At 39.0% G+C, this 72,089-nt stretch overlaps 1 protein-coding gene across 4 annotated transcripts; it reads left to right on the forward strand.

Annotated features, from left to right (window-relative positions):
• The first annotated feature begins 6,756 nt into the window (after nt 1-6,756).
• On the forward strand, nt 6,757-48,554 carry RASEF (RAS and EF-hand domain containing). Of its 4 annotated transcripts, none has more exons than XM_083816244.1 (18): nt 6,757-7,821; nt 7,897-8,015; nt 19,971-20,117; nt 20,795-20,885; nt 23,712-23,807; nt 24,484-24,561; nt 25,059-25,174; nt 25,922-25,990; nt 27,343-27,427; nt 28,260-28,351; nt 32,569-32,803; nt 33,793-33,930; nt 34,027-34,174; nt 35,119-35,200; nt 36,514-36,628; nt 37,525-37,644; nt 41,446-41,522; nt 44,191-48,554. In XM_083816244.1, exons 1-18 carry the CDS (start codon nt 7,648-7,650, stop codon nt 44,297-44,299), a joined length of 2,091 nt encoding a protein of 696 aa, XP_083672370.1. In that variant the 5' UTR covers nt 6,757-7,647; the 3' UTR covers nt 44,300-48,554. The 4 variants fall into 4 exon arrangements, 3 of the variants coding, with proteins under 3 accessions (XP_083672370.1, XP_083672371.1, XP_083672369.1); XR_014576417.1 differs by adding an exon at nt 41,933-42,076 and having other exon boundaries at nt 6,759-8,015; XM_083816245.1 differs by lacking the exon at nt 44,191-48,554 and adding an exon at nt 41,874-41,931 and having other exon boundaries at nt 6,759-8,015.
• Nucleotides 48,555-72,089: the final 23,535 nt, after the last annotated feature.

A 72,089-nucleotide genomic window follows, 5' to 3' on the forward strand; every position in this document is an offset into this window, starting at 1 on the left:
CTGTTTTACAGCTAAGTTAATATACACCTTTTAGCAAGAATCTATGAAAATAACGTAAGCATTTTGGGGTCGGAGAGAAATGAAGAATGGACCAGTGATCCATTGGCATAAGGAAAACTGACACCTGGTATCTGCTCCAAAGACCTTTTGATCTAGTTACAATGCACTGTAAAACACAGAAATGGTACTTTGAGCAGTTGGATGCTTCTCAGCTCTATTACTGTCCCAGTTAGTTTTGTGGTTAGAGCATTTTACAGAGAAAAAAGAAAGGTAAGTTTAAATCGCCTCAGGCAGGGAGTTAAACTTGGGTCTCCGACTTCTAGGGAAACATTCCAACACATTGAGCAGGAAAGAGGTTAAGAGGAGGGTTAAACAGGTACCTTTCTGTCTGAAAGGAAAACCTGTACCTTGCAATATTTTTGAAAGTGCTTTGGCACCATTCTGCAGAAAAAAGGTCAAAACCTATCCTAACTGGAAGAAGGTACGTCCATCACATGAACAATGTTGAATGCATGTGGGGAATCACATTTTGAGATGCCCACTTACTCAAGAGGAGAGAAGGCTTTAAGCAGATAATTCTATTTATTTATTTATTTGACTATTACATTTGGGAAAAGTATGAGGACTTACAAGCACACAGGGAAGGCTTGCATGCCTGATAATTTGCATGTTTTTCCAACACTGCAAGAAAAAAAAAAACAACAAGTTACTATTGTAACCCAGAAAACTTGCTTTGCTTATGTATTGAGACTACTCTGTCCTTTGCAGAACTACAAGCGACTCTCTTCTTGATTTCTGTAGGAAACTTAGGATACTGATTCATATGAATTTCATCTTCTAAGACCATGCCCAAAGGAAAGTTTGCTCCATGGTGAAATACAAAATAATGAGCAGCATATAATAATCCTAATTTAATAAATGACTTTTCCATTGATATGTTTTTTTTCTTTGTTCACAGGATAACTTTATTTTCAGCTCTGTTCATCAATGGACCTGTAGAATTTTGGTTTAGATTAGTTTATTCTACAGCTATAGAGGAAGAAATAGTAAGAAATTAGACAGTGGTCAGTTTTTCTCTTTAGAGAGCAATGTAATTACGACTTGCTCTAGCAATCCAGCCTTACCACAAGAAAATAATGACAGAATGGAGCTCTGATTTCTTTGAGCTTCATAGAATTGAAAAAATGAGGGAAGAAAAGCCTCTATTTTCTGAGGACAGTTGTGTTTCTTTCAGTGTTAAACATTCTCATTTGCCCCTTTGTTTCTGAGGAAGTGCCTGACAGTAGAAGGAAGGACACAGTGATTTCTTTTGCATTTCACTCAGCTAGTTCTGCATTTAAGTTCCTGTTCACTAAAAAGCAACTGGCATTTGTCAGGTCAAACACATTAAAAATAGGACAGAATAAATAATGAAAAAAAAAGTCAAGATATCACAAAAATCATCATGAAAGCCTTCCTGTAAAAGGTGAAATTCATAACCATTTGTTCTTAGCTCCTTTATGTTATTCAAAATCATTACAAATTTTGAGAATAGGCAACTTGACAGCATGTCTTTAGAACAGTCTTCTTCTGCCATTTCTGGGTTGGAATATTCTTGTTAGAACAGCATCAGGATAACTGCTAATGCTTCCAGACTTGGCCCAGCAGTCATTATTGGTCATTTCAGTGTCTCCCTGGCTACTCAGTTGATCATACAGACAAAAGATTTTAAAAAGGCTGTCAGATGTTCATTCCTCTTTTGCTGCCAATACTCGATTATTTCTGCAAAAGCATCTTGGGTACTTTACTGTTCCATTATTAATGGTCTGTTTGCTCTATTACAGGCTGAAGATGCTTCATCTCTATGGTTTCCACTTCAGTCCTCATCTGGAGTCCATTAAAGAAATTGATAAAACCATGAAAGTCTTTTGTGATCTCACTGTCCCAGCTGCTAACATATCAGTTGAATGAAGTTTTATGTGTCTTGAGAGATGTTTTTAGCTATTAATGTACTAGCACTTTGACAAAGAGCTTTTATGTCACTTTGTGTCTCATTTTTTTTGGTAAAATCTAAACCTAAGATCTTGTTCCTTTGCAATATTATGTAAGTTACTTAATTTCTGTGCCTTGACCTGAGTTTTTTAAGATATAGATTACGCCTTTTTCCCTTCAGAGGTTATACTGACACAATGTATCTGAAAATGAGTAGAGTCTACATGATGCCTGCTACTGAATACATTGTCCATAGTTTTTAATTGAAAAAAATAGGGGTGAATCACAATCGGTAGTAGTAAAATTTATGTGTCAGGGAATGAGAGTATGTAGGAATGGTCTGTAACCTACCTAGATTTGGGATTTAAGTACGTGCACCTATCATGAGGTGTATGCCTGGTTATAACTGGATAATTTATGAGCTCTCTAGCTTATTTTGCTGGGCAGCTGCATTCCTCTGCTCTTTTCTTCCCGGGGCAATGATTTCATGTGATGCCACACCTCCCTTTTCTGGCTTCCTTGTCTTTTCTAATCCCTACCGTTTAAACTCTGTGTTTGTAACAGCATCAAAACCTACGTTTTTTCAATCAGTAAATATACGACATTTTTGTAGTGATACAATGTGTCTATCGTTTTATGTTTTATCTCAAGCCTCCCCGAAATTCCTGTGTATGGTTTCAAGATTTCTTGTCTCTTCAGCCAAAAAGATGCTCAAGCTAGGTGGAGTGTTTCATGACAAGATGAAATAAAACAGATTGAAATTAAGCTTGGGGTATTTATTTTTTTTTTTAAAGAAAAGCTTTTTAAGAAAAAGACAGAAAAAAAAGTTTTGCTTTTGCATATTTATTTAATTTAGAATTAGGTTTAAAAGGACACATCCTTCTAAGAACAAGCATATAATTTCAGAAGAAAGCACTCTCTTGCTGGGAATCCTGCCTTCATTACTCACTCTTAAGTCTCATCAAACAAAGCATCTTTTGTTTGCTATCTCTGTTCTGGTGCATTAGGACCATTTGACTGAACCATGGTCTGCCAAGCAAGCACTATTTGCCTGGCATTGTGCAATAATGCGGGTACCATCTGTTTTGCAGGATATACCTATCCCATTGCAGAGCTAAATGACACACTGTACTTCACCTCAGTACCTGAGATTTATGTGACAAAACTTCTGCAATAGTGGAAAAGAAGAAAGACGTTGAAGACCACATTCTCTTTTATGATGTTACAGTTTACCACTGATGGGCAGCTCAGCACCATCACAGCTGCTCTCTCATTCCCCCTCCTCTGTAGGACGGGGAGAAAAGATGATGAAAAAGCTCAAGGGTTGAGATAAGGACAGGGAGATCACTCACCATTAACTGTCATGGGCAAAACAGACTCAGAATAGGGAAATTAATATGATTTATTGCCTATCACTAGCAGACTAGAACAGTGAGAAACTAAAAGCAAACTAAAAACACCTTCCCTTTTCTACCTCCTCCCCCTAAGTGGCACAGGGGAAGGGGGAATGGAGGCTGTGGTCAGTCCATAGCGCTTTGTCTTTGCTACTCCTTCACTCTCTGCCCCTGCTCCACGTGGGGTCCCTCCCACGGGATGCCGTCCTTCCTGAACCGAGCCTGCGGGGGCTGCCCACAGGCAGCAGCTCTTCAAGAACTGCTCCCACATGGCTCCGTACCACGGGGTCCATCCCCCAGGAGCAAATTGCTCTAGCACGGGTCCCCCATGGGCAGCAGCTCCTCCCAGACCTCTTGCTCCTGCGTGGGCTCCTCTCCACGGGCTGCAGCTCCCACCGGGCCTCCTGCCCCCTCCTAAGGGAGGTCTGGCCTCAAATCTTCTCCACCAGAGGCTTCTCCACAGGCCGCAGGGGAACTTCTGCTCCAGTGTCTGGAGCACCTCCTGCCCTCCTTCTGCATTTACTTTGGTGTCTGCAGGGCTGTTCCTCAATCCTCTTTCCCAGCTGCTGTTTCTTAGTGTTTTAATGCTTTCTTAAATATGCTCTCACAAAGGCACAACCAATGTTGCTCATCTCTGTCCAGCAGCAGGTGGACAGAGCTGGCTTTGGGAGCTGGCTGGAGCTGGCTCTGTTCGGACATGGGGCAGCTGCTGGGCTCTGCTCACAGAGGTCACCCCTACAGCCCCCATGCTACCAAACCCTTGCCACTTAAACCCAATACAGACACTCACTGAATCCACAAGGGATTTTCTGCATATGAAGGCAGAAATCTGGCCCACACAGATGCTGCATTGGGAAATATTACGATACATTTATATATCTTGATTTAAAATAGAATGTTAATATGAAGATTTCCATTTGTTTTCAATGTCATTTATTATTTCCTTGTATCATATAGGCAGAAACGTAAGGCTTAGATGCAGACCTTTCACAGAATCACAGAATCACAGAATCGTCTAGGTTGGAAGAGACCTCCAAGATCACTGAGTCCAACCTCTGACCTAACACTAACAAGTCCTCCACTAAACCATATCACTAAGGGCTACATCTAAACGTCTTTTAAAGACCTCCAGGGATGGTGACTCAACCACTTCCCTGGGCAGCCTATTTCAGTGCCTAACAACCCTTTCAGTAAGGAAGTTCTTCCTAATATCCAACCTAAACCTCCACCGGCACAACTTTAGCCCATTCCCCCTCGTCCTGTCACCAGGCACGTAGGAGAACAGACCAACCCCCACCTCGCTACAGCCTCCTTTAAGGTACCTGTAGAGTGTGATAAGGTCGCCCCTGAGCCTCCTCTTCTCCAGGCTAAACAATCCGAGCTCCCTCAGCCACTCAAGACCTTTCAAGACTGAGGCAAAGAAGGCATTAAGCACCTCAGCTTTTTCCTCATCCCTTGTAACCAAGTTTCCCCCTGCATCCAGCAAAGGATGGAGATTCTCCTTAGTCCTCCTTTTGGTGATGATGTATTTGTAAAAACATTTTTTGTTATCTTTAACAGCAGTAGCCAGATTTAGCTCCAGACGAGCTTTGGCCCTTCTAATTTTGTCCCTGCACAGCCTCACAACAGCCTTATAGTCCTCCTGAGTGGCCCGCCCTCTTTTCCAAAGATTATAAACCCTCTTTTTTCTCCTAAGCTCGAACCACAACTCTCTGTTCAGCCAGGCTGGTCTTCTTCCGCACTGGCTCGTCTTTGGGCACGTGGGGACAGACCGCTCCTGAGCCATTAAGATTTCCTTCTTGAAGAGTGCCCAGCCTTCCTGGACTCCTCTGCCCTTCAGAACCACTTCCCAAGGGACTCTGCCAACCAGTGTCCTGAACAGCTCAAAGTCAGCCCTCCGGAAGTCCAAGACAGCAGTTTTACTGGTCCCCTTCCTGGTTTCGCCAAGAATAGAGAACTGAACCATTTCGTGGTCACTCTGCCCAAGATAGCTCCTGACCACCACATCTCCCACCAGTCTGTCACTGTTTGTGAACAGAAGGTCTAGCAGGGCACCTCCCCTGGTAGGCTCTCTAACCAGCTGCATCAGGAAGCTATCTTCCACGCTCTCCAGAAACCTCCTAGACTGCTTTCTCTGGGCTGTGTTGTGCTTCCAGGATATGTCTGGGAAGTTGAAGTCCCCCACGAGAACAAGCGCTGACGATTTCGCAACTTCTGCCAGCTGCCTGTAGAACTCCTCATCTGTCTCCTCATCCTGGTTCGGTGGTCTATAACAGACCTCCACCAGGGTGCTTGCCTTGTTGGCCTTCCCGCTGATCCTAACCCACAGAGACTCAACCTTATCAGTCCCAGCCTCAAGTTCCACAACATCAAAACACTCTCTAATACAGAGAGCCACACCACCACACCTTCTGTGATGCCTGTCCCTTGTGAAGAGCCTATAGCCAGACATTGGAGCACTCCCGTCATGAGAGTGGTCCCACCACATTTCCGTGATGGCAACCAAGTCATAGCCTGCCTGCTGCACGAAGGAAGCAGGCAGCAGGAAGGTAAAATCCAAAGTCATGTAAATACAGGATTATATGGAAAGATTTGGGAGAAGATGGTGTTAAATCTCAGAGGAAAAAAGATGGGGGTGATATGTCCAAAGTCTATGTCCTCTACTTAGCAGCCCAGGATAGACACTGTGACAAGAGCTATGCGCGACGGAGTGAGGACAAACAAACATCAGCTCAGTGAACGTGCAGCCACAAAAGTAAAGAGGAAGGTGAGCACATTGATCTGATGAGGAACTCCTTGTCTAGTGAGACACATTCGACACCTGCTGCGGTTGAGCTCAGAAGCCTGCCAACACTGAAAGCCAAGTGTCCTGACTGTTATGAACAGAGAACTGTAGGTGTAAACAAGATAAGTTTGTCATTTCCGATGGCTGAGTAACAGCTATCATCAGCCCTGTTGGGGCTTCATGATTGACTCGGTCAATTCTTTGGGTACAAAAATTAGGCTGACAGGTGAGAAAACATGGAACACAAAGAACTCTTCTGTCAAATTAACTCTGCTTTACTAAAACACTAGGTTTTGATAGAATATGAGAATCTTAGGATGATACCCCTTTGCTACACATAGTAGTTTTATCGTTCTAACAGAAATGTACCAAAAAGTGACAAAAAGTGTTAAAAAGTGTCAAAAACATATACAATCATATATTGAAGCCCTTCAACATTTATGTTTAGGCTACAATTTATATTCCCAGTTACTTAGTGGCTGAATTTATCTAGAGTGCAAGGGAACATTTCACAAAAAAATCCATTGAAAAAATTCAGATAGGTATTTGTAGGATTTTAAACTGAGTCTGTCTAACCCTGGCAAAATAGTAATCAAAAGCTGTAAAACCATTAGTTTCCTTTGAGGGCATTCCACACTTCTTGGGCAAAGGAGCATTTCATAATCCATTTGCAATGTGTGATTTATTGTAATGAGAGGTCAGCTGGCCTGCGTGTGCTTTGCTGGACCATGTTCTTACCCTCGGGCTCTATTTCAGTGAATAAGGAAACACGGTTTTGTGAGGAGGTGGATTTGCATTCTGGTTATCACAACTTCGGTATGTGCAATTTACATTTTCAGATAAGGAAGAATAAGTGGAGGGGAATATAAAACATCTCAGTTAAGAATGTAACTGCTTCCGATGAAAAGCGAGCTTTTACCAAGGACTTAGAAAAAGTGAGGAGCCTTGACTTCTGTCGAGAAAGACGGAAGCTAGTTCTGCTATACAAAGCACTGAAATCTGGCTCCTTCGGTTTATTGATTTTGCGCTTTCACTGTTTTCACAACGTCCCTGCCTAAATCACTGCTGGTGGGACAGTCGCAGGCGCTCTCTCCACAACATTTAACCCGAAACTGCTCACGGGCAGCGGGAACCTACGTGGTGAAACCTGGGGTAGCCGCGGTTTCCTTGCCTGCCGCTAACACAAAGAGCAGTTTTGTGCTGCTGGCACCGGGCACCTTCCCGGGGGCTCCGGGGCGAGCAGGTGCCGTGCCGTGCCGTGCCGTACCGTTCCGTGCCGTGCCGCACCCTTCACCCTCCCTCTCCTCTCCGGCCACCTCGGCGCTTGTTGCCGGCCAGAGCCGCCCCCGTGCCCGCCTCCCTCCGGGGGCACCGGGGCGGAGCAGGGCCCGTCCCGTCCCGTCCCGTCCCGCCCCGCCGAGCGCAGGGCGCAGTGCTGCCGCCAGCCCGGGCCGTGCCGTGCCGTGCCGTGCCGTGCCGCGGGCAGAGACGGGGGCGATGGACCCCGACGGGGAGGACCTGTCCCGGCTGCGCGCCCTCTTCCTGTCTTGCGACGCCAACGGCTCGGGCCGCATCGAGCGGGAGGACTTCGCGGCGCTCTGCGCCGAGCTGCGGGTGCGGCCGGAGGAGGCCGAGGCCATCTTCCAGCGCCTCGACAGCGACCGCGACGGGGCCATCACCTTCCCGGAGTTCGCCCGCGGCTTCCGCGGCGCCACCCGGCGGCGGCCCGGAGCCGGCCGCGGGGAGCCGCGGGACGGGGGAGACGACGAGGGGGAGACGGCGGCGGCGTGGGCCGCCGCGGGGCTGGAGCAGCCCTGGAGGGACTTCGAGGTCCGGCTGGGGGACGAGGCGAGGTTCATCCCCAGGTAAGCCCTGTCCCGTCCCGTCCCGTCCCGTCCCGTCGGGCGCAGCGCTGCCCTGCGCCTCCCCTGATGCCACACAGCAATCCGACGGGCACTGCTTCGCCCCAGTGTCAGCGGGAAAGAAGAAGACCGAGGGGTAGATTTCGGGCATTAAAGCTGGGTATGGTGGGTCTATCAGTACGAAGCTGGTTGCATTTCACTGATACGTATTTTGGGGGTCAGCAGTAGCCTGCCTGAAACTGCAGGTGCTCTGTGTTCTTACAAAGATCTTGGCCATAGAAAGTACAGGGTAATTCTGCTTAATTCAAAAATTGCAACTTGAACTGGAAAACAAGCAATCTGAGTTAAAGGGCAGCTTGTTCAGGGGCAATTGAAACAGATACATGACCATATGCGAAGGGGCTTGTGTCAAACTCCAGCAGAGCTGTCTGTGAGATCCACAGGCTCTAATTAAAAGCATGTCAGAACCTGTGTAACTTTTCCACCAATCAAGTCGATTGTACAGTTTGTTGCTTTACAGGAACACAAATCATTGGCAAATTTATCATTCCAGACTTCATGTAACACACCTTAAATTACTCCTGAACCCAATAGTTTGGTTCTAGCTACTTTTAAAAATCCATTTGGCTCTTGCAATGACAAATGTTTTAAAAGAGATGTCCTGTAGGTTAAAGAACTTACTGTTCATGCCCAGAACCAGAGTAGGTTGCTTTTTACTGAACTGAAAAATAAGCCTCTTGTTTGAAAGTCTGCAGAAGCAATTCAGAACTTAACCTGAAGCCAGAGAGAAAATCAATAGGAGATGGAAAAGTGTGACTCATGAACAGTGATGGCTTGTGAAAGCATCCATCACCTTTTGGTAATAAGCCTATCTCCATCTCTTGATTACTGTGTTTGCAGCAGCAGGGTTTGAATGTAGTCTGGTTGCTTGTCTAAGAGGGCAGTAGGACGGGACAGAACTAACTCTCTTGGGTTTGAGTGTCCAGACATGTCATTTAATTATATTGTTTTAGGATTATTATGCATCAAGTTGCAAACAGAACTGAATGCTGATAATTAAATACATGTGTGCCAGGTGGGCAGTTATTTGTTGTAACATTTCCCATTCATGTTTAGCTTTATAAATACCTTTGAACATCCTTCACAGCTGGCTGTATTTGTTAGGTGTGTGCCAACGTCAGCCGAAGAACAGTGTGCCCTTTGTTTTTCCTGTTTTTTCTCGTTCCTGTGCTGAAGCACTAGAAGCAGGTCTTTGTTACAGCTCAACTTTTTTTCTTTTCTCTCCATTTATGACCCATATCTTTTTGTGTTGAAATATATCTGATATATATATATATTTATGTCCCACTGAAAACATTTCGACCAATTATATGAGTGAGCAACGAATACATATAAAGTGTTAAAGTCTGGGCATGGGAGAGATTTTAAAGAGCAGAATATAACAAAACCATGTAATGTAGAAGCTGGTACTTCAAAAACATGTTTATCTTTTTATTTAAATTATTAAATTATTGTTTTTTTTTTTTTTTTTAATGTTTTCTAAGAACAGGCCTAGGTTGGCACAGACCTGCCTCTTCAATACTTTAAAAGAGTCTGCGTTCTCACATTGTGGTTTATTACCCTTCATATGTTAGCTGTAACATTTGCGTTGAAAATCATGAGAAGAGTAATTACAAGAAAGAAACTCCTCAAATAGAGATGAGTGGAGTTAGTTGTCCATATTTTTGATCTCAGTCTTGGGGGAACTTGGAGGTTCAGTCCCTCAAGGTATTGTGCATTCTGGTCCTGCTCTAGCAAAACAGTGTCACATGCTTTGATGCTGTTGTGGTTTGTACAGCAAAAAGCAAGGTGCAGGAGATTAAACTGATGAGATAAAAATATGACTGAATTGAGGAGAAAATTACCCAGCAGCTGTGGTCTGTGTCATTCTTGAGTTTGATCAAATACCCATGGAAATCAAAAGGAAATTTTTCACTGATATCAGCACATGTGGTTCAGCCTCTTTTTCTATAAATGGGCTTTTAAAAGCCATAAATAAGTCACCGTAATAGCAAGGAAAACCCAGTAACACCGATCAATATCCTAACTCAGCCCTTAATGGAGTAGCAGGCATTAGATGCAACATTGTTTACTGTTAGGTACTGCCTAGTACTGTACTAAAATGAGCATATTTTGAATGTAGTTAATTTTTGAAAATATATTTTTGTTGTGGGATGGACCTTGTCTCTGTATTTTGATGTCTGGGTTGCATAGTTCTGTTACCTTATATTGTGAAACATTCAAGTCCATTTTGGAGTTGTATCTTGTGTAGTTAAACAACGGTGGTAACACCGAAAAGTTTCTTTTCAGCCCTGCTCCTTCTTTTCCCAATCTGAACAGATTTTCAGGGCTGAATTCAGTTAGGTTTCTTTGTAAGGTGGTCACTGTGAGTCAAATTATTGTTTGTCTTAGTCTTCACATGTACTCAGTGAGCAATTGTGCCTCTAGTACAAAAAAGTGGAGTCTTTCCAGGCTAGTGACCTAGTATAATGTGTGAAGTCAGATTTTAGTGGAATTGCGTAGAGGGTTGGGTATTTTTTTGGCATTCATTTAATTTAAAATGCAACTACTCCTTCTTTGTTGTTATATTCAATCTGCTATAGTGAGTAATTAAACACAAAAAGGTTGCTGTACTTTTGATTTACATGTAGAAAATTGCCAACGGGGGTATAGCTGTGTGAGCTATAGTAGATCTACTTTATTAGAACTCAGACACATCCATTGGTTTATTCCTCTAAGAAGTATTTGCAGTTATCTAGAAGTAGACAAAAAAAAAAAAAGAAAAAAAAAGAAAAAAAAAGAAAAAAAAAAGAAGGAATTTAGCTATTTGGTGCTCCAGGCAGCGAGTACTCCAGTGTATTTCTTGCGCTAGAAGGGTTTAGCCTGTGGTTGTGTTACTGGTGTTGCATTCTGGTTTAATACGTGGTCATCCTCAGGTCTGTTTGGATTTCCGTGGTAAGATGAGAAGTTTCCCTCCACTCCCTTAGCAGGCATGCACTCCTTTAAGTACGCGAGGAGGTCTCGTGATAGCTACTCTTCTGCTTTTCTAACTTGGAACAAAGAATGATCCAACGTCCACTGGTGCGTCAGGACAAAACCTATTCTTATGATCCCTATGGCAGTTATTTCTGTCTGTAAATCATGGGCAAAAACTTCCCAGAAAACGTATTCTGAAATTTAAATTTCAAAGATCTTAAATCAGAAGGAGCAAAGATTTGAACTGCGTGTATCGTGTGCCTTCTTGTTTATTGCTGGGATAAACTGTATCCCTTTCAACAATAGCAGGCAGTATTTCTGTGATATTTGGGATAATCTATTTAGAAAATGAACTAAATTAATTTCAGCATGAATGTAGGTGAATCTAGAGAAGAAAGTTTGTATCCCTGTTTTGAGTTAAATTCTTCTGCTTCTGACAGAAGCCTCTCCACTGCCTTGGCTGTTCATCTGAGGGTCTGTTTCTTTTGCCTCTTTTCTGCATTGCCATACTGTGAGATTTTATGCATTGTAAAATTACAAAGTTTCCTAATTTAATTGTGATCACAGTTCACTCCTAAATATGTAATCTGGACCTGTATAGAAAATGTTGGTCTGGTAGACATCATAAAATGAGAAAAGAGTGTTGTTTTTAACAGTAGCAGCTTAACCTGTGAAGTTGGATGATGCTCATGGCATATGCTGCTGTGCAACATGAGAGGAGGTGGGCTCTTCTGCAGAAAAAACAGTCCAGAACTCATTATGCACTTGCTGTCATGAGCCAGAATGGATTTTGTGCCAAGGTGAATAGAAAACTCAGCTTCAGCTCTTGTCAGGAGATTATGTTTACTTCCAGGAGATGAAGAGCCATGATACTAGCAGTGGAATTTCCTTGGAAGTTGACGTGTGTTTCTCAGAGAGGGAGTGAATGCAAAGCCTGTGGAGAAGCAGCTGCTAGGGCAACCTTTATCACAGTGCTGGAGACGGGATCTGTGCTGTAGGATTTTGTCTTGTCTTCTAATACATCTCACAATGAGGGGTTGGCAAATGGGTCTGCTGGAAGTGTGTGGAAGTGTGGAGGACTTTCTGTGAGCTACAAGTCTTTCAGAGCTGCCTTAGGTTTTCCTGCCAGTTATTTTTTTCCCTTTAATCAGAACAGCATCTGTACCAAATAACTTAGTCTCTTAGCATTTGTTTTCCTGAAATTTTTGTGTCTCATTTTCCATAGACCCATCCTTTGGAACATTCTGCCTCTCCACGGACTTTATCTTTCCCTCCTTTCCTACAGGCTTTTCCACACCTGCCCCACTACTTGCTCCAAGCTACACGTCTGTCCTTGGGCAGGGAACAGTATTTATTCCTTGGAACAGTATTTATTCCTTGGAAACACTAGAAGTCCCTTCCCTGCAAATCCGCTGCCACTCCCTTGCCCAGACTCTCTCACCGGGGGGTTGAGGATTTATTCTTCTTTTAATGCAGTTCAATTAGTGAAAGGACTTATAAAGAAAAGCTGATACTAAAATAAATGCTGTGCTTCAGGTTGAGAAATACTTCAAAGTTTAATTTGTATGAACGTTTCATGTAATTGTGTCTTTCCTCAGGGCTCTTACTCTAGGAGAAGGCATTAGACACTCACCTGGGACACAAGGTTTTCTGAACAGGCTATTTCCCTATCCTTGGTAGTACACATAGGCTATTGATCTCCAGTGTAAGGACAGATGTCTAATGCCTGATCTTTCTCTTGCTTTGACCACCCAGCTCAGATGCTCCTGGCTCAGAAAACCTTGCATTTCATCCTTTCATACCCACACCAGAACAGAGGTGCTACAGGAGTAGGAGTGATTTTTACAAGCTCATGTACACTGGGAAGAGACCATTCAAAGAGAGAACATTCTAAAGCCTAGAAACAGGGGCATATTATTATTATTGTTATCAGTATGTAGACATGTTTAAGTGTAGTGGTGATTGTCTTTGCTTCTACCCGCACATACAAAATCAGAAGCTATACTTTACCTGTGCCTGAAGGATGTCTGGGTCAACAAATCAAAGAGAAAGTTTGAAAGTTGGGGACCTTAAGTCTGCAGGTAATAACACGGATAAGAAAGAGGACGGAAGTGAAGGCAGAGATCAGAAAAGCAGCAATGGATGTTGCTGAAAAAACCATACATATATATATATATGTAGACAGAAAGACCTCTTTCGAGTTAATGTAAAAGCTCTTGCTGGAGAACAATTTGGTCTAGTTTTCTTACCTCTCATTGCAGTCCTAGCCCAGTGAGATTCTTCAGCCCACGGACACTTCCAGTCCAAGTGGGCTTCTATCTTGTCCTGCTGCATTGTGGTCTTCTGAGTGCTCTGCACAGGTGGGCCCTGAAATTCTGCTGGTACCTTTGTAAGTCTCTACCTTTCTAAATCAGACCCTGGTAAATATACACAAAATAGTGGTGGAAGAAACGCTGAATCATTACCATGCCAGGGGAAGTGGTATTATAACATCACTGTCAAATCTTTGATTTTTGCCTGTTTTCCGAAAGCTTATTGCACTTGGTCTTTTACTTGGTGGAGAACTGCACTGCATATACAGCCCATCCGGTCAGGCTAAGCAGAACATGTAACATAAACTTTCTCTGCAACTAGGTAGGGAATATGCGTAAGAAACCCAGCAACCATAGAGTTACTCTTCTTTGATACATTCCACCAACTTCATTTGAGCTGCATTCAGAGGGTGGACTGGTAGGCAAACTGTCATTCAGCCATTCAAAACAATACTGTGAATTGATATGAATTGGTTTAAATAAAATTATGCCATGTAATATCATCTCAGTGTCTGATCTCTCTCTCTTTTTTTTTTTTTTCCTTTTTTTTTTTTTTTCCCTCTGGTCTTTCTCCATTCTACTTTGGTATTTTAAATCTATCATATTACAGATGGCATTATCATCAGGGCAGATTTATTTTCTTTCTGTAATGCAGTAACTCTATGTAATACAGTATTATGTGAAGTTATTAAAATATTAGTTAGTTAATACAATTACAATTAATATAATTACAGTTAATAATTTTACAGAGAACCTAAACTAGTAAAACCTTTGAGATGAGGTAAGGTAAAGTCAGAGCAGTATCTGGTCAGGATACTGTACTTTTTGGACCTATAAGTGCTTTGTGCTTATACTTCATGGTAGATGGTACAAGCGTAGAACCAGAGGGTCCAAAGTGACAGTTTCTTTCATGTTATATTTGAAAATGCTCTTTCTATGCAATTGTGAAGCTTTACAGCTGTGTTTGTGTGGAACTTAAAGGGGGTACAGCTTTTAATCTATTTAAAAGGGGATTTCTGGATTTCAAGAAACACTAATTTTAAAGGACAAACCTGAGCATTTCGTATGAATTTTGTTGAAATTGAAGCAAAGGCATTTTAGTTTCCTTTTTTTTTTTTTTTGTCCAGAGCAAAGACTATTCAGTATTCAGGAGACAGCTCAGTGAAGTCTATTTGTGAAATCTCCCTCAATAAATAATTTTGAGTTTTAATCTCTCTTTTTAAATCTCCCTCAATAAATAATTTTGAATTTGCAAAAAGAAATAGCATGTCCAGGAGAGAACTGGAGATAAATAAATTTAGCAATATCTATTGCAACTAGTTTGTCCTGCTGCGGTGAAGTCACTAATGCTTAGCAAATCGTGTAGAGGAGTGATTTAAAATATGGAAAGAGATGATTAAGAACAATTCTTCTCGTAATCATCAAATACTTATTGCATGCTGATATACAGTATATATAACTTCATCCTTCTAAAATCATGTGAAAATATAAAATATTATCACAATATGTTTTCTGCTAATGCATCATGGATGCTTGGAGTGATTAAGTCAGTAAGAGTCTTCCCAATTCATGAAAGTGTATTACTGCTTGCTGAAGGCGTAAGTAATCAAGTAGGGTCCCATCAATTTTGTTGCATTAATCCATTTCTCCTGCGTTTTTGTGTTGCTACAGTAGTTGTTGATCCATGTTTTTAATTGAGATATCCTGTAAGGCTGGCGTAGAAGCACTCAGGTGAGTGTCACTGAGAATTTTAGTGGCCAATTTCTATCTAAAAAAGTCTTGCGTGTCCTTTCCAGGATTCTGTGCAGTTGTGTTTGGATGGTTATTGTTTTGCTTCCTAAAACTAGGTCACAGATGTTTTGAGTCCATTTGTATGGTAGCCAGTCACTGGGCTGAGGAGGAACAATAAATAAAAGAGTTTTTGGTATCACAGGCAAAATTAACTCTTACAGTAACTACTTTGTGCTTCTAACTACTACATCTTAAAACAGAGCAGACAGCCATATGGCAGAAGCACAGCAGTGTGCAGAGATTGATTTCTGTCTTCAGGCATCTGTATTTGCATAAACTTTGCAAAGAAGCTGCGGGAGGGAGTGACTGGCACTCTTGTAAAGAGAACAAACTTGCAGAAATACATTATTCTCCTACGAATGTCTTCTGATCCTGGCACAAAGTACTGTAGTGAAGGGCCAGACTAATTAGTTGACTCTCCAGTCCAACAGCATAAGACACCATACCTTCCATTTTGCTACAGCCGATAACAGTCCTTGTGGTAGGAGACTTCTGGCGTTGTGCATGGGTTGTTTTCAGTCACAGGACTTTCAGGACAGGTGGAGGTACAGTGTAGTTTTATGGATGCAGCTTCTTTGACCTGAAGTTAGCAAATGACTAACCCTGCACAAGATGGGGCAAGAAAGAGTACCAAGATAACCCTATATTCTTGTGAAAATAAGTGATGTAGGTCCTTAAATATCCTACCATAAATCGGTAGGCTGTGATTTGGAAGAATCCCAGAGAAACGTTTGCTCAAGTAATGAACGTTTTGTGTTAACATCGAGTAAAAGGTAATTTTGCCGCTGTTTGGTTGCTTTCTAGGAAATAAGGTTATTAGTAGGCATCTCCTTGGCAACACTGAAATTTAAAGGAAAAAAAAGATAATTGCAGAATACAGATCTTATATTTGTATTTCTTATTCCTAAAAATTATATACACTGACCTAGATTGTGTTGAATGTATCTGCCTCAGAAGATTGATAACCTCTGTCCATCTTGCTGTGGCTAGTGCCATTTCTGTTTTACATGCCACACTTCTAAAGGGGTATGTGTACATTGACACTGTGTGAAGAAGTGACATTCTTCAGCAGCTAATTTCAAATACACACAGTAGCTGTTTCTATCTAAAATTTGAGACTGTTCTGTAATGGTGTATTAGCTGTTTTGGTGAGGTGTTTATACCTCTGAAGGACGACTGCTGAAGTGCCAGGAATTTGTGAGATGCAACATATGTTACCATATCCTGCTATCAGACTAAATGGAATTTCAAGTAAAGGGACTACAGAGAGACTGCATTTTGTAATTTTTGAAGTACAGTCATGCTCCAGCTTCAAGGCTAATCAGCAGTAATGGAAGTGTGGTAGGAAATCTGTGAATGGTATTACCTCGGGACACTCAACTTACTGTTTGGCCAGTTGCTGATACTTGGAATTCAGTGTTTAAATACAACCAATCTATTGTACACTTGCAATTTAACTGAGACCTGGTGAACCTCAATCACAAATTTATTTTGTGATATGTGCTGTTATCACAAGCATTCTAAATTTCTCTATTGTGCTGTAATCTTTCAGCACAGAAATTTCACATACGTCTGAATGATGTAATAGTACAGAGTGAAAGAAGGCAGATTTTAAATGATTTTTTTGTTGTTATTTTTTCCTGATTTTAGTATTTTCGATGGTGTTATTTTAACTGAGTGTGATTGCCAAGGAAAATGTCCCTTAACTGTTTTTTAAAGGTAGAATACTGAGTAAACATATGTTTGGGGAGTTCTTTAATGAAATACTGCTTATACATATGTTGTAGCATCTGATGATCAGATAAATCTGTATGTTATTGTAACCATTTGTGAACCTTGATATTACTCTGTTTAAATGATATTTAAATGAAATTGTATGCATACATAGTCAGAGTCAAGTTTACATTAATTTTAACTTCTGTAGATACTGAATACACCTAAATCATAAGCCTTCATAAAGGAGACCGTTTGCAAGAGAGAAACATATAGGTACACAAAAATGCCTCTGGCTTCAGTAAATCTGTATTTTCTGTGGTGGTGTTATGTTTCTGTATATTGAAATAAGTATCTGCATTTCATACGGAAACTTATGTTTTGGTTTCCTGAAATATTTAATTGTTTAAAATCTCAGCTACAGGAGCAATTCTGGTACAGTTGTAATAAAATAAATTATACTTTTAGTGGGAAGATCATACAGAAGAAGCAGAGTGCTGGAAAGTTGATAATTTAAACTGTGGAAGTATCTCAGGCGGGAAAACCACATTGAATGTTGATATCATAGTTGTAGTGAATGTCTTCATTAGCACTGCCTTCATAGAAGATAGAAGAGTACCATCTCTCTAATAAGGAGGATCATTAAATCAGAGGTTAAGCTTTCCTGTAACAATAAAAGGAGGACAGGTATTTGTGATGTGTTAGATATGGTGTCAGACCAGAAATTTGCAAAACATCATTTCTCTTTACATTTCTGCCACTGGTATGATGTATTTCCTCATGACTGGTCTGCTTCCTGCACTTTTGTAGACCTGCCCTTCCGTTTTAACGTTTTTCTTTTTTTCTTTTCTTTTCTTTTTTCTTTTCTTTTCTTTTTTCTTCTCTTCTCTTCTCTTCTCTTCTCTTCTCTTCTCTTCTCTTCTCTTCTCTTCTCTTCTCTTCTCTTCTCTTCTCTTCTCTTCTCTTCTCTTCTCTTCTCTTCTCTTCTCTTCTCTTCTCTTCTCTTCTCTTCTCTTCTCTTCTCTTCTCTTCTCTTCTCTTCTCTTCTCTTCTCTTCTCTCTCTTCTCTCTCTTCTCTTCTCTTCTCTTCTCTTCTCTTCTCTTCTCTTCTCTTCTCTTCTCTTCTCTTCTCTTCTCTTCTCTTCTCTTCTCTTCTCTTCTCTTCTCTTCTCTTCTCTTCTCTTCTCTTCTCTTCTCTTCTCTTCTCTTCTCTTCTCTTCTCTTCTCTTCTCTTCTCTTCTCTTCTCTTCTCTTCTCTTCTCTTCTCTTCTCTTCTCTTCTCTTCTCTTCTCTTCTCTTCTCTTCTCTTCTCTTCTCTTCTCTTCTCTTCTCTTCTCTTCTCTTCTCTTCTCTTCTGCCTTGCCTCGCCTCGCCCTGCCCTGCCCTGCCCTGCCCTGCCCTGCCCTGCCCTGCCCCTGCCCCTGCCCCTGCCCCTGCCCCTGCCCCTGCCCCTCCCCTCCCTTCCCCTCCCTTCCCCTTCCCCTTCCTCTTCCCCTTCCCCTTCCCCTTCCCCTTCCCCTTCCCCTTCCCCTTCCCCTTCCCCTTCCCCTTCCCCTTCCCCTTCCCCTTCCCCTTCCCCTTCCCCTTCCCCTTCCCCTTCCCCTTCCCCTTCCCCTTCCCCTTCCCCTTCCCCTTCCCCTTCCCCTTCCCCTTCCCCTTCCCCTTCCCTTCCCCCTTCCCCTTCCCCTCCCCCTCCCCCTTCCCCTCCCCTCCCTTCCCCTCCCTTCCCCTTCCCCTTCCCCTTCTTTTTCTTTCTTTTCTTTCTTCTTTTTTTCTCTGTAAATTCTTGAATACCTGCCTGTGTTCTGGTATATTCTGTACATGGCAGTCAGCTTCAGTTGTCCTTGGGATTGCTAAATTCTGATGTTATAGAATTTTCTATGATAAATTGCCTTATGATAATCCAGGTATTGGAACCAAGCTGGCATGTAACACAAACCGTTACCTGAGATTACTAATGGTATGACCAGAAATTAGAGCTTTTTACAAACTAATCTATGTAATAACATTTTGATGCTTATGCTATTGTTTGTTTTTGCATCTTGTTAAAATGGTTTGCTTTGACAATTAAAACTGTACAGAATCTACAGGAATGAGTCCAGATTAAATGGGAATCAGAACATTGTACTCCTGCATTGGGGCAGCCATTAAGAAGCAGTATAAATTTCAGGGGGTCTTTTAATAACTTAAGGATCTACAGAGACTTTTTATTTTTTTCTTTATATATTTGTTGTCTTTCACATAAGAGTTATGTATAAAATTAGCTTCTTACTTTTTTTTTCTTTTACTTTTATTTATTTATTTATTTATTTATTTATTTATTTACTATGTGTGTGGTACAAAACAGGGCTGCCATTATTAGGGGTGCAGACTTCAGCACCGAAATACTTTGTTTTAAGTGAGAGACCTGTATTTTCTTTTCCCCTGCAACCCTGCCCACGTTTATAAGAGATATGAAGACTAAAAGTCCAACAGGTGTGGGAGCATCAGACTTTGTATGGATAGCTGTCTTTGCTTCTGTGCCTCTGTGGGCTGCTTTTTGCTTTTCTCAGAGTTTTGCAGGCCATGCATATTTCCATATTGCTACAAAGATATTGTTACCTGTATTCAGTTTTCAAAATAGCTTCAGCCTACCTAGCAAACCTCAGTCATTTTACCCCCTGTAGTGGTGTCACAGGACATATGACCAGCCCCTACTCTACCTTAAACATCCATTTTTACTTAGGTGGTTGGTGTGCTTACCCACTTTCACATTTTTATGCAGCTTGCTATAGCATTATACCTCTCCACAGATTATAATTAACATTACAGCCACCAGAAATGTTGATTTGCATTGTGGATTACTCCAGTGGCATGCTCTTCAATACATCACGAATATAAGTACAAAAAATTGACTAAAATTAAAAAAAGATTTTTCTACAGTAGCTATATTAAGGAAAGGGAAAGGGTAAAAATAATTTAGAAGAATTCAGACCTATCTTGTTGAATGTTCAATGTCTGTATCTGACTTGTTAAATTTTAAAAATAGGCAATAAAGGGAACTACCTTCATTTGTAATACATTTTTCAAACCTCTTACAGAGCATTGTTCCAAGTAAGTCTGTTAAAAAGGTATCTGTCTTTTTCAGACAAGAGCAAGTCAGTGTTCTGTATCAGAACATACACATAGTGGAACCAAGATTAATCCAGCCGTACGAACATGTCATTAAGAACTTCATCAGAGAGATCAAGCTTCAAAACACAGAGATGGAAACCTTGGCCATCGCTGTCAAAAGGTATAGTGAGTTGTGCTTCCAGTTCAGTTATGCAGTTACATTTTTCTCTATCACACTTTCTTGGATTAAACTACTGGAAGTCAATGCCAAATATGCCTGAGTGTTTTCATAAACTGAGTTCAAAAGTTAGTTTATATGCACATGTGCATAAACATTCCCTGTTCATACTTTGGATAAGGTCTATCTGTGTTCTTATGTTTAATGCCTTAATGTATTTTGACTCCTCTTCCATGCCTGTACCTTTGAGGTTTAGCATACTCTCCCATTACAATTTCATTTGAAAAAATGTATTTTTGCTTCTCCTGAGCTCAGGACAGAGATTTTCTATGTGTCGGTGCTGCAAGTTGCTGCAAGTAGTTATCCTTTTGAAGTCTCTTTATCGAATAACCAGAGGGGGCTTTTATCATTGTAACTTCATCTTCAAAATATGATGTGCTGTCTTTCATATTAATCATCTGCTGTCAGTTATTATTTAAAATCTAATTAGCCTGTATTTTCAAATTAATTTGTGATTTGGGTTCCCAACCACACCAGTTTCAAGGTCTGGGCAGTGCTCAACTGTTTCCATGTCTGTCTGTCCAATTTGTTTCAGTGGAAGCCAGCAAATGTGTTCCACATAAGTTTTTTTGTCAAGACACAGGGCAAGTCTTAAGAGAGTATTTACTTCTAAATTTTAGAGCTCAGGATAAAGCGGCAGTTCAGCTCAGTGAGCTGGAGGAAGAGATGGAACAACGGATACAGGCTGCGGAGCATAAAGTTAAAAAGGAAGTGAGTATTTTGTATTTACACAATTTCATAATGACCAAACTCTCAGTGGATTTATGCAGGATTGATGGCCAGGTGTGTCTTTGATGCTGATCGACTGGCTCAAAGCCAATGAAAGCAGGGCCTGGATGAAAAGAAAATATCCAGGAGATGGGAAATGTATTCTCTTAATGCTTCTCAAAGGGGAATGGCTGCTCAGATGTAATAAACCAAGAAAAAAAATCTCTTTTTCTTTGGTAAGAAAATAGTGATGTAAAGCAGTTTATTTCTGAGTCCAATATTGGAAACAGGATAGAAAAAATGACCTTTCTCCAGAAAAGAATGGAATTTAGTTCTAGTAACTAATAGATGAATTTATGTGGAAATTAATACTTAAATCATTTGTTCCTAATTTGTACATCTGACTGGAGCAGTGACCTTTCTTTCCCCTGTTGTTACGTTCTGGTTCTGCAATCTTATTTTAAAGACTTCTAGAGGAGAGAGGTGTTCGTGATGATAGGGTGTGACAGTCGTGACCTCTTGAAGTTGATAGGATATTCTCTGTTTCAGTGTACTCAGGTTTTAGCCTTTGTTTCAGCCCACTTGCAGTCTTGATGGCAAAGTACAAGAACCCTCTTCCCCTTTCTTATTGAAAGATATAATAAAACTGCACGTGCCTGTGTAATCCTAAGCAGAAAGCAATACAGGAAATCCACCCTACCTGTCTTGTCTGGTTCATGTTGAACTGTTACTAAATTCATGTATGATATACCAAACTTTGTACTATATGTAATATGAGCTGTTGTTCATGCAAAGTATTCTTATGTGGGCATAAGAAATTCACTGGTTAAAACATAAACTCTGGTTATTGTCATTACTTTGGTAGGATGCACCGTATACTGAACCTCTGTATATTTGGTATATATTCTTTCATCAAAGTATTTGCAGGATAAGAAGCAAGAAAGTGCAGTCAGCCAACTTGCTGATTTTAAATGTCTCTTAGTAAATGATCTGTGAAAGTAAAAGGTGTTCTGACAGATTTGCTTCAAACATTGTCTTTTTCTATACAGGAGGAAAAATTCCTACTGTGGCATCAAAATCTGTTTTCCTAGTAATGAAATACAATGACATAAAAATGTTATAGTCCCAAGAAAATAGCATATCATAATATATTTAACAAATTATAATACAGGTCTCAGTACAGAAAAACTTGCCATTTCCAAGGAGAGTATGCATTTATATTTAGAAAACAAATAAGTTTGCTTTGGAAAATTTCTGTTCTGCAAAAAGTAGTAAATCACTGGAAAAAGTCCTGAAAAACTTCTTCCCTACTGTAAAAATATGACCAGGGTGTGCGCGTTTGTTCAATCGGAGGACATCCTCAATCACATACTATCTTTATGTAAAAGTCTGCTATCTATTATCTGAATGTAGTTTATGTTTCAGGTTCTAAAAAGGACCCTTTGTAGTTTGCAGTGCTTATGCTAGATCTGTTCTTTGGATTGAAGTGCCAAAGAAATGGCCAGGCAACAGCCCGAAGAAGTCATCGTGTTCTCAGATTGTTGCTGAGTTGCATGGATTGAGGTTTCAGCTTTCACACCCAGATATCGAAGATGGGCTGTAACTTGTTTCCCACAACGTTCTTCTCAGTGCAGTCCTGAATGTTCACTGTAGCTCGTAGCTCTGCATACTCCACCTACTAAAACACCCTGAGAGTAAATGTAAGGTATTTACTTTGTGGGATTGTGCTAAACCATTAATCTTAGAGCTTGTACTCAGGGCTATTGTTTGCCAGAGTGATCTCACTCATACCACCGTGACACCTGCCTTTGCATGGTAGTATCTGCAGTGCGAGCCTATCCTCTATTTTGTTTCTTCAGGGGAAGCAAATAGTTACCAAGCAATACTTAGGAGTCCAGTATAGGTGCCAGAAGTAAGAGAATCCAGCCTAAGATGATTACTTTGACAAATTATCATTTTAACACACGGATGTCGGCATCTCAGGGAGGGAAGTACTGCATTCTGAGCAAAGTCCACGCATGCTTTTTCTGTGTGGAAGCACAGGCTGTCCTGCAAAAAAAACGCATTCACCTTGGTACCTGGGAGTACTTGGGGGGGGGGAGCTGAATGCATGCACATCTGCATCATTGGGCACATACCATTCTTTTCTCTGTCAATCCCAAACCCTTCTTGGTGAAACTTCCTTTCACAATTTCTTGGAATTAAAATAATATCCCCAATACTGCACTTGGTTTAAGACCAAGTACTATGTGAAACTCTAATGACTAAAGATGCTGTCATCAGCATACCTTTTACTAAACGTGGGCCTGTCATATTTAAATGCTTGCAAGGAAAAAAAGTCAAAGAAAGTATGTAAGTAACTGATGGTGGCACGGTAGTGCTATTACCAGCACGTTGTGTGCAAAACCCTGGAAGGCTACTTTGAAAAGGGTTCAGTGCCTTGACTTGCATGTCTGTGTGTGTGTACATACATCTGTATAGGTAATACACACCTACATATATGTAAAAGTAAAATTTGAACACTCCTCTTTTGACTTTACTTAAGAGATTGAAAATGGTAAGCATAGGAGACTGAGAAGAAAGCAAGCATGGAATTGACCCATGTCTTCACTTCCAACTCAGTGTTTCATTTCTATGAATATTTCATAAGTGGACTGCAATAATAGAATCAGTATCAGTGGATTTTAAGAAAGGGTTGGTAGACAATGGAAAGACAAAATTACACACATTAATCTAATGAGAAAATGTTTGGCTTTCCAAATTGATGGATACATTTTTTAAAAAACATTGGAAACCTATGTCAGCTTTTAATAAGATAACATATTACAGGAGAAACGAAAAGCTGAAGAAGCACTAAATGAGTTGAAGCGCCAATATGATACTGAAGTTGGGGATCTCCAGGTGACAATAAAAAAACTTAGAAAGGTAAGTAACTTGAACTCACGGCTAGAATTTTTAAAGTGTTGGAAGAGATGCTGACTTTATGAAGTGCTTTCCCCAATACGGTTAATCACGATGTAGTTTTTTAATTTAATGTGTATAGGTAAATCACAACTTCAAATTACGTTTTGGGTTGTGTTGTGGTTCTGTGCTGTTGTATACATTTTGTGTAATTTAGTGAAATACTTAGGAAAGAGACCAAATTGCCAAATTCTATTGCTGAATGATTTTCTAGGTCCATGAAGATATTAACACTGCAGTTACCTGTCTTGTTTTTGATACATCAGAAACAGTCTAATATATTACCACTAAGTATTTCTAATTAATAGACTTAGATGAAATTGTCAATCCAAATGTACTAATTCACTATATTAGTACACTGCTATTCACTAGTGGTTTTGTCATCTATTGCATTTCTTTCAAATGTTAAAAATCTTAAAAATCTTAAAACATCTTATAGAAGACCAGAAAATTTTGAAATAATTTTTGGAATAATGCTCCCTACTCATGCAGCTGGGAATACTATGGGTTTTAAAAACTTCAATAGCTGTAACACACTCTAGGGGTTATTTAATATCATTTCCATTAAGTTTTACATATTTTGAATGAGAATAATCAAGAATGTACATTAATTGAGTGTTTTTTTTTTTTACCATCCTAGCTGGAGGAGCAGTCCAGAAACATAAATCACAGGGAAGATGTGGTTGAACTGAAAAAAAGAATACATGATATGTTGCTGGTAAGAAGTGATTATCATTAGATATTAATTTAGCCTCAATTTTATGCTTTTTGCAATAGATTGCTTTTTTCCCCCCACATTTAATGCTATTTAATAAAATAAATTAAATGAATAATTTAATGATTAAGCTAAGAGATAAACTTTTAAGGTTGTTGATATGTGTATAGAGATCTTTAACTTGGAAAAAAAAATAACAGTTCTATATAGATGCATGCGCATTCTAGGTATTACATTTAGAAATGGCTTGAAATGACATAGCCCCATTTATGTACGACTATGAAATCCAAAAATCAAAATCCATTGTGGCTCTTGCTTATAACTTTACAGATTTCTCTGATGTTTTAGAGTGCTCCTCTTCTCTTTCTTCCTCTCTGCTGAGATTTCCTAGTGTTTCATTTTTATTTGATTATGATGGCTTTTATTTAAGTATTATAATATGTCAGCATTTTATGGAGATGATTATGACAGCTTTTATCTCACATCTTCCTTTTTTATAGGAAAATCAGAAACTTAAGAAAGATCTCCTAGAAGCACAGACAAATATTGCTTTTCTACAGAGTGAATTAGATAGCTTGAAAAGCGAGTATGCAGATCAGACTTTAAACACGGAGAGGTAAGATCTTCCTACTTCATTATTTTCACCAGGAAAAAAAATCTTTTATCTGATACAGTTACTAGGTAAAGCTGGTAACTTATTTTCTAAATTTGCGGTAGGCAGGTACATATTTGACACCATGACTGTTACTCACTTTGCTTATCAGGTCTCTGAGAGAGCAAGTTCTGAACATGATGCAAACTTTGATAATTGTTCAAGGAAGCCCATTGATTTTACTGGGGCTTCAGTTAGGAGTAAAAGTTTTTTCCTCCATGACTTGCACTCTGATGTGTATCTCTGTGAATATTAGGGAAAATAGTCTTGGGAGCCTCCCACATTCATCTCAACCATTTTTTCTGAGAGCAAACGAGAGCTGCTTCTAGATTTTCAGGGTAATTTAAGAGTCTTTATAACAGTGTCAATACACTGTTACCTTCATAAAACACAAAAGGTATTTCAGTGAGTCACCTCATATGATTTCGTTGATTTTTTTTTTTTACTTTTCATTCACAGTCTTTGTTGAGATTTACTTGCATAGATCAATTAAGTTACCAAGTTACTTGTTTTGTGTAAAACTGCTTTTAACAGAATTCAGCAAGGATGTAAACATAGCAAAACTGAATTCAGAATTATCTTGAAAAATTATCTTCCTTCCACCCCCTCATCACCTTTATAAATGTTAGCTGTTGAGTGTAGCCCTCTGCCAAGAGCAGTATAAAAATAAAAGAAGGTATTCTGTAAAGTATAACTTTTTTTTTTTTTCAGAGACCTAGAAATGATCCGTGAGTATACTGAAGACAGGGATAATCTGGAAAGACAAATTGAGATGCTTCAGTAAGTCCTCAGTAATTCAGATTTTATTAACAAGCTTTGTCTCAACATAGTCATAGATAAATATTTTTGTAGTTCTGAAAAAGGCTAGTATGAGATTTGGCAAAAATAGCAAGTAAAAGTACCAAAATGGCCTCAGTGCTCATTGAAGGTAGTCTGCTGATCTTTATTATTTCATCTTAAGTTTGTGTTCCTCTATACTCAAGTCAGATAATAATGAGAAGATACTGCTATGGCATCTAAGTTTTGTGTTTCTCCTTGATGTTTTTGTTTGAGCTCCTCTTTTCCTCAAAAAAAAAAAAAGGCCTATCAATACTCACTTTGAGAAGGCTGAATCCATTTGGAATGGCATTAGTTGCATTTTCCTGATTCTTATTTTTAGCTTAAAGTAATTGTGCACCAGACAACTTCAATACAATCAAGTTTTTGGTAGCCTACCCATGTTCTGTTTATGCATTCTAAAACTTCTGTTTTTTTCTTTTTTTTTTTTCATGCTACTTGTTATGTGGAGACTTGGAGAGTCATCCTGTGCCATTTGCTTTTAGACTGAGCTCTCCACTGACTCAGGCAGCCAGGAGGTATTGAATATTTATCCGGCACAGGTGGCAGCTTCTTGAGTTTAGTATTTGGTAGTGTGTCACAGTGGAACCACCAACATCTTTTTTTTTCCTTTTCCTTTTCCTATTTTTTTTTCTTAGTCTCACTGACTTTTATGTCTTTCTGATAAACTGAATGAGATTTGAGTCTATCCATACTATTCTAAATATCATTACTTTGGCCCCTTTTTTATTGACTTTTCTTCTCCAGTAACTCCCAGTCTTACTATTATCTGGAAAGTAGTAAGTGTATGTAGTACTATACAAGGCACACAGAGAGTTTTGCTTTCAAGGTGGATCACAATGAATAGTTTGTTATATCTTTAGTTCATTCTTAATCACATTCTTTCTTTCAAGCAGCTGAATCACATCTGTGTTTAAAGTAGTCTCAGCAACACTTAAAGGATAGTTATGTTTTATTTCAGGAATGTCTGTATCAGTTTACTCCCCCATAGGTGTTTATTTGTGTGTGTCTTTCAACCCCTCAGATGACCACAGGTCGTAACATGGAAGTGAAACAGGGTTTCCCAGACTGCCACTGGAGGCTGAACTTTACAGTGCTTTATTTTATCAACAATCATTTGTTTATCTGACATCACAATTCTGGTCCCACATTACTCCTTGCTGTTCACCTAAAGAAGAAGAAAGCTTTTTTTAAAAAAAAGATGTGTTTTTTCAAATTTTTCTTTGCTATAAGTTATATATATATTTATTGTTCTTTGCTATACTCCTGCAAGTTAAACTATATTTCCTTGTTAGATCAGCTAACAGAAAACTACATGACAGCAATGACGGTTTAAGAAGTGCACTCGAAAACAGTTTTAGCAAGTTCAACAGGTCATTGGTATGTAATTATAAGTTTGTAATGTTATACTTTTAGCTGTAAGAAATAGCACACCAAATGCAAACTAAAAGACTAACAGGGACTGCTGGTAGTAGGCCCTCACTCAGGGCTATCGCAGTTGTACAGGCATCTGTTGTAAAAAATGTAACACAACATCCTTCAAATTAGAGAATGGAAGGGCTGAAAGTCACAAAAAATCTACTCTATATTGCTATTTTGTGGTAATACTTATTATTATATTGTATTTGTGGAAACCTGCTAATCTCCAAAACTAGTAATCGGGTAAGCTCTTGCATCAACAAGAAAACAAGTAACTGTTTTAGAAGAATGAAGCCAGAATAATGGGCCCACAGAGAGAATATTGGCCAGGAAAGGAGGAAAATTGAATGGGGATTCAATTTGCTGCCATGCCCTGAAACGCATGCAAGGGAGGGAAACTACATCTCTGCTGGTGACATTTTCCTTCTTACTGTAGTAGTCAATGTGATATGTTCAATACTGAGATCTCAAACATGATATTTTCAAAATATTGAGATCTCGAAATCTCATAGCTATAGTTAATGAAATAATCCTCTTGGAAATTCCATCGTCTTGTGATTGAGTGTGGCTAGCAGGTCCAGTATTATGGCAACAGTGGAGCCTAAATAGTAGATGTAGTGGACCTTTTGGCATCCAGTCATATTTAAAGGATGATGTTTAGTTAAAAATAAGTGGTTGGATATACATGAAAATATACAGTACTAATTTTGATGATTGATGCTTTTATCATGATGAATGTAGATGCTTACCGTATGTTCATCAAATTTAAGCATTTGTTATGTATCTGTCTCAGCGGTTAGCAAACACCTCACCAGGAAGTACCATTTCTAGAAGCAGTCCCAAATGCAGTGGTGGACAGTCTCCTCTAAACCCACGATATGACAGGTAAGCCAGGTTTGCTTTTACTAAGTTTAAAAAGACTAGGCATCACAAATGTCTTAGAAAATCAAATATTGTCAAATAAGAGAGAAAACAATTCTTCCTGATTCAAAATAAATGTGGCCATAGCATAAGATCCAAAGTACAGTGAAGTCAAATGGAATCTTTTCAGTGATTTCAGCTCAGGAAAACTCTGTTCAGTGGTAATGGTAAATTGCAGAAAGTTCAGACAGCCTTTTGTTTAATCTTAGATTATTTTGTTGCTAGTTTTATTCTTAATCTCCCATCCTTGTCTGCAAAAAACCAAAAATCTACTGAGGACCTCTATTACCTGGCCTCCTCAGTACTTAGGAAATAAGACAGGTTTGTTCATATCTTTACCCTATGTGTCTGTTTTTTTTTCCTGTAATAATTATTACAAAAGTATATAGGCCTAATTTTTCAGGAGAATAAACATCCTCATCTCCCAGTGACATGCAAGAATAGTGAATGCATTTGGATATTAACAGGATAAAAGCCACAGAGAACAGGAAGTTATCTAAACACAAGTATCATATTTGGTCAGAGCTTTATTGGTTTTGTACCTAATGAATGCAAGTCATTGATCAGAACTTCCTCTGATCATTGCAGAGACTCTCATTGACATCACTGGGCACTGGGTACAACTTTGAGTGCTCTAGGTCATGCTATTTTGTGAAACTTTTGGTTTTGTTTTGTTTTGAAATAGCTGGAATTGCTGTGTGTGTCCTTACTCAAATGATAGATTATTTTGTCTTACTGTTCTTTTGGTATTACTTCAAACACTACAGAGATCTCTGTTTAGAGTTCTTAGTAGCCTGTGTTTTATATTTTGCCAGTGGGATTAAAGTCTTTGGTAGTGATTGAATTGTCTTCTGCTTCACACTAATAATATCCACATTCATTCAGTACTGTTGCTCTGCTGTTTCCATGTGTTTGTAGGCTATAAAATTTTGTTTGTCACAGAATGATTCCTTCTGCTGAACGCAGATAATACCAATTTCCCTCTGTTGGGGAATTTTGTGAGAGCCAGCCGTTACTAAGTTGCATATTAGATTGAGTAATCTTCTGAGGTTAGGGAAGGAATTACTAAAATATCTTTGGATGTTAGTGTTGTCCTTCTCTGAGAGTATTTATTAATAACTGCTACTTGGTGCAATCACAGTATCACAGTCTCACAGATTTCTAGGTTGGAAGAGACCTCATGATCATCGAGTCCGACCTCCGACCTAACACTAAGTACTCCACTAAACCATATCGCTAAGGGCTACATCTAAACGTCTTTTAAAGACCTCCAGGGATGGTGACTCCACCACCTCCCTGGGCAGCCCGTTCCAATGCTTAATAACCCTTTCAGTAAAGAAGTACTTCCTAACATCCAACCTAAAACTCCCCTGTCGCAACTTTTGCCCATTCCTCCTCGTCCTGTCACCAGGCACGTGGGAGAACAGACCAACCCCCACCTCTTTACAGCCTCCTTTAAGGTAACTGTAGAGAGCGATAAGGTCGCCCCTGAGCCTCCTCTTCTCCAGGCTGAACAAGCCCAGCTCCCTCAGCCGCTCCTCGTAAGACTTGTTCTCCAGACCCCTCACCAGCTTGGTCGCCCTTCTCTGGACTCGCTCGAGCACGTCCATGTCCTTCCTGTAGCGAGGGGCCCAAAACTAAACACAGTACTCAAGGTGCGGCCTCACCAGAGCTGAGTACAGGGGCACAATCACTTCCCTAGACCTGCTGGCCACACTGCTTCTTATACAAGCCAGGATGCTGTTGGCCTTCTTGGCCACCTGAGCGCACTGCTGGCTCATATTCAGCCGACTATCAACCAATACTCCCAGGTCCTTCTTGGCCAGGCAGCTTTCCAGCCACTCATCTCCCAGCCTGTATCTCTGCTTGGGGTTGTTGCGCCCCAGGTGCAGGACCCGGCACTTGACCTTGTTGAACTTCATACAGTTGGCCTCAGCCCATCGGTCCAGCCTATCCAGATCCTCCTGCAGAGCCTTCCTTCCCTCGAGCAGATCGACACACGCACTTAGCTTGGTGTCATCTGCAAACTTACTGAGGGTGCACTGGACGCCCTCATCCAGATCATCGATAAAGATATTAAAGAGGACCGCCCCCAGTACCGAGCCCTGGGGGACACCACTAGTGACCAGCCTCCAACCAGATTTGACTCCATTCACCACAACTCTTTGGGCCCGGCTATCCAGCCAGTTTCTAACCCAGTGAAGCGTACGCCAGTCCAAGCCCCGAGCAGCCAGTTTCTTGAGGAGAATGTTGTGGGGAACGGTGTCAAAAGCCTTACTGAAGTCAAGGTAAACCACATCCACAGCCTTTCCCTCATCCACCAAGCGCGTCACTTGGTCATAGAAGGAGATCAGGTTTGTCAAGCAGGACCTGCCTTTCATAAACCCATGCTGGCTGGGCCTGATCGCCTGCTTGCCCTGCAAGTGCCGCGTGATGACCCTCAAGATAATCTGCTCCATGAGCTTTCCTGGCACTGAGGTCAAACTGACAGGCCTAATCCTAATCCTAATCCTTCCATTTTCATAAAAGTGAGAAATGCAAGCTCCTTTAGAAGAGAGTTTATGTGGCAGGAATAAAACTTACTCCTATTAGGTATGATTTAATAGTATGAAGGGAGATATAAATGTCCCCAAACCTGTTCATATTCAGTACTTTGTCTCCTGACATCAGGTCAGCATTAAGAGATACTGATTTGCATTCTAACATGTTCTAAGCAATTTATGTTAGTAAGTACATTTTTTTCTTTTTTAGCTGCATAATACATCTTGGTCTAACTCACTTGAAGCACATATGAAATAGCATTGAATCCATGCTTCAGTGAGGCTGAAAATTGACTAATAAAGACCTTTATTTCAGTGGATGTCTGACAAGCTTAACTTTGTTACTGCATGCACCATTTTTTGTATGTCAGTAATTTGCTATAGGCTAGCAGGTATGTGAATACAATTTGCAAGGGTGCTGTGATATTCCACAGTAAGGATAATGCTTGTTCATGTGGTTATTCAATAGTCTGCAAAGAAGGAAATTAAACAGTTCTGCATGTTGTTGTGTGTGACAATGATGACTCTATCACCCCTGTATTTGGGTACTTGCATTTGATTCAGTAACAGCTTCGTAATTCCATGATTCTCCCCATTGTGCTCCTCTGTGGTGTGCCGTTGTATTGGGAGGTCCCAGCCTCTCTGGCAGAAAACCAACTTTACAAGGATTGATGCTGACACTGTCTGTTGTTGACATTGTCTGTTGTAGCAGTTTAGTGCTTCACATCCATTCCCATAGCACAGAAGCAAACTGTTTCTGTCTTCTTCACTGTGACTTGGAGATCTTTTCTACCTCACTTTAATTTGTGCCTGTCCCTATCTTGGTGCAGAGCAGGATAATGATTATAGACCTAATACACTTTTTTAAAAGATTGATTCTTTTAAGATTTGTTCTATTTATCTTTCTTTTCTGTAGCTTCTTTTGCACAATTAAAAAGTAAATCGTTTTGTTCTGTAAGCCATATAGTCATTACTGCATCCATTTAATTGTTTTTCTATGCTATAGCATCCAGAATGAAAATAAAAAAGATGGCCTTTGAAGGAAGGGAGAGAGGAAAGAAAGGGCTTTCATGTAAAGAAAGTTTTGCGTGGTCTACCAAACTGTAACAAAACAGTGGCTTTTTCTTCTACCATCTCTGAGCTTTTGAACTCAGTTGTCCTCTTTTCTGTATTTGTAGTTAGTAATTATTGGCCCCTGTGCCTCTGTGAGCAAAAGCCTGGATGTATTCGAATAAATAAAATACAGTATACCATGACTATTTTTTTGTGTTTTGCTATTATTTGCTCATATCAAGGCCAAAGTTAGCTAAACCATCAGCAATGTACAGTCATTTTCTGCCTTTGATGTCATAATATGTCAGTTTTCAGAATTTTTTTAAGCAATTATTTATTCTGCATATAAATAAACTGGGGTTCTCAATGAGACTTGGGCAGTAAGTATATAATCTGAGATTCCTAAGAAATATGATTTTAGAAAAAAATATTTAGAAAGCCAAACTAGGGCAGTGACATATGTCTTAAACTTTATAGTTAGCATTTCTAAGAACTGAACATTCTGAAATGGTTCAGATTTTGCTAGAAAAAAACAATTGTGAAATAAAATTCATTTGTTGTCTTTCTTTTTCAATACTTGTGTTTTAGATCATCTCATTCTTCATGTGTGGATGAAGATTATGATTCTTTAGCCCTCTGTGACCCCATGCAAAGGATAAACTGTGAAGTTGACAGCTTACCTGAGAGCTGTTTTGACAGTGGTTTGTCTACTCTGAGAGATTCAAATGAATATGATTCAGAAGTGGAATACAGGCAGCAAAGGCTTTTTCAAAGGTCGCAGTGTATGCAAGAAGGCTTTGGTGGTGATGCTTCTGATACAGATGTAAGTGCCAGACTTACTGCCTCTCTAAGAAAGACCTTTGGTTGGAGACAAAATCCACTTCCTATTTTTAAAATGAAATGGAAATTTGCCCATAGATAAAACCTAAGTATGTGGGTTACATGTATTTAGGTAATATTAGTGACAGTTTTTTGTAGCGTTCTTAAACAGTTACTCCTCTTTAAGAGAAAATGTATGTTTTGACTTTTTCTAGTAGACTTTTGAAGCAATAAATCGTTTTTGAATTACATTTAATATTTTTGAAGGTTGTTGAACAACCTGGAGACAGGAGGTCTTTTTGTAATGATTTAAAAGCAGATTCTGTAGAAAGTTTCAGCTCACTTTCTCTTGCTGTGCTATAGCAATGAATGAAAAAATCACATATACGAGAGCTTGAGTATTAATGGCATACAGTAATGTCGTGTAGGGAAACTCTTATTTTTTGTAAAATAAGCTTTGAAATAAAGTATTTGCTAATTGCAATTATTTTTGAAGTTGATATTTTCCATAGGGACATTAATTTGCTTTACCTGGATCCTGTCCTTAAAACTTGTGTCCCAAGTAGCCAACATTCAAGGACAGAATGTCGGCTCTAGTAAACAGCAAATGCAGTTCCGCTAGTGTATGGAACTGCTACAGAAAGTTCTTACAAGATTTCTTCAGAGTTTGCTAGTGTTCTCAAGATGGAAAAATGAACACATCAGAGAATACTGAAATATACTCTAATAGAGTTTTCTATTGAACCTGCTGTAGAAGTGGCTGTGAGTGTTATTTATCCTCCTAGGAGAGTATATGACTTAAGACAGCTGCTTAAACTCTCAGATATAGGATCAGAATAAGAACAGAATTTCAACTAGAATTACAGAGTTTTGTTTGATCCTTTATTTAAAACAAACAAACAAACAAAAAGATTTCAATCAGTCTTAGCAGTGTCATTCCAAAAAAGAGCATACTTTCTGCACTGAAAGTGACACATTGGCTTATACTTTCAGGTTCCAGAGATCAGGGATGAAGAAGCATACAGTCCTGATAATGGAAGTACAATATTAGATTGGAAGCCCTCAAGACCAGTAAGTCGAAGCAGCTCAGTTGCTTCAACAAGGAAATACATATCTGCTCTGACTCCTCAGGTAACCAGTTCTTTACGGGGAAAAAAGTGATTGATATAGAGAACTGTATTTTAAATATTTGTGTATGTGAATCAAGTGGATTCTTTGTATTTTCAGTCAGGTGCAACAGAATGTACTCCAAAATACCCAAGTTCAGAGAAGGCTTACAAGATTGTTCTTGCTGGAGATGCAGCAGTGGGAAAATCCAGTTTCCTTATGAGACTTTGCAAGAATGAATTTAGAGGCAATACCAGTGCAACCCTAGGTACAGTTGTTCACTTAAAATTCTAACGTGAATATCACTGCTGTTATGCAAAGGTAGTGGGTGAAAAGATTGCTAGGGTTTGCTCAATACCCACTTGCACTTTCTTAGGCTGTAAGATCTAATTAAGCACTAAAGTTTAGAAGTGCATAACTGTTATTTTGAGTGGATAATAGGGCAGTGCTCTGATCTACTTCCTCTTTGTAAAGCACAAAGCGTGTTCCTGAACAACAGAAAGTACCAAAAAATGCAGTTTCAGAGTAATGAACTTAGAACACATTAGAACGTCTTTTTCACATTTTTCATGGCTGTCTGGTTTCCTCAGCTCTTTTGTCTTTCCTTAGTCTTTCATACTCACCTTTTATTTCTTTAGTACTATTCTTTATCTCCATTTCTCAAAGTGTCATTGAAGCTGGAGAGATTTCTGACTGTCGTGTTGTGTGTATTAATATAGATGTCAGCTAAGAAACGTGTCTTACTGTTTCCAAAGACTCAGTGTTTGCCTTCCAATCAAACCATAGTTATCTATTTGTTTCATTGGCTTTGTCTTAGAATTTTTGTGTAAATTTTTTTTTCTTTTTTGGGGGATTTGAAATAAAGTCTGTATTATAAAAAAAATTAATCTATAAAAGTATTTTGCAAAATGGAGTGCAGAGGGATCTTCCTGTTTGTTGATCATAATGCCAGATTTGTATCAGTGCACCTGGGAAAATGTGTGGGAAAAATATGCCTTCAAATGTTTTTCTAAGTACAAATGAAGTATGCATTGCCATATTCATGGGATTTTTGCAGCTCAGGGTGATGTGAATTATTGAAATCAGATAATCTATTACAAGAGATGTAGTTTGAAATATGTGCTACATAATATGGCAGTTAACATTCAATTTTTTATGTTTCTTAAAGGTTTTTGATGTTTTTGATTAGACTACATGTATTATTATTTTCAGGGGTGGATTTTCAAATGAAAAGACTAATTGTTGATGGAGAACCTACAGTGCTACAGCTGTGGGACACGGCTGGGCAGGAGAGGTCAGTGATTACATGCAACTTCGGTCATTTCAATTTTTTTTTCCTAAATTACGTATTACCTTTTTCATCTAGGTAAAAAAAAATCCAATAAATATTACACGGATCGATAGTAAATAAGTCATTATGACCGCCATATGTAGATGTCTGTAGACAGATGTGCTGTTGCACTGCTGAGACTGAGACAGGTGGAGTGTTTATTTGTTAGCTTTGGTGATGCCCAAGGTAGTCTTTTCTCTCTGCAGAGAGAGCTAGCTGAGGTTCAACACAGCATTAATTAATTACATCCATATGTCGCTCTCTTGCAATACAAAAAGATGGAATAGATGTACATTTTTTCTTCCATTTTTACTCTTTTGCCTTCTTTGTCCTTACAGATCTGTATTTCTGAACAAGTTTATCCTTGAGATATTCTTTACTTACACTTTTCTTGAAATTTCTGGCCCTGATTTGCATTGTAGTTAGTATATGAAAAATCTTTCTTCTCTCCAAAGATTTCAAACAACATATGGCAGAATTGTACAGACTGCTGAGTGTGCAAGCAATGTACTTCAAATTGCTGTGTAGAATTTGACAGAATCCTATGACATACTTTCTTGCAGAGTCATTACTTCATTGGCACCTTGTAGCTCATTATGGGTTTAATCTAACGCCTTAGAAGTCAGTTTTATCTGTTCACTGGCAAAGATGTGTATTGAGCTGTATGTGTTTACTTTTGCCTAAAAGAGTGTTTATGTGACATAGGTAGTCAGAGGCCAAGTCATTCTCCTCCCACATAATAAGTTTGTGAAGAATATTTTAATATATGTATAAATACCTGATTGCAGCATGGCTGTTAAGTAGACTGTGTTATGATGTCTGTACATGACTAAAGATAACTGATGGATTCATTCCTGGTATAAGTTTATTGGTTTCATATTTTTTAAACATATCAGAGTAACCCATTCAAGTTATGAACTTATACGTAAGCAAAAAACCCTTGCCAGCTATTAAAAAATACAGTGAGAAGTAGATATTTGTAATAGATACACTATACATGGTTTTCATACAAAAGGTTCTTTATAAGATTAGGATAGAATCCTATGGATTTTTATGGAGAGCTGCGTAAGCAGCTTTCCAGAACTAGTTATGAAAAAAGCTTGAGAAAACACATTTTATGATGTGGAGAGAATCTTACTCAGTAGTGTAATACTGTAATGCTGTTAAATAATAATGTAATATGTAATATGTAAAGTAATAATAAATGTAATATGTAATGTTGTTAAATCTTAATTTTTTTTTTGAAAATGTGACAAGTCTTTTTTTTTTTCTAAAAGATTCCGAAGTATTGCTAAATCATACTTCAGAAGAGCAGATGGTGTCTTACTGTTATATGATGTAACATGTGAAAAAAGCTTTCTTAATGTGAGAGAGTGGGTGGATATGATTGAGGTAAGGACCTTAATATGCAACTTACAGACTATGTTTTATTGCATTTATTCCCATTGGAAAGCTTATTTTTTTACTTTAGAATTCCAGAGTCCGTTTAGATTGACTTGCTTGATTTATGAAACTTCAGTAAGGATGGAATTAGCCAAACTTCAATCTCTTGTAGAAGTTCAAGGGAAACTGAAGTTCTAAGGGTATTAAAGCGTATTCTGACATAATCAGTGTTAAAACTGATACATCTTTAAAATGAAAGAGTATCATGTAATCACACTGTTTCCATTCACTTCCTTTTGAAATGAACATGAGAGACCATATCAGAATCCCAGTTGTGTCTGAAGTATTCCATGGAGCCTCTGCATTTTAAAACAGTATATTAAATACTCTAAATCAGCTATAGTCCAAGTGAAATTTTTAGTATTTCTTTCTGTTAGTACTTCTTGTTTATTTTAATACAAATTTGAATTTGATGAAAAAGATTTTGCTGTTGTAAGAGACTTGGTTAATTGGAGGGAAAGTGTCAGCAAAATATTTAATTCCTCTTCTTAAAGCAAATTATGTTTTTTATCATTGTATAACAGTTGATCACTCTTCCCGTAGCATTTTTGTCATAAAGCTTTTAGATATAATAACTGTTTCCATTACTATAATTTAACACATGAAACTCCTTGCTGTGTAACAGGGCTTATAGATGCAGATCTTTGCGGGCTGATATTAAACTGACTGCTTCAAGTATGGATTATGTCATGAAAAGTTCTCAGCATGACTTAGATAATTTGTCATTTTTTGTGAAAGTGCACAAGAATTTTTGTGGGGAAGGAAGTGAGTATGACACGATGATGCTAGTTACCTGTTTGTATTCTCAGTGTTCTAGCAATAAAGAAGTAAAATCCTTTTTACAGGATGCAACTCATGAGAATATCCCAATTATGATGGTAGGAAACAAAGCAGATCTCCGTCAAGCAGTTACAGAACAAGGGCAAAAATGTGTGCCTATAAACTATGGAGAAAAGCTGGCTATGGTAAGATCTATGTCTACCTTTTAAGTATAAAATGGTTTTAATAACTTAATAATCCAAAAACTCTGTGAAAAGCTTGTAGACAAAAGTAAGTTTCTGGTCATTTATTCAAATCTAGTTATTAGGATTCATGGATAATTTTAATGAAAGCTGTCCTATTTTGATGGTGTTTGCTGTCCTAAATTTGCACCGAGATGAACTCAATTATAGGCTGGGATATTCTTCTCAGTCTTTATGGTCAGAAGTGAGTGGATACTAGGATACTAGGATGGATACTAGGATACTAGGGGATACTAGGATACTGAGCTTTTCTGCTTCCAGAGAGAAGTTGCCAATGCAATTTTGTCAATGAAATGAAGCACACTAGTGAGCGGGTGAGAGTCTTAGCCTGGCTTAGAATTGTAGAATATCCTGAGTTGTAAGGAGCCCACAAGGATCATTGAGTTCAACTCCTGGCTGCACACAGGACCACCCAAAAATCAGACCACATGTCTGAGAGTGTTGTCCAAATGCTTCTTGAACTACGTCAGGCTCAGTGCCATGACTGCTTCCCTGGGGAGCCTGTTCCAGTGCCCAACCATCCTCTTGGTGAAGAACCTTTTCCTGATGTCCAACCTGAACCTCCCTTGGTGCAGTTTCATGCCATTCCCTTGGGTCCTGTCACTGGTTGTCAGAGAGAAAAGATCAGTGCCTGCCCTCCAGTCCTCCTTTTGAAGAAGCTGCAGGCCGCCATGAGGCCACTCCTCAGCCTCCACTCTAGGCTTAACAAACCAAGGGACTTCAGCTGCTCCTCATACATCTTCCCCTCTATACCCTTCACCATCTTTGTAGCCCTTGCTTGGATACTGTCTGATAGTTTTATGTCCTTCTTATATTGTAGTGCCCAAAACTGCACACAGTATTTGAGGTGCAGAGTAGAGTGGGACAGTCCCTTCCCTTGACTGGCTGGCAAGGCTATGCTTGAGGCACCCCAGGATATGGTCGGCCCTTTTGGCTGTCAGGGTACACTGTTGACACATATTCAACTTGATGTCGACCAGAACCCCCGTATCTCTTTCTGTGGGGCTGCTTTACCCCCAGTCTGTATAAATATCCAGGATTGCCCCATATCTGTGATTGTATGATTCTATATCAGGTGCAGAATCTGGCATTGCCTTTATTAGATTTAATACATTTAGTGATTTCCCAACACTCTAGTCTATCAAGATAGCATCATAGAATCATTTAGGTTGGAAAAGTTCTCTAAGGTCATCAAGTGCAATTGTTAACCTAGCACTGCCAAGTTCCTAATCCATGTCCCTAAGCACCACATCTACAAGTCTTTTAAATATCTCTAGGGATGGTGACTTAACTACTTCCCTGGGCAGCCTGTTCTAATGCTTCACACCCCTTTCTGTGAAGAAATTTTTTGTAATATCCAACCTAAACCACCCTTGGTGCAACTTAAAGCCATTTCCTCTTGTCCTATTGAGTGTTGCTTGAGAGAAAAGATCGACCACCACCCCGCTACAGCCTCCTTTGAGGTAGTTGTAGAGAGTGATAAGCTTTCCACTGAGCCACTTTTCTCTATGCTAAATAACCCCAGTTCCCTCAGTTGCTTCTCATATGACTTGTTCTCTGTACATTTCACCAGCTTCATTGCCCTTCTTTGGATGTGCTCCAGCACCTCGATGTCCTTCTTGTACAAGGGCCCAAAAAAGAACGCAGTTCTTGAGCTGTGGCCTCACTAGAGCCGAATACAGGGGCACAATCACTTCCCTAGTCCTGCTTGCCACGCTATTTTTGATACAAACCAGGATGCTGTTGGTCTTCTTTGCCACCTGAGCACACTGTTGGCTCATATTCAGCTGATAATTGACCAATACCCCAAGGTCACTTTTCGATGGACATCTTTTCAGCCACTCTTCCCACAGCCTGTAGTGTTGCATGAAGTTGTTGTGTCCCAAGTTCAGGATCTGGCACTTAGTCTTGTTGAAGCTTTTGCTGTTGGCCTCGTCCCATCGATCCAGCCTATACAGAACCCTCTGTAGAGCCTTTCTACCCTCAAACAGATCAACACTCCTGCCCAATGTGGTGTCGTCTGCAAACTTACTGAGGGTGATCTTGATCTCCTTGTCCAGATAATTGATAAAGATGTTAGAGATCTTTCTGCAAGGCCTCTCTGCCCTTGAGGGAGTCAACAGTTCCTCCTAATTTAGTGTCATCTGTGAATTTACTTAATATGCATTTGAATCCCATGTCCAGATCATTTATAAAAACATTGAAGAGAACTCACCACAAAAGGGAGCCCTGGGGAACCCCCCTAGTTACTGGCCTCCAGCCTGATGTAAACCCACTTACTATAATCCTTTGAGCCCAACTCATCAGCCAATGCATTATGTATTTATCTAGGCATATGCTGGACATTTTATCCAACTGTTAGTGGTAGACTGAGAATCAGTATGAAAAGCTTTGCTGAAATCCAAAAAGTTTACATATACTGGCTTCCTTGATCAGTTAGGTGGGTAACCTTGTCATAAAAGGAAAGTTCATTTAACAGGATTTTCCCCTTGTGAACCTGTGTTGACTATGACCAATGACTGCAATGTCTTTCAAGTGTTTGTCACTAACTTGCAGAATAGTCTTCTCCATAATTTTACCATGCACTGAAGTGAGACTGACAATTAGGCCTGTAATTACCAGGATCTTTCCTTGCACTTCTTGAAAACTGGGACATTTGCCAGCTTTCAGGTGACTGGTACCTCTCTGGATTCCCAAGACAGCTGAAAAATGATTGAGAGAGGTCTTGTGATGACATAAATGAGCTCTTTGAGTATCCTAAGATGAATCCCATAGGGCCCCACTTGGACGAAATGATCTTCAGAGGTCCCTTCCAAACTCGGCCATTCTGTGATAAACTTATATGCATCCAGTGGGAGTAGCAAACATGCACAAGTTGAGATTGGTTGGGAGTTTGTTGTTCCCACAGCCACGGTCCTACAGCTCAGGGCTCCAGGGATCCCAGGACCCATCACTGGTGTTGAAGACAGATGAAGAAGGCACTAAATTTTTATGCTTTATATATATCCCAATTGTTAGGTTACCATCTCATCAGGTAACAAACTAATGTTGTCTCCTGTTCTCCTTTTGCTGTTAACATACTAAAAACCTTTTTTATTGTGTTTGTTCAACTTTCAAATTGAATATTTTCACTTTTGAGGGATTGTTTTGCATTCCTACCATGTCTACAAATAGAAAAATGGAACACTGAGATAAATAGCATGGACAAGTTTTATGCATATTTTTATATGTTGGATAAAGGATGCACATATCCCATGTTTTGCAGAAAAAAAATGTAGAATCTGTAGTGTCTTCGGCTGCTGCGTGATTGTGCAGTTGATTGATTTGTACATGGGCGAGTAGCATGTCTGTTACGTATGGAATGATATTTCTGGTTAAACTGTAGGTTAAACTAAAATACCAGATGCTGTAGGTTATATAGTTTAGTAGCTAACAGGCTGATTCAGTAACCTGTCCTAGCAAGTCTTCCTATTTTGCAGTTTTTTGGACAAGAAGATGCAGTTCAGACATTGAGCTTACAATGTATTTTTAACTCAGTTTATTAATTCGTTATATACCAAATATAAAAAATTACAATTAAAAGGCAATTGTTTTTTTTCCAGTACTGAAGTGAAATCCTGTTCATTTAAATATACGTGTCCCAGTTCGTTGGGTTACTGAGGAAATTATTTTTAATTGAGTATACATATACAGATGAGAACCATTTCGGTTGAGTTGGCTTAACATTTTATTTTTCACTCACAGACTTATAATGCACTGTTCTGTGAAACAAGTGCTAAAGATGGATCTAATATTGTAGAAGCAGTTCTTCATCTTGCTCGGTAAGTAGATGTGTTTCTAATTTCAAATAAACATATAATCATAGAAACATAGAATGGTTTGAGTTGACAGGGACCTTATAGATCGCCCAGTTCCAACCCCCTGCCATGGGCAGGGACACCTCCCACCAGACCAGGCTGCCCAAAGCCCCATCCAGCCTGGCCTTGAACACCTCCAGGGATGGGACATCTACAGCTTCTCTGGGCAGCCTGTGCCAGTGCCTCACCACGCTCTGAGTAATGAATTTCTTATGAATCTCTAATCTAAATCTACTCTCTTTTAGTTTAAAGCCATTACCCCTTGTCCTATCGCTCCATTCCCTGACAAAGAGTCCCTCTCCCGCTTTCCTGTAGGCCCCCTTCAGGTACTGAAAGGCTGCAATGAGATGTCCCCAGAGTCTTTTCTTCTCCAGGCTGAACGACCACAACTACCTCAGCCTGTCTTCATAGAAGTGCTCCAGCCCCTTGATCTTCTTTGTGGCCCTCCTTTGGACTTGTTCTAAGAGGTTCATGTCCTTCTTGTGCTGGGGGCCCCAGAGCTGAATGCAGTGCTCCAGGTGGGGTCTCACAAGAGCAGAGTAGAGGGGGACAATCACCTCTCTCACTCTGCTGGCCATGCTTCTTTTGTTGCAGCCATGGCTGGCTTTCTGGGCTGAATATTTGAATATGCATATTTGAATATATTTTATATATTAATGTGCATACAAAGTATGTACGTATGTACACACGTGTACATACTTAAAATTGTGCCAATGTCAAATTCAACAAATGATATTATAAAAGGAATACCACGTTAAATCTATCAATAATGTAAGGTGGGTTTTATTCTCAGTTTAATCAAGTAACAATTTTGCTTGCAAAGGTTACATGGCTGTCTTAATTATTAATATTTAAATTAGAGCTTAGTTATGGACCCCACAATTTTAAAACCTGGTTGGTGAATGAATCATATTTTTAGTGGTATGTGGATTTACTTTCTTAATTCTTTCATGTGCATAAATTAATTCAACTTGCATATAATTATGCATATAATTAACACTTAATTCTTCCATGTATGTTAATATATATTCAGCTTTATTACTGACCAGTCTAATCCCACATATTTTCCTTGATGTCTCTAAATATTTAAAAGACAGAAACTCTGCTTTATAGCTATTTAGCAATGTGCTATTTCTGTGATAAAGTGTGAGCCAAATGTTACACTTTTGCTACCTTTCCAAGCTGGCCTGTGTTACAATATTATTTTGAAGGGCTGGTAATATACAAGAAATCCTCAGGCACGGATTTTTCAGTTTAATACGGGGAACTCAAGGTCAGAATTACAGACCAAATTAATCTGATTTTTCCAGCAGTTCAATGGAATAATCAAACTTTTTGTCTTTTTTTTTTTTTTTTAATTCAGTGTTAGAACACTATTAATTAACAGGGCTTAAATACAAAATACTGGCTTCCTGGAGAGCATCATTGCTTCACACTGGACTTTCAAGAGCACTTGTATTTCCAGGAAAATAATTCCATCACAGTTGCAGCAAGAACACAGGCATTTATTTGTCTGTTATTGTTAACAGCTGATTTGTTAAATGAGTCATTTCCAGGAACCATGAATGCAGCAGTGAATTATAAATCAGAGAACATACATAGCATAGTTCCATAACATTAATCACAGTTGGAAAATGATCTCTAATGTTTAACCATGATAAATTTGTTTAACTGTTTCAAGGATAAAGATGTTTTGGCAGTTGGAGCCCTTCTTTTCAGAATCTCAAAAAAAAAAAAAAGATTTCTAGATTTCTTCAGTAGGTTCATTGAATCTTATATGCTTCAGATACTACCCAGAGACTTGGTCTGGAATGGTTGGCTTCAATTTCTCCAGTTTGTAATCCTTATTCTTTGAGAAAAGCATTTCATTTTGAAATTTAAATTTCTAAATGAACATTTCATTAGAGCAGATATCATACAGACTAATTTGTTACTTCTTTGCAGGGTTCCTTTCTGCCACTGTTTGTTTTATTGAATAATACAGTGTTCTGAGTGGACTTCATGAATTTATTCTACTGGTATAAGGAGGATTTAAATTATATATGTATATGTCTAATACATACATATGATAGCAAGAAATTCTAGAACTTGCTTTTGACTTTTCTAGGATGCCCTATGACAGTGGCTGTGTAAGAATACAGGATCAATAATCATTCTTACGTACACAGTTTTTAAGTTTTTGTTTATAACAAAACATCCAACAAAACGTGTTTTTCCTCTGAGGATAAATACATACATAAAATTGCAGTTATTTAGTGTTATACTTTCAGCTGTGAACATACTCTGTTTCTATCATAATGTACTGAAGCAAAAAAATGAAAGAAAAATGAGCAAAATAAAAGGACAGGGGAAAAAAAGAATGCTTGGGTGTTCTTACATATCAGAAGTTGTATTTCTGACATTAGCAGTGATTTGTGTAGAAATATTGATTCAATCCCCCCAAATGGAAACTTAAGGGACATGTTGATTCTGTGCAGTAACAATTGTATTAGTGTTTTAATGGGAGATAAATAAGTCGTGGTGAACTGTGTAAGATATGCCTGCAGAAACAAAATAGTGAACATGAATGTGTGTAGAAATATATTCACTGGCTGTATTTTTATTGTGTTGTGTTTTTTTTTTTCCTTCACAGTGAAGTGAGAAAACGAAGTGATAATCAAGATGATACGAGGTCAATAACCAGCTTGGCTGGGATGCCTGTCAAAAAATCAGCACTCACAAAAAACTGTTGCAATGTTTAAGTGACAGACTCTTGACTTAAAGAACTCATATACATATATACCTATTTAAAAAAAAAAAAATGAAGGATTTCAATTATATGTTCTTTTTACTATGGATTTATACATTTGTGTATTTAGAAGTTGTACATCATGGAAAAAGTCCAGCCTCTGCTTTCTACTAATTCATATTTATACACTTGCTTTGTCCTGTAGGCTCTGATTTCACCTTTCTTAAGTATTGTAATTCAATGAAGTGAGCTCAGAATCAATACTGCAGCAGTCAGTGCATGAAATATTGTAATATATTTTATCTTCTTTACCTGCTTGTTTCTTTATGGGCTCAATATTTCTTACATACAGAATATGATAAGATAATATAATATTACTCATAGCAAAAGAAAAAAATTGCATCTTTTTTTCTCGTGCCCATGTACCTAGTTTTTTGAAGGCCTTAAGTTACACCTTCATGAAACATTTCCCAAGAAAACCCCAAGCCATTAAAATGTTGCCTAGTTACAAGTTCAGGGCATGAAGTAGAATGGTCTCTTGGGAGAAGACAGAGGTGGGTGTATGGGATACTGGTTTAATTTTACAAAAGTTGGCAAGATAAAATTTATTTAATTTGGGGACTTAAGGTACGATTCAGAACTGAGAAGCAGACTTTATTTCTGATCCTACACAGCTTAAAAGTGAAATTAACATTTGCGTGGGCCATTACAGTTCCACATCCCAGATAGATCTATAATACTTGTGATATGTAGGGTTACTGAGATTAATTAATGATCCAGTACCTGCCTCTTTGTTTAGACTAGATCATTAATAGTGTTAGAGAGAGATAGAGATTGTAATTTTTGCTTGTTTTTCAAATGCTTCCCATTTATACATTAATTGAGGGTTTGTAATAGCACAGAGGAGTCTGTTTTAAATGGATATTCTTCAGACATTTTTGAAGTTTTAGACATGCAGGTGGAAAAATTGCTGCACATGCAGGTGGAAAAATTGCTGCACATGCACAAGCATCTGTATGAGCTATTCACTGAAAGTCTCTGGAATGAACAGCAACCACTTATCTTAATGAGAATACTGTAGCCTGAATTTAAGAAAATTCTGAGATACCAGTAGGTGATAGTTAGAGGTGTCAGGATCTTTAAAAGCTGAGTTGTTTTTGCTTATAATAGTTCCCAACAGTCATACAGTGTAGTAGAAATTGAAGGTATTTCTGTTGTCAACAATCACGGTACAATCCTCAGCTTTCACTAATTTTGATGGGACTAGGTTAGGACCCCTTAAGAGCAAGTGAACTGTTTCAGTGTTTTCTGTTTATGTATAGAAAGTATCTCCAGGCTGAAACCTGCCTCAATAAATCAACCTTGAGTAAAGTTTTATGGACTTAATGGAAACCCATATGACCAACAGCTGCTACTGTGTTTTATCAGTGCTATATTTGAACACTGTACAGCCTGAGCTATGTTATCAGTAGTATAAAATCTGGAGTTCTTAGAAATAGGAAGGTTCATCATTGTTAAAAAAAATACTGTTTTAAAGGAGGGGGAACAGTGTTTTAAAGTATCCTTTTGAGCCTCTTGATCCAGAGCAGCTAATAGGTAGTTATGTGAAAGCTTGTTCTTAACGTGACAAAGAAATCTAGTGCCGGAAGAAATAAGACATTTTTATTTCACTTTATTGTACTTCAGCCCTAAAAAAAAGACATGTTTAGTGTCCTCTTTGAAATATTGAGGGGAAGCTATTTGGAGTTTCTCTGAGTAGAAAACCATGCCTAGCTGAGCTAACTGATGAGGGCATCTTTCGTGATCTTTGTGTCTAAAACTTCTCTCCAAAGGAATAAGGTGGAAGGAGAGTCAATATGGGTTGTACTTGCATATAGTTCTTCCTGCAGTAGAGAGGAGAGGTGGAGATGAATGATTTCTCAAGTGAGCTTATGCTCGCAACGTGTAGGAGTTTGCATTTTCTCAAGAAGAAAAGGTCGTGATTATAAGCTTGTTACTTGCATTCCAAAATACTGCTTCTTCAGTGTTACTAACTTCATTTAACTCACAGAACTGAGACTGGAGCTTGGTGTTCTATGGTCCATTGGGTGAATCACAGTGTTTGACCAAGTCTGTGGTCTTGGCCTGCTATAAATAAGGTGAAATACATTTGTGTAAACCTTCTTGACAAGCCCACATCAGAAAAACATTTTGCTTGGGTACAGAAAATTACATAAATTTGTTTGCAAGAAGGATTTCAGGATATGTTTTTTCCCAACCTCCCAAGCACTTGAGCAAAGATGGACTATTGCCAGTTGTAGATTAGGTTAGCTGTGGTTCTTACCATCTGCTGCTACCAAGAACAGTTTGGCTGTGGCCTTTGTAACTCTCCTTTCAATAGCTGATTAAATCATTTAATTTCAGTAGCAGTAGTCTATTAGATTACCCTCTACCTTCTATTCACAAATATGGTAACAATGTGGAGTACCCCTTTCAAAAGTGACTTCCAGATCCTAAGTTAGCCTTAGTTAGCCTTAGCACATGTGTGCATGTGCAGTAATTCATTTCACATCTGAGGTGCTTTTCATACGGAGTGCTATGTGCATATGTGTTCCTGTAGAGAGCCTCACTGAAGGACATGAATTCAGGGACCTATTTTTTCTTTTTCTTTGCCAGATTGGGCCACGGTCATTTTGGGTACCTTTTTTCATTTATTTTAATGAGCAAAATCTCTCCTGTGATATTTGGCCAAACTATGCAAACCAAATCACTTTTTTTAAGCTATGTAATTTTTATGTGTGTCAAGTAAAGCAACAGTGTTTTTGTTTTTTTTTAAATAAGATTCAGGGTTGGAAACTTAACAAAGTTTTACCTTGAACTAGTTTTATGATCAAGGTATGAATTACTAGAAAAAGCACTATTGAATGGGGATATAACTATAGCTCTGTTGGAACTGGTTTTAGAAATCCTATTATGATCAGCTCCATCAAGTCTGAATATTCACATAACACCAGGTAGAATTTGTGTTAAAGCAAAAGAAATTGGAAAAAATATTTAAATATGGAAACAAAACCATGTATTTATAAATGGAAATAATGAATATTTGAGGCTTTCCATTGTTTTGCTTTGAAAAGTTACCTTGCCTTCTACCTGAATTGTAAAGTGAAAAACATCGGCTTTATGCTCTGACATGGTTGCACTATTGTACTTTAAATGTTTTTATGGTTTTGTTTAGTATGTAAGAGCTATTCATTAAATCATACAAAGCTATTTTTTTAGTTAGTGGATGTGTTCCCTTAATACATATATTTATTCAAAAAGGAAAGACTTTTCATGTTTTTCCTCATGATCTGTAAATATATTATTTTTATTCAGTTGACATGGAAGTATTATTTTGTCCTGTATTGTTTTTGACCCTAATTGTGGCATAGTGCACGTATCTGAGGCAATAATTTTTGTTAGACACCCTGAAAACGTTCTGATAAATGACTATTCTTCTAAACACTTTGTGCCTGTTCAGCATACATTAGTGGCTTAATAAGATGTGTTGCAGATTTGGTTAATTGTTCTTAGAAGTACAGTTGTGGCCTAACATGGATTACATGTTTTTCAATGTAGCTATTTTTTTGTACAGAGTACAGAATCCTCTATTATTTTAGGAAAAATAAATTACAGTTTTACATCTGTATGCCTGTTAAAGTGTATTTAAAGGAAAATATCTACAGGCCACTGCTTCAAGGAGCGTCGTGTAGATGTGTACGCATGCAGATCCCCAGTTAAGCTAACAGCTTCTGTGCCAGTGCAGGCAATCTGTTCATTTGTATGAACGTTTTCTCTTTTACACAACCTCCTGCTGTTCAACGATGCTAGGTAACTTTATAGGGAAACAAATTTCAGTGAAAGATCCCTGATTCATAAACAGAAGGGAGATATTTATTCATATCATCAAAGCACTTTATTATCTTAGGAAGAAACTTACTTCCAAGATGTTTCTGACTATAATAAGTAATTAGAAAAATAGATCCAGTAACTCATCTGCAGTTCAAATGCCTTTTCCCACTGCCTGTGCCAGGTTTGATATAGCATGTAATGCTATCCCTCTGACCCTGTACAGGCTACTTATGGACTGGAGAAACGTTTTACAGCATTAGAGGTTTTAGTATTTCTCTCCCACTGCATTACTATAAGTGATAGTAATCCTAATGCTTACTTATGGATATCTGCAGGACTGGTAACATCATTATTCATCATTACTGGTGTTGTGTTTTTTTTTTTCTTTTTTTTTTTTTCACATACCTTGTTTTGTAAGAAAACCCTCCTTATGGTTAAACAGAATTTGTCTCAGATGTGTGAAATGTAGGTTCAAATGTATTACATAGTTTGTAAAATGAAGTCTTTTTCCTATAATTTCTGCCCATTGAGTTATAGCTATAGATAATTGAGTTTATGTGAAATTAGTCATTAGGTGACTGACTAACCAATAAACCCAAGCTGTGGAAGTTTCCCACTAAATATAAAGTATTTAAAATAGCAATGTATTTTCATACTAGTATGAGGAAGAAACTCAGTGCCAATGGCATGTATCAAATTTTTATAAAGCTCTAAATTGTGAAAACTTCTGAAACTTTAATTTATACTGTTTACGATTAGAACTGTGGTGTTCATGAAGTTTGTTCCTCCTCCAAATGAGTGATCACTGCATCCACTGTAATTTTGTACATGTATGTGTTTAAAAAGAACTACACTTTCCCTATATTGAAAATTACTGTACAATAAAATATGTTTCAATAGCTACGTTTCTGAATTGTATTTTCTTTTTGCCACTGCTTATGGGCTGCAATCTGACATAGCATCTGTGACTTGTCAGCTTTCTGTGGTTAAGATTCACCAATTTCTGCAGCCAAGAGCATGTAAGAGTGATGCTAAGTGGTGGATACTTAGCCTCAATAAGTAGTCATCAGTTTGTATCTCTGTTGAGAGATGTCCATCACTGTGAGTCCCAAACAAGGCTTGCAATTATGTAGCTATATCTTTAGAGGGATATTTTAACCACTTAGTCTCCACATCACTAGTATGTGATATTACTGTGGTAAGAAAGAAAAGAAGAAGGTAACAAAACTAAACAAAAAATCCATTGCAAATATGCTGTATAGGGCTCTAGACCTCGAATGGAAAATGCTTAGGGGTCCATACATCAAAGAAAAAACACCCCCAAATCCAAATTTAAAGCTGCTTCAGATAAAATTCACAACCTTAAACATTGATACAATTTGAACTTAAAAGGATATTATTGTCCGCTCTCTTCTTATAAATACATCCTTAATAAGTACAGTACTCAATAAATACACTTCTTTTAAAGTAAAAGGTAGCTGAGAACAAGCTGAAAGAAATATTCTAGATTTTAAGTTAGTCCTCAGATTTACTGGCAGAACTACTCTGGTGTATGTTCCTAGGTTTGAGAACAGCTGCTGCTTTCCTGAATACTACTGCCATCTGTACTTCTGTACTTGCGAAGTTTTAACAGCTTGACCTCCTTGGTGAGGTGACGTTAGAGTAGCATTAGCTCTATGCAGTACAGTGTTTCACTGCTTTTTTTTTTTTGTTTGTTTTCACCTGAAGCCAAACTTTGACCTTCTGCCTTATTTCTCAAGGAATTTTACATGTGTTGGAGTTGTTTTTCGTACCTGCTCTGAAGTCCACAAAGGCGTTATGGTCTCATGCACATGAACCTCCAATGTAAATGGAGTTAGAGCAACAGAAAAATGTGTGGCTAGGGACAGTGAGTATAGTGTGAAAGCAAGTCCTGTACTTCAAAGTTCACACACGGGTTTGGTAGTGGTTGGATCTGGAGCTAAAGTATGAATGTCTCCTCCTCTGTCCAGCAATGAATTCTGGAAGAAAGTGGTGGTGGTGATAGTGGTGTATGTGTGTGTGTCATTGTCAGCACTTCATGTTGCCCTGCCAGGGAGGAGGCTGGGGATGCAAAAGGAGCTGAGAGGGGACAAAACCAGGGCAGTTGACCCAGATCGGACAAAGGGATGTCCCATACTGCATGGTGTCATAAACACTTCCAGGGATGGGGCATCCGCAACTTCTCTGGCAAACTGTTCCACTGCCTCACCACCCTCTGAGTAATGAATTTCTTCTGAATCTAATCTAAATCTCCCCTAATGGTTTAATGATTTAAAGCCATATCACTCCACTCACTGACAAAGGCTCTCTCCCCCACTTTCCTGTAGGCCCTCTTCAGGTACTGAAAGGCTGCAATGAGGTGTCCCCAGAGTCTTTTCTTCTCCAGGCTGAATGACCACAACTGCCTCAGCCTGTCTTCATAGAAGTGCTCCAGCCCCTTGATCTTCTTTGTGGCCCTCCTTTGGACTTGTTCTAAGAGGTTCATGTCCTTCTTGTGCTGGGGGCCCCAGAGCTGAATGCAGTGCTCCAGGTGGGGTCTCAAGAGCAGAGCAGAGGGGGAGAATCCCTTCCCTCACCCTGCTGGCCATGCTTCTTTTGATACAGCCCAGGATACTGCTGTCTTTCTGGGCTGCAAGTGCACATTGCTGGCTTATGTGGAGCTTCTCATCAACCAACACCCCGAGGTCCCTGACCTCAGGGCTGCTTTCAATCCATTCTCCACCCAGCCTGTATTTGTGCTTGGGATTGCTCCAGCCCAGGTGCAGGGTCTTGCACTCAGCCTTGTTGAACCTCATGAGACCCATCTCTCAAGCCTGTCCAGGTCCCTCTAGATGGCATCCCTTCCCTCCAGTGTGTTGACCGCACCACACAGCTTGGTGTTGTCAGCAAACTTGCTGAGGTTGCACTCAATCCCACTGTCCATGTCACCAACAAAGATGTTATACAGCGTTGGTCCCAATACTGACCCCTGAGGAACACTGTTTGTTACTGATCTCCACCTGGACATTGAGACGTTGATGACAACTCTTTGAGTGTGACCAGTCAGCTAATTCCTTACCCATCAATTGGTCCATCCACCAAATCCACGTCTCTCCAATCTAGAGACAAGGATATCATGTGGGGGATATTGTTATATTGTGGAAAAGCATTGGAAGTGGAAGGCCGTATATAGTTCTACACAACAAGTTGCAGAAACTACTGAAGGAGAAAGTGAACTGAGCCAATTCGCAGAAGTGAAAGCCATCCAGCAGGCCTTAGATGTTGCTGAAAGAGAAAAGTGGCCGATGTTCTGTCTCTGTACAAACTCATGGATGGCGGCAAATGCGCTGTGGGGGTGGTTACAGCAATGGAAGCCGAGTAACTGGCCATGCAGAGACACACCCATCTGGGCTGCTGTATTGTGGCAAGATATTGCTGCTTGGCTAGAGTACCTGGTTGTAGAAGTACACCATGTAGATGATCATGTACCTGAATCAGGCCAGTGAAGAACCTCAAAACAACCGGTAGGTGGGTCAGACTGCTAAGGCTGAAGTAGCTCAGGTGGACTAGACTGGCAATATAAGGGTGAATTATTTATATTGGTGGGCCTATGACACCACTGGCCATCAAGGCAGAGATGCAACATATAGATGATCTCATGATTAGGAGTTGACCTGACCATGGACACTATTGCACATGATTGTGAAACGTGCTGCAATCAAGTAAGCCAAGATACTAAAGCCTCTCTCATACGGAGATCAAATGCTCCTCAGGAGGAGGTTAATACCTGAAATATAGATTCAGGTATGGAGGCCTGGCAGAGATATCATACTCCCACAAACCTGCCACAGCAAGTGCCATGTACTTACAATGATGGAACCAACCACCAGATGGCTGGAAACACATTCTATGCTCCATGCCACCATCCAGAACACTATCCTGGGCCTTGTAAAGCAAGTCTTATGACATCATGGCACCCAATGCACAAGCATGAGACAGACAACAGGGCTCATTTCTGAAACGTCCTCAGAGACACTTGGGACAAAGAATATGGCACTGAATGGGTATATCACAACCCCTTTCATGCACCAACCTACAGGAAAATTGAAGGATACAATGAACTGTTAAAGAGTACACTGAGAACAATGGGTTCAGGGACATTCAAACATTGGGATACACATTTAGTAAAGGCCTCCTGCTTAGGGAGATCTGCCAATGAATCTGGCTCTTCCCAGTCAAAACTTCTATGTATTGTAGAATACTATGAACTGTGGGATAAAGTCCCTGTAGTGCACATAAAAAAACATGCTGGGTTATTCCTGCCTCAGGCAAAGACAAACCCATCCATGGGATTGCTTTTTGTCTGGAATAGAATTAATTTTATTCCTTGTAGCTGGTATGGTGCTGTGTTTTGGATTTGGGATGAGAATAATGTCAATAACACACTGATGTTTCAGTTGCTGAGAGGTGCCAGTAAGGAGGTTGGAGGTGCACGAAGAGCTGTGAGGGGACAGAAACAGGGCAGTTGACGCAGACTGGACAAAGTGATATCCCATACTGTATGGTGTCATGTCGAACAATAAAACTAGGGTAGGTTGCCTGGGGTGGGGGTGGGTTAGAGGTGGGGGTTGCTGCTGCTCGGGGTCTGTCTGGGCATCAGGGTGATGAACAATTGCATTTTGCATCACTTGTTTTGTGTATTTTTTTTTTGTAGTCATAATAATTATTATTTTCCCTTCCTTTTCTGTCCTGTTAAATGCTCTTTATTTCAACTCATGAGTTTTACACTTTTTCTCCTACTGATTCTCTCCCCTGTCCCACTGTGGGGGCAGGAGTGAGCAAATGGTTGTGTGGTGCTTAGCTGCCTGCTGGTTAAACCACAGCTAATACAAAGGTAGTAAGACACCAAATTTAATTTTCATGCTTGTTTTCCTTTTTAGGTATTTTCCTCCCTTGTTCCTGTATTCTTCCAGTGGCCATGGAAGTTGTAAGAATTAAAATGTAACTCAGCCTTCTGTATAATTTGCACAAATTAAAAATTAACGTTGAAACAGAAACATTCAGCCATGTTTAATGCCTGATACTATCAACATATAATCAGAAACAATTTTTATGTTCCTTCATTAAGGGCCTACCTGTATCTTCCTACCGATACTGTGGTCAATAGGGAATTCTACTTCATTAACTAGTGTTGTAATCAAAGGAAAAAGAGCATCAAAAGCTGATTGCCTTGCTTCAACTAGAAATACTGACTTGGTAGTTTTCTATTTACACTTTTCTACTGCTTTGTGCAGATAATTGCTAACTTTGCTACTTTGCTACTGTTTTCCTTTTGCAAAAGGTATTTTTAAATTTTATTTAAATAGGTATTAAAAGTATTAAAAGGTATTTAAAAGGTATTTTTAAATTTTATTTAAATAGGAAAAAAAAATCAGGTATTTTTAAGGTATTTTTGAATTTTATTTAAAAATAGGAAAAAAATCCAAGGAAAAAATCAATAACAGAGTCATTAAAAGAACTGAGAAAGTTCTTACAGAGTTCCTTATTTCCACTGCTCTCCAGCTTGCACCAGAGTAAAAGAGTAATGGGAACATTTAAGAGGGAGGAAAAGGTAAAAAAAAAAGCCAAAGCTACTATGTTTAGAACAGAATACTCATGTCTTTTTTGATGCTGAAAGTCGCTGTCTTTCTGCCTTTGTCTTTTGCCATTCCTGCAGACTCTTCACTTTATCATTCTTAGGGAATTGTTCTGTTGATGTCAGAGAGACATCTTTACAGAGGTAGCTGTTATTGGAGTAGTCAGAGAAAATTGTTAGATATTTTGCAGTAAATTTATGGAGCAAATTGCCCTTATAAACTAAGTTAAAGTACCTGAGGTTTGAACTGATTCTAGTGAATAAACTCACCTAGCTTCTATGTACCAAATAGCTGCACGTTCTAAGACAAATAATGGAGCACATTAACATAAGACATCTAACTCAAACCAGGCTTGTGAGAGCAGATGGTATCATATTTAAAGCTATGTGCATAAGTGAAACAAATAAAAATGAAAGGTATCAATTCTTTGAAATGTTTTAGATAGATATAAGCCAAACCCCCAAATGTAAACCGTAATAACAGCTTGTGAAGTAGTCAGTATTTTTAAAAATATTTCTGCTAGTCTTTATTTTACTGAAAAGTGAATACATTGTTCTGGCACTGTCAGAGCTGTAACACTGAGCTTGTCTGTAGCCAGAGTTGTGGGCGACACACAACCTAGCTGAACCATACACCATCCTTGTCATCTCTGTGGCTGTTCCCACTCTTAACCATATTTTTGATCAAACTGGTAGAAATCTGAACATATCTGTGTAAAGAAATTATAGTCAAAGAGATTGTAGCAAATACATGAAAATACATATACCCTTCTACATTTATTTTGAAGTCATCTGAAGTGACCAAACCTGAGTGATAGTGTAAGGCTAAGCAGTGACTAGTAGCCTCTTTTTGACAGAAAAACAACATTCCAAGTCTGGAAAATCAGGTTTGTTGAGGTAAATATAAATGCCTGTACATACATGCATATACATAATATATATGCTCTCATTTTATGTACATACACATATATATGTTTGTGTATGTGTGTACTGTGTCTGCACATAGGAAAAAAAACCCTGCTATATTTCCTTTAAAAAATCAAAATCCTAGATCACAGGAATCATAGTGGTTTTCATAACAGGTAACTGTTACATTAGTGTTGTTGTCATCACATCGTTTCTTTGGCAACTTACTAAAGGACAGCCCAGGTGATGGATGCTTTGCTCTGTGAGTGGGCTGGCATTGGTTTGATTTCAGATAGTAAAATTTGTGCAGCTGTTTTTATTACTGATTTATTTTTATTTTTTCAGTTTAGGAGTGGATTAGAAAAGCATAGTGCATAAATCTAAAAGCGTGCATGTGTTTGTCTCAAGGGTTGATTATTAGTTAGATAACTTTGGTATTTAGTGCCCTCCATTCTTCGAGGTTCAGTACAGAGATAAAAGATTGCTAATGACAGGAGAAATAGTTTTGCTGGATTCACAGCAATAGTGAATATCATAGTTGGGGGTTAAAAAACTGGAATGTTTTGTGCTAGCCAGAATACAAGTGCATGAGAAACTGAAGACTTTGGCAAACTGGAAAGCTGAGAAGGTGGTGTGAATGAGTTTGTTTTTTCTTTTTCTTTTTCTTTTTCTTTTTCTTTTTCTTTTTCTTTTTCTTTTTCTTTTTCTTTTTCTTTTTCTTTTTCTTTTTCTTTTTCTTTTTCTTTTTCTTTTTCTTTTTCTTTTTCTTTTTCTTTTTCTTTTTCTTTTTCTTTTTCTTTTTCTTTTCCTTTTCCTTTTCCTTTTCCTTTTCCTTTTCCTTTTCCTTTTCCTTTTCCTTTTCCTTTTCCTTTTCCTTTTCCTTTTCCTTTTCCTTTTCCTTTTCCTTTTCCTTTTCCTTTTCCTTTTCCTTTTCCTTTTCCTTTTCCTTTTCCTTTTCCTTTTCCTTTTCCTTTTCCTTTTCCTTTTCCTTTTCCTTTTCCTTTTCCTTTTCCTTTTCCTTTTCCTTTTCTTTTTCTTTTTCTTTTTCTTTTTCTTTTTCTTTTTCTTTTTCTTTTTCTTTTTCTTTTTCTTTTTCTTTTTCTTTTTCTTTTTCTTTTTCTTTTTCTTTTTCAATTAACCTGATTCAAAAGATTGTTTTATTGAAGGACAAGTTTGTACAGTCAAAAACATTATGGACCCAAGTCTGATTTTGAGACTTTGATCTGTTGGGCCTGAGTGTATGCTCTAGACATATTTCCTAGTCCTAAAAGGTTTATTTCCTTTAATACTTCCTTCCAGGTCTAGAAGAAGCTTCCCTGGAGCATCCAAAGACCATCTGCTGTGTATGTGCTTTATTTGCGGCCTGAGAACTCAGAAAAGGGAGTAGACTGGATTACATAAATGCACCAATCTACTTAGTTTATAATCTCATTGGGTTAAGGACTGACTTTTAATGTCTTTGTAGTGCCATAAGTAACCCTAAATACTGCCATAAAACAGACAACATCGTAAACAGTCATTTTTGAAAAGAACATTTATTTTCCTAGTTTGCAATTGTACTTGAGAAGCAGTAGCTTGCTGTATTGCGAAGAATCCCAGTTCAAGGATGTTAAATTTGATAAATCATTAGCAATTTCATAAAGCAACCATCTCATACTCCAGGAAATTCTGAAAAAAAAAAGGATTTAGTTTCTCAAGTATGATTATACTAGAAAATATTAAGGGTGCATTAACTCTTTCCAAACTATAGTGGTTTAACCCGGCTATTCAGCTGTTCACTCACCTGCCCCCCATAGGATAGGGGAGAGTATCAAAAAGAAAAAAAAAAGAAAGCTTTTGTTTTGAGATAGACAGAGTTTATTAGGACTGAAAAGAAAGGAAAATAATACTAATAATGATGATACTACTACTACTACTAATGTGTATGAAACAAGTGATGTACAATACAGTTGCTCACCAACTGCTGACTGATGTCCAGCCTCTCCCCAAGCAGCGGATCCCCCCACCCCAGCTGGCCACCCCTATATATTGTTCAGCATGATATCAGATGGTATGGAATAACCCTTTGGCCAGTTTTTGTCAGCTGTCCTGGGTCTGTCCCCTCCCAGCTCCTGCTGCACCCACAGCCTGCGCGCTGGCAGGACAGTGTGAGAAGCTGAAAAGTCCTTGGCTTAGTGTAAGCACTGCTCTGCAGCAATTAAAACATCAGTGTGATTCAACATTATTCTCATCCTAAATCCAGAACACAGCACCATACCAGCTACTAGGAGGAAAATGAACACTATACTAGCTGAAATTAGGACACAAACTCCTCTCTCACCAACAAACCTACATAGGTAGATGATTATGTTGCTAACTGCAGTAATTTGATTATATTGTTATAAATAACAATGAAACCTAAACAGGGGGCTATGTCTTCAGCATTCATAGAATCATAGAATCATTAGGGTTGGAAAAAAGCTCAAGATCATCTGGTCCAACCACCTCCCTACCACCAATATCACCCACTAAGCCATGACACTAAGCACCACATCCTTATATACCCCCAGGGATGGTGATTCCACTACTTCCCTGGGCAACCTGTTCCACTGACTCTTTCTGAGAAGAAATTCATCCTAATTTCCAATCTGAACCTCCCCTGGCACAACCTGAGGCCATTCCTTCTAGTTTTATCACTTGTTATCTGTGAGAAGAGGCTGACCCCCAGCTCCCCACAACCTCCTTTCAGGTAGTTGTAGAGAGCAATAAGGTCTCCCCTGAGCCTCCTCTTCTCCAGACTAAACAACCTCAGTTCCCTCAGCCGCTCCTCACTGGACTTGTGTTCCAGGCCCTTCACCAGCTTCATAGCTCTTCTCTAGACATGTTCCAGGGCCTCAATGTCCTTCTTGTAGTGAGGGGCCCAAAGCTGAACACAGTACTCGAGGTGCAGCCTCACCAGAGCAGAGTACAAGGGGACGATCACCTCCCTGGTCCTGCTGGCTACACTATTCCTGATACAAGCCAGGATGCTGTTGGCCTTCTTGGCCACCTGGTCACACTGCCTGCTCATGTTCATGTGAGTGTCAACCAACACCTCCAGATCATTTTCCTCTGCACAGCTTTCCTGACAGTCTTCCCCCAACCCACGGCATTGCATGGGGTTGTTGTGGCCAAAGTGCAAGACCCAGCTCTTAGCCTAGTTGAACCTCATCCCATTGGCCTCTGCCCATCAATCCAACCTGTCCAGGTCCCTCTGCAGGGCCTTCCTAGTCTCTGGCAGATCAACACTTCCTCCTAACTTAGTGTCGTCTGCAAACTTACTGAGGGTGCACTCAATTCCCTCAACCAAATCATCCATGAAGATATTAAAGAGGATGGGCCCAGCACTGACCCCTGGGGAACACCACTCATGACCAGTTACCAGCTGGATTTAATTCCATTCACTACTAATCTCCGGGCCCAGTCCTCCAGCCGGTTTTTAACCCAGCAAGAACATGCCTGTCTGACACATTCTCCACCAGCTTGCTATGTATAAAGATGAAAAATGGGATTTTTACTGAAGTGGTTTACTATGTTGATTCAATTTGTTATAATTTGGTTGAGCTAAGTGGTATTTATGCTGGTGGAATAAATATGTTTAAGATTTTGCATCAAGAAACCGCATTTTCATAATTGTTCTTAGTATGGGCAAGATCCCATTAGAGTTATCATTCATAAACTAAACAAAAAACCACTGCCACAAAGTATTGGCAACTTGGAACTACAATATTAGAATATTAGACAACTTGTCTACCATAAAATACTGATTTTATAAAAAACTTTGAATTTTTAAGAAATCTATTAGTACTAATTTACTCCTACTGAAATGAGGGGAAATTCTGCACAGGCATAATTTATGAAATGAAGGCAATGATGCACATTTAACAATTAACATCATCTTTTGTTGAAATATCTCACACTGTTTATTATGAGAGTTACCAGTAGGGTAAACATGGTCACATACATGAAATATTTGGCAGATAAATTAGAACACTTGATTCAATGAATTAGTTAAAAAATATAGATTCCTTGCCTGTAAATTTTCTGAATTACTTGTACAGCATTTTAATGCGATACAAACATACCATTGATTGTGATCATTTATTGCACTCCACATTACATTTATAGAAATATTTTATTTACTTATTTATTTATTATGTTTAAGTGTCACACATCTGTAGCTTTATCTGGGATTTTACATGACATTTCTTAGTGTTACATGAAAAATCAAAGTTCAGAAACTGATCAACCATTTGCAATGAATTTTGAATGGTTTTCTGTCATTGTGATTTAAGCTGCAATTCAACCTCAGTTACAATATTTATAATGCAAAGATAGGTATAAAGCTGAAGATAGAGGACTAGTTTTATGACTCTAAGTAACTCTGACAGTACACTTTTTTTTTCTTAAATGTGTATGTTTTAGCCTAGCTGATCTTCAGTGTTGTAGTTACAATTGTATTGCATTGCACAAAAAAGTTTTTGTTTGATTTAAACACTTCAATATTCAAACGATATTTTGAGACTAAGATGAACTAAGATTTCACTCTCATAAAATTCTATCGTAGTTCAACTATGCCCAGTTAACTACAAGCTACGCTGAGGGCAAAGAACCCTTTTGCAGCATTCTTCCAATAGCTAGTTCCGTGTAGTCACTAGAGGGCAGCAATGTCCAATAAAACACTTTATTCTAACTCTCTCAGGTTAAGCTCATGTTGGAAAATAAAAATAAATTTAAAAAATCATATAAGCAGTCAAAAAGTACGTTAGTAGAGTAGAACACTCATACTACATTAGTTAAATTCAGTACCGTTTTTCACTAAAACAAGTCTTCTGAATGGTTTATTATTTGCTTGTGAAAATCATCCTAAGGCTAAGCTTTAAAATAAAAATCTTATCCCTGGAACATATTTTTCTTGCCATATATTGGTTGGACTGTTCTCATGTTGCAGTTTGTGGTGCTGAAGATATTTTTGTGGCTATGGGTGCCTTCTGCTGTCTTGCAAAAATGCTTGGATTAGTTTTGTTCTTTGATTGCTTTCATTCATACCTTATGTTATTATTATTATGAAAATAAATCACTGCAGGGTAGTTTCATTAAATTTCATTACAGTTTTTGAATGGAGGAAAAAAAAGCATTCAAAGTTCTCTGACTGACAATATTGCAAAAATTAGGAATGTGAACCGCATTTTGTGTTTTGTAGTATCTACTGTACTGAAGAAATTACTTCTTTTAAGAGTCCTTTAACACATACATCTTGACAGTCTGAGTTTGTTAAGGTTGAATAAGTAAATCACTAAAATATAAGAAATAAAAATCCTTCACTTTGGGACTGTCCAGATTAGAATTTTCAGTTGTGTAGCGGAATGTGTTAATTGACAATTAACTCAAGTTAACTAAAACAACTGTAAATATTAAGACTGGCTTGTCCCAAGGTACTTATTCATTGTTCTTTTCCCCCTTTTCATCAATGCAGCAAATGTTTGTTCTTTACCCTGCTGATCAGTCTAGGGTAATGAACAAATGTTTACAGTTGGAAACAAATGAGCTCCACACCAACCTTACTGTGTGCCATGAAAGACACTTGCAAATGTGGAAAAAAAATCTAGTCATTAACTGGTGAGTTCCTGACCCTGGATAAAAGCTGGTCTAGTGTTATGATTGTCTTTGCCTCCACTGTGGGCTTAGGTGAGAGCTGGCCCACCATCATCACTGCACCACACAGTGGGCCTATTGCTGACCTGGGCTAGCTGATGATACTGGGGAGAATGTGATGTCTCTGGTACCACAGGAGGCTTGAATTAAACATTTCCTTGTGCTGCACAGACACAGGAGAAAGAGGAAGGCCTTTGCTGTGACAAGAAGCACATCCAGACAGAAAGCCAACCTGACCTTTAAAAAAATTAAATGAAAGCAAGCCCTAGGCCTGCTTGTGGTCTTGATGACTCTGGTAGGGTAAATCTGCCCCAACAACACCATGGGGGAAATAGCTAAAAATTGCTGAAAGAGGATGTCTAAGGAGGCTAAGGTGCCTTGGGAACTGGTGGGTGAGGGTGAAGTGGGACTCAGCTCTTGGGGCTGACCTGAAGATTTCCCCCCATGGAGGAACTGCTGTGGGTCTGTTGAGGGAGGGTGGGAGTGTATAGAGAGAGACATAAGGATGCCGCCTTTCAGAGAGAGGTGATGGTGTGTGGGGAAAACGGTGTAAAATGACACCCCCAGGGTGAGCAGTGTGGTGGGTGCTGATGTCTATTGTTGACAATGTGCCTTACAGTGGATTTTTGAACCAAAAAACCTGCTATATTGTGTGTGGAAGCCCAGTGTGTTGGAGAAGGGAGAGCAAATGTTGCCCTGCTTCAGGCTAGCAAAGCTGAGGTGAGGGAGGAAAGGAAAACAAATTTTATACGGGGGAATGGGATCAGAAGGCTGAAGAGACCCTAATCTGTGCTAAAGAGGCTCAGAGGGATGGGATGAATGAAGTGGGTAAATGGTAGCCTTGAGAGAGTGCTGTTTGTATGGGCAACCTGCAACAGTATATATTTTTGAAAAGATGTTAAGAATGCTATGTGTACTTTTCTGCATCACTGATTTAGTAACATAAAGAAGGATAAAATCCCCTTCTTAGCCATCCTCTTTGCAACATTTGGCCTTGCACTGCTGTAGGAGTTGGGTCTGCTGGTGGGTCTGCCTCTCCTGCCTTGCACTCTCAAAAATGTGTGATGACCCAGGTGCAGCCTTTTCTCTGACTCTGAGTGGGGTGAATTTGTATTGTATTTTATAAACTTACTTGGTTTAAGAGATTTTTTATTTTTTTAACAGGGGATTGGAAGAGCAGTCAGTCACCTGCAATATTGGAAGAATTCAAGCCCTGGCATCATCTAGCTCCCTGACCAACTTTGTTGGTGTATGGGGCTCCCATTCATAGTCCTCTGAAATCACCCTGGGGAACTAGTACTCTGCATACATGGGCATAAGTTTGGCTGTGTAAAAAGTAGGACAAGAGGCTGGGTCTAATAAACATAAATGGTAAGGACTGTGAATTGTTTAACAGTCTGAGTGGAGCCTCCTTGGAGCCCCAGAGAAGTCTGTAAGACGCTGGGTGCTGAAGTCACTGTTAGGAGATGGTGTTTCCAGAGACAAATTGGCTTCGGAACTGTTATTCCTACTTTGTCTGGACATGTGGAAAAGAACAATAAAACATAAGGAAAGAAGGTTTATTTGTTTCAATCTCATATATAGGTGGCTTTGATATCTGACTTGTTTTCTGCTTGTTTTGGAGGGAGGTGAGTGGGAAATAATAAAATTGTTTTTAATCAAAGCCAGGTGTATCTCTTAAGGGGTTCTGATGTCAAGTGGTTTACATTTATGTATGTACATGTATTCATATATATGTATATACGAATATTTTCCCAAAATGAGTTGCGTATGAGGTTTCAAAAGCCATGTTTCCATGATTGTTTTTGTGTTGCTTCAGTAACTCTAGCCATTTATCCATGTAATAGCATGGTCTTCTGCTTCACTAGTTATATAGACCTCATGCCTCAATAACTTTGTTTGATAAGGTTCAGATGAAATGCTGCTCAGTATATTTTGTGTTTAAAAGCTTATTTATAGCTAATAAGAAATGCAAACATTTTAAAAGACATAATCAGTTTGACTTCAGATGCTAATTTGATTTTAATATATAAAAATATATGACCGAAAACTTTTTATTTTTTTTTGTAATGGTCCGAAACATTTCTATGTGTTGTAATAGATATGACATATGTGTAATCAGCAAATACATTTGTTGTAAATGGAAAGATCTTGATTCCATGTGTGCACAAACATTTCACATTGGTAATGTATTTTAGGGATTGATTCATAGGCAGATATCTATATGACATTAACAGAGTCTTCACAAGGTGATGGTGGGACAATGATGACAGGGTATCTGTGAAGCTGACGTGGATTAGCCTACAAAATCAGGTTTAAGCATTAAATTACTATTACTACAAAATTAATCTCAGAGAGTTGAATTAACTGTCCTAGTAGACGAGTGAAACTCAGTCATATAAACATTAATCCAGAAGTGGTAGATATAGCTTAACCTTCACCTCTCACCTACCTTGGTAGTTATATCTTCAGTATCTTCACTGACTTCAGTATCTTCACTGACTTGCAATTCCAGTTCATTATTTGCTTTCTTTGTGAACCAGAGACGGATAGGTGTTGTTCTGGCATGAGTAAGAAAGTACATTTTTGAATATGAAACCCTTACCAATTGTGCCTTCTCATATGTCACTGAAATTCCAGCTCAGATTGTAGTATTAGTACTTCTCTGAATATGGCAAAGGAGGAGAAGTGTTGCATATTGAATGAGTTCCATACATATGAAGCCTAATAGTTTAAACAACAAATGTGGAAATCAATCCAGTCTTGAAGTCAAATGACTGCACCTACAAAAGGAGGAATGCAACAGGTATTCAGGCAACTCTCTTCTGGATGACTTGTCCATGCTGGAGTCAGTTAGTTCTATTAAATAATGTCTACAGATTTGTTGCTTTCACTCAGTTTACCTCTCAAAATCTAGCAAATAAGAGGTTATCAGTGTCTAGGAGGGTTTTTCACTTGCAAGAAAATGGATATTAGTTAGAGAGGCTATCAGGAGAAACATGACAAATAAAAGTTATTATGCCATCTCCTGAGTACTCTACAAAGTCCAGCTTACAAAATACAAATGCTTGCGAAAAATGTCTGGAAATCTAGATTGAAGATTTGCTTCATTCTTTATGAGGTAGCTGGAAATATTGACATCAGATGTTCGCTGTTCCTTTTTTTATGGTTATCTTGGGACCATAGTTTCGAGGATTCTTCCATTCATGGTTCAGAAATATATGTAAATCAGTTGCCTATTTACCATGGGGAAGTAAACTGCCTATGACCTCAGAGCATGAACTTTAAACACTTGGATAAGAGAACTTCCTGCTCTGTCATTTTGGAGACAAATGATTTTTCATTACTTTTTTTTGTATGGATTTATATTTTTAAAGGGTGTACAACATGATAAAACCCTTTGAAAGTTGCTGCCAGACAGCTGCTGACTGCAGTTTAGAGCTTGACCACTTGAGTATTGCAAAACTCAGGTCAATTCTAAGAAAACCTTAGGCTGTGCACTTGTGATAATCTTGATCCAAGCTGTTTTTCAAGTTCTTCAAGTAAGTAACAGAGAGTTGAGGTGCCTGGCTGAGGCAGTTTGCGCAATTCGAGGAAGGCTAGACCATTCAAAATATTAAGATACCAGCTTCACTTAAAGCTTGGACAAAAGTGCAAAAGCTTGGATTTCTTTGTTTTACAAATGTTTTGTCAAATACATGTATGCTAATCAAGATTGCAAAAGTTAGTTTTTGATCACTGTTCAGTTCCTGTGGAATGCAAGTCATGAAGTAACTGGTAATGTTGAGCAAGTCATCTGAATTAAATGGATAATGTTGTCATTTTTTTTTTTAAAGTTTTTATTTTTCCCACTGACCTTTCTCTGGGAAATGGTTGAGCTGTTTCTGCTGATATTTGTAAATAAATTTAATATAGCCTTAAGCAAAGATACATGAAAATTTTGGTCTTAACTAGTAAAATTTGCTGAGGTTATAAGCAAGGGACAGACTTATAACAAGTGTAATGCAATTTTAACTTCTCTTGCAACACAAATGAAAGTAAATATCAGTAGAAATGATGTGCATGTTGTAGAGGGAGAGAAGTAGAAGATATATCAAAATCATTGTTTCTATAAATAATAAAAATACGTAAAATCATACTCTTGTGTGATCATTTACTACATCAATGTCCAACAAAGAATATGCAAAATGGTTTTTAAGAATATTTGATAGTCTTCTGTGAACTTGCATTCAAATTACTGAGGGTACAGTATATTTTATAATCTGAGGAGTGGGAGGGTTTGATCAGTGTGTTGATTTTTTGTGAGGGGTACCAACAGTCATGTAGGTCTTGGTGATATGTACGTGTAGTTTAATTATGAGCATCTAATAAGCAGAGCACTCAGGCTTTGCTAAATTGGAAGGATGTGTGAGGACAGATAAAACAGAAATACATCAGAACACATCAAACCAGAAAAGCTGAATACCCAGAGTATGATGAGAGATCACAGGGAAAAGAACCATCTAGTCATTCAAGTATGTAGAGGGGAGATGTGTGTAGACAGAAAAGACATAAAATCAGTTATTCTGATTGCCAAATATGGGAAAATCTGAACGTCTGACAAGTTTTGAATGTTTTATTTATTTATTAGTTTTGAGTCCTTTTTGAATCCTCCTTGAACTCTTTTGTGCAGAATATAGGGGTTGTGAACACGTCTCCAAGATTTCCAAAGGTCTAATAACCTATTTGATGGCCTGAGCTAGTGGCACACGTGCAAACTATTTGTGCAGTGCAGATCTATTTTTATTTTCTGGGCATACACTGTACAACACAATATCTTATTTCTATATGCAATTTCCTGGAAACTACAGAATCTCTACCATCCCAGTAGAGATGAATCGAGTTATTATCTTCTGAGTTGAAGTTACATTAACAGTCTGCCGTATAGAATGTGTATGCCACTACTCTATATATATTCAGAAAAGATTAATAGATTTGTATTTGTTGATTTTTCTATATTCTAGCTAAAAATCTAGTAAGAGCATAAACTATCCAAATAAATGCTTAATGCCATCACCTCAAGAATTCTTTGAACTACAGTTCTATGGTGCTGTGTTTTGAATTTGTAACTGGAACAGTGTTGACAACATACCAACATTTTTGCTACTTCTGAGGAGTAATTGCAGAGTGTCAAGGTTTCCTCTTCAGCTCCCCACCACCCCAGCCCTTCCTGCCCCCACAGTGACTAGGCTGGGAATGGGCAAGAATCTGGGAGAGGATACAGCTGGGAGAGTTGAACTCAACTGGCCAAAGGGGTGTCCCATGACACATAAAGTCATAGTCAGCAATAAAACCTGTGGGAAAGGAGGAAGAAGCAGGGAGATTGTGGTAATGGTGTCTGTCTTCTTTAGTAACCATTATGTAAGCTGAGGCTCTATTTTTCAGGAATTGGCTAAAGAAATGGCTGCCTTTGAGAGTTAATAAATCAATTATTGGTTTTGTTTGTGCAGGCAGCTTTTCTTCACATGTTATACTGTTTTTGCCTCATTCCATGAATTTTCCTGTCTTCTGTTTTATTTCTTTTCCAGAGGAGAAGGGTGTGAAAAAGTGACAGTGTAGATGTTTTGCTGTTGGGCTGGGTGAATCACCACAGTCTTTTTATTGTCCTACAAGAGACTCAGAGTGTTCTAGATAACATCAGATTTGACTGTAGTGTGCCAGACTGAAATTATAGCTGGGAAAAGAGGTGGAGATGTGTTTTAGTGGTTGTAACCCATGATTTGAATAATTTATTATATGGAGTGCTATAGCAGGAACCACTGAACCAATGGAGGATGAGCTTTGCAAGAAAGTGGGCAAGAGTGGCAGTGATCCAACCTTAGCTGGCTTTCATGTCTGATACTTCAACTCATCACATCTCTTTTCACTGACCACTATAACAGATGGAGCCCAAGTCATGGGCTGAATTAACTTAATTGACTCTTATGTCTTCTCACCTTCATCCTATTTTCTTCCCATCCTATGTCAGAGGGGAGAGAGTGAGCAGTTGAGTGTTTGGCTATTGACTGGGGTCAACCGACCAGAACTACTCATCTTTTAAAAAGGTACATTTTTAAAAAAAGTTCTCCCTGGAGATGGGTGTTACCTCTCCCTTTCAAAACCTTAGAATTCTACCTGATCAGCAAGGATTAATGAAAAGGAAACTGGAAATAAACTAACTACTAGATGCTATTGGAGAAAGGAACTTTGCCTAGAGAGACCTCTGATGTGACCAGTAGAGTTTCTTCCACTATTGACAGTGAAATGGTTGTTAATAGTCTTCCTTATGATTTGGCTCAGTCATGTTATTTGGTTTTGGCATCTTAGAATAAAAACGAATTAAATAAATGCTTGAGATTCATAGTGTATGGGGAATCACTCAAACTTGTAAATTAATGGTATATGCTTACATGAAAGCTGCAATTTTGGCTTGAGATACATCAATATGTGATTAATCAAAGGGTAAAAACATTAGCGAAGGGAAATGACTTACACTTGCAAATGGGCTTTATGGTTACGTTTGCAATGGGATCATGGGATGAGAATTTGAAAAGAATTGTTGAGAACACTGTAATCAGTGTTGGTCAGATTTAGCATTTTATGGAAAATATGATTAAAAATACCATAATATTATTAATCTCTATTGTGGCAATGGGGAAAAGTGCTCAAAGGCTAGAAGAAAGCAAATGTCTCTTTCACCTTAAAAAAAAAATAAAGGCAAGAAGGAGGACCCAGGAAACTACAGCTTGGCCAGCCTCTTCTTGATCCCTGGAAAGGTGATGGGACAGCTAGATAACATTTCAAGGCACCTGACAGAGAAGAAAAGCATCAGGAATAGTCAGTATAGATTCACTGAGGGGAAGTCATGCTTGACCAACCTGAAAAAAATCTCTAATAAAATCACCAGCCTGATGGATGAGGTGGGGGGAACAGTGGATATTGTCTTCTTGTACTTCAGTAAGGCCTTTGACACCGTCCCAATCAGATCCTCATAGAGAAGCTGTTGAAGTGTGAATTAGATGAATAGATAGTGAAGTGGTTTGAAAACTGGCTGAATAGCCAGACTGAGAGGGTAGAAGTCAGTGGTGCAAAGTCTAGTTGGCTGCCAGTAAAGAGTAGAATGCCCAGGGGTCAACATTGGGTCTAGTCCTGTTTAACGTCTTCACTACTGATCAGTGGGCTGGAATGCACCCTCAGTAAACTTGAAGGAGACCTACAAGAAAGCTGGAGAGGGACTTTCAGCTTTCAGCCGAAAGAGTTTAGATTTAGATTAGATATTCGGAAGAAATTCTTTATTACAAAAGTAGTGAGGCACTGGAACATGTTGCCAAGAGAAGCTGCGGATACCCCATCCCTGGAAGTGTTCAAAACAGGCTGGATGGGGCTTTGAGCAACCTGATCTAGTGGAAGTTGTCTCTGCCCATTGCAGAGAGGTTGGAATTAGATGATCTCTTAAGTTCTTTCCAGCCCAAGACATTCTGTGACACTAGGGGGAATGGCTGACTCTCCAAAGGGTTGTGCAGCCATCCAGTGGGACCATGACAGGCTGGAAAGGTGGGCTGACAAAAATCTCATGAAGTTCAACAAGGAGGATCCCTGCACCTGGAGAAGAACAACTTCAGGCACTGGTGCATGCTGGGGTATGACAGTCTGGAAAGCATTTCTGCAGAAACAGACCTAGGAGTTCAGGTAGATGCCAGTTTGAATATGAGCCAGCAATGTGCCCTTGCTGCTAAGAAGGCTGACGGTATTCTTGGCTGCATTAGGCAAAGTATCACCAGCAGGTCATGAGTGGTGATCCTTCCTCTCTACTCTCAGTGGTGAAGTTGCACCTGGAGTATTGTGTCCAGTTCTGGGCCTGGATATACTGGAAAGAGTCCAGTGTAAGGCCATGAAGATCATCAAAGGACTAGTGCGCCTCTCCTATGAGGAGAGGCTGAGAGAGCTGGGATTGTTTAAGCCTGGAGAAGAGGAGGCTCAGGGAAGATCTCATCAATGATTATAAATACCTGAAGGGAAGTTGTGAAGAGGATGAAACCATGCTCTTTTCAGTAGTGCCCAGCGTCAGGACAAGAAGCAACAGGCACAAAATAGAACACAAGAGGTTCCATCTGAATATCAAGAAAAACATCTCTACTTGTGGGTAATAGAGCACTGGAATGAGTTGTCCAGGGAGCTATTGGAGTCTTTCTCCTTGGAGATCTTCAAAGGCCATCTGTATGTACTCCTGGGCAACCTGCTATAGGTTTTCTTGTTTTAACAAGGAGGTTGGACCAGATGACCACCAGAGGTGTCTTCTAACCTTAACCATTCTGTGATTCTGTGAAATAGACCTCCTTTTCTATCCAAAACTTGTAAAAGGACTGAAACTGAACAAGAAAACTAACACATTTAAAATTAAGCTAGATATAGCATTAAGGAATATACATAAAGGGATGAGAAATCAAGCAGAGTTAAATAAATATATTGTTCACTTTTACTGGTTCTTGTTCTGAGTAAATAGTTCTTCAATTCACTATACAAATGGTAAGGTCCTTAGTCACTCTTGAGGTATGCTCATAGCTGACACATCCAAAGTATCCTTCATACCAGAGATGTCTGCATATGATGGTAATTAATTTTTTCCTGGGAAGAATATGACAATATCATTTAATCCCAGTGTCTGTTTCTACTGGCTATCCTTATTATTCCACCCCCCCCCCCCCCCAAAAAAAAAAAAAAGAGAAAAACAAAGATATACAAAGGTATTGTGATTTAACCCCAGAAGGCAGCTATATTTAGACGCTCCACAGCTGCCTACTCACAGTCCCCAGGTGGGATAGGGGAGATAATCAGAAAGGTGAAACTGTGAGAACTCATGGGTTGAGAGGAGGACAGTTCATTAGGGAAAGCAAAAGTTGAGCATGCAAGCAAAGCCAGACAAGGAATTCATCTGGTACTTCCCACAGCAGGCAGGTGTTCGACCATTTCCAGAAAAGCAGGGCTCAGCTCATAGAACAGTTTTTTGGGAAGACAAATATCATCACACACAACATCCCCCCTTCCTCCTCCCATGACCAAGCTGTTATTGCTAAGCATGGTGCCATATGCTATGGGATCTCCCTTTGGTCTGCCTGGCCCAGCTGTGCTGGCTGTGTCCCCTCCCAGCTCCTGGTGTACCCCCAGACTCCTTGCTGACAGGGCAGCATGAGGAGCAGAGGAGTCCTCAGCTCTGTGCAAGCACTGCTCTGCATCAACTGAAAATATCAGTGTATTAGCACCACTATTTTCATCATAAATCCAAAACACTGCTTTTTCTACAAAGAAAATTAACTTTATTCTGTCCAAAACCATGACAAAGCATCTAGCCAAAGAATTACATAACTACTGATTTGCAGTTGAATTATGTTTCATTTTTTTCTGACTATTTTTCTCAAGAAAAAAGGATTATTATGTGGCATGGGTTAAAATTTGTCTGGCATCCAACTACTTTGACAGACGAAGCTCAGGCCAACGTATATAATTCTTTTCTACTAAGGTATGAAAATTACTGGTTTGAGCTGAATTATGTTCTGATTTTTAACTGACAGGGCTTTTAAGTAGTTGTGTTCTACTACCACAGCTAGAACAACCTTTATGTACTCTAGCCAAGAAAATCCTTCTTTGTGACTTTTTTTGCTCAGATCTGTTGGTTAGAGAAAGGGGATTTAGACTTTTGGATGAAGTGTAAGCATGTTAGTTGACCTGGATTTACAAATATCTGATAACTAAGACCTAGAGTATCATATTTTAAATTCACATAAAAAAAAAAAAAAGGTGTCAGCATTCAACAGTTCAGATTTGTATTAAACAACAACAACAACAAAAAACAATTAATAAATAAATGAAAGTGAAAAGTAATACCTGCTAGGCATGAGATAAATCTCTTGGCTCGTGTTTTAGTAAATAGGGCAGTGCTGCTATCAATGGCAACAAAACACATGCTGGGGCAGTCATTGGAGCAGAAATGCCAGGTTGGTGGACTATCTACTGCAAATCTGAAAGAAGGAATTATGTAGTATTTGAAAATCTTTATTTTTGCTGGTTGAAAAAATGATTGCATGTCAAAGCACTGATTTACTTACAGCTGTAAACTATATCTAGATTTTGGAGCATTAAGTAATTCCAGACCATACCCTCCATTGCATAGATGCACATTTAATTGAGACCAGCTCATTAGTCTCTCCCTCATTGCTCTCACTTCTCTCATTACAGAGAAGGGTAATCTTTCAGAAGATGTGTAATGTGGTGATAGCTGATGACAACTAAAGGAAAATAACAGAATATGTAGCCAGTCAGGTCTTAACAGATCAGCAAATGATCTGTGATCATAATTTGGGAAACATGGGTTTCAAACAGCAACCTCCTTGTTAGGTTGTAAGTTCGTTGCACAAATAATTGGATGGTCAAAAACGTGACTGCTGTCCCTCCATAGACTCTATTTCTTTTTGTATTTAAAGCAACAATAGAGAGTAGAGTAACTACTTATCTTCTGTTTCATCCAAATTTAAAATTTGTACTGGTACACTTGGAGACCCCTTTGCACAGAATGCCCTTCTTTCCTTCCTTCCTTCCTTCCTTCCTTCCTTCCTTCCTTCCTTCCTTCCTTCCTTCCTTCCTTCCTTCCTTCCTTCCTTCCTTCCTTCCTTCCTTCCTTCCTTCCTTCCTTCCTTCCTTCCTTCCTTCCTTCCTTCCTTCCTTCCTTCCTTCCTTCCTCCCTCCCTCCCTCCCTCCCTCCCTCCCTTCCTTCCCTTCCCCTCCCTTCCCCCCCTTCCCTTCCCCTTCCTTCCCTTCCCCTTCCCCTTCCCCTTCCCCTTCCCCTTCCCCTTCCCCTTCCCCTTCCCCTTCCCCTTCCCCTTCCCCTTCCCCTTCCCCTTCCCCTTCCCCTTCCCCTTCCCCTTCCCCTTCCCCTTCCCCTTCCCCTTCCCCTTCCCCTTCCCCTTCCCCTTTATTTTCTTTATTTTATTTTTTCCTGCATCCCTTTGGCTCTTACTAGACTTGTAATGTTTTTGCCATGGCCTTTCTGTCTGAGGTTAAGAGCTATTTCTTAGAATCTGCGTTTGAACTTCATGTCCTTAGTGGTCAATATTTTGGTAAACAGTTGAGCTCAAAGAAATGCTGAAGGTATTACATCTATCCACAGTACGTAGAGAAGTCTTTCAATGTAGAAGGCTGTTTGATATAAAGATAAACAACTTAAATTGATTAATGAAGGTACTTATGAATTTTAAAGTAGTTTTCCTCTTCAGTATGCTTCAATCATTAATTAAGTTTTCAACACTTTGCCATCCTCCCATCTGTGCCACTATTCACCCCTCCACCCATTGGTATTATTTTCTATCATTCTCTAATTTTCCACTTTAGGTAACACAGCTTTGTTGTTCTTTCTATATTTTAATTTGGTGGTTATCTGCAAGCATCTTGTGATTCTTCAGTTTTAATGCACACTCATTACTGAGCATAAACCATAAACCTATAGAACATTTAATTTAATGCGTTTGACTATGCATCGGATTCTAGCAAATTAACCATAAATTTATCTGAAACATTTTCACTGGGTACTAGATTTAGTACTGCTGATTTATTGTTATGTATAAAAATTAGTACTAAATAAACAGATGATGATAGCTTCAGCAATGTAAATAAACATGTACAATTAATTCTCCCTTCAACTTTACAACTT

This window comes from Anser anser (genome assembly GCF_964211835.1).
Source record: "Anser anser genome assembly, chromosome: Z".
Lineage (NCBI taxonomy): Eukaryota > Metazoa > Chordata > Aves > Anseriformes > Anatidae > Anser > Anser anser.

What these genes read in the sequence shown, in the direction of transcription:
- RASEF (XM_083816243.1), top strand. Translation starts at nt 7,648, where the DNA reads ATGGACCCCGACGGGGAGGACCTGTCCCGGCTGCGCGCCCTCTTCCTG. An exon ending in TTGGCCATCGCTGTCAAAAG is followed by an intron (nt 20,118 to 20,794) that starts GTATAGTGAGTT and finishes TCTAAATTTTAG; the next exon opens with AGCTCAGGATAAAGCGGCAG. An exon ending in AGCATAAAGTTAAAAAGGAA is followed by an intron (nt 20,886 to 23,711) that starts GTGAGTATTTTG and finishes AACATATTACAG; the next exon opens with GAGAAACGAAAAGCTGAAGA.